Here is a 71,009-nt window from a genome sequence, read left to right as displayed (position 1 = left end):
ATTCCCCGAAAGATGGAAAAGACAGAAACTGGTGTTGTTGCAGAAGGTCGGGAAGTCGCCGGGCGACCCATCGGCGCATAGACCAATCTGCCTTATAGACACGACGGGCAAGTTGCTAAAGAGGATCATCCTCAACAGGCTGAGGGTACGTACTCAGAGGGTACGAATGGCCTGTCTAATAACCAGTTCGGTTTTCGCAAGGGTAAGTCCACGTTGGACGCTATTAACTCGGTGGTAAAGACCGCCGAGATTGCGATCCAACAGAAAAGGCGAGGTATTCGATACTGTGCGTTAGTGACACTTGATGTGAAGAACGCATTCAACAGCGCAAGCTGGGATGCCATCGCGCTCTCGTTACACCGGCTTAGCCTGCCGGTGAGCCTGTACCGGATTTTGGAAAGCTATTTCCAGAACCGTGTACTATTATACGAGACCGATGCCGGTCAGAGAAGCGTACCTATTACCGCAGGAGTTCCGCAAGGTTCAATACTGGGCCCGGTACTATGGAACCTTATGTATGACGGGGTTCTGAAGCTAAAGTTCCCTCCTGGTGTTAAGATCATCAGTTTCACAGATGACGTAACCTTGGAGTTCTACGGGGAGTAAATTTCCGAGGTAGGACTGACCGCCGCACACGCGGCGTGGGTGAAGTCGCGATCACATCAAAGCGGAGTTTGAAGCTCCTCGGGGTCGTAATAGACGACAAGCTGACCTTCGCCAGCCATGTCGACTACGCGTGCAAGTGGGCTTCGACGGCTGTTGCGGCATTATCGAGGATGATGTCCAACAGTTCCAAGGTGTGTGCCAGTAGACGTAGGCTACTGGCAGGCGTTGCCGTGTCTATTCATAGGTACGGCGGCCCGGCGGCAAGAGCTCTGGGGGTAACCAGTTACCTGCGGAACCTGGAGAGCACGTACCGCTTAATGTGTCTCAGAGTGATATCTTCGTACCTCACGATATCACACGATGCAGCTTGCGTGATTACGAGCATGATGCCAGTCGGGCTGGTCATCCGGGAAGACGAGGAGTGTTTCGAGCTACGTGGCACCAGAGGAGCCCGCGAACGCATCAGGGTGACTTCGGTTGCCAGATGGTAGTGCGAGTGGGATAACTCTTCTAAAGGTAGGTGGACCCACCGGCTGATACCTAACATATTGAGCTGGGGAAGTTCACTTCTGTCTGACACAATTCCTGTCAGGCCATGGCTGCTTCCGGCAGTACCTCCACAGGTTTGGGCACTCGGAGAGCCCCGTTTGCCCTGACTGCCCAGATTTTGACGAAACTGCAGAGCACATACTGTTCGTATGTCCTCGTTTCGACGTCGAAAGAAGAGCAATGCTAGACGTTTGCGGTCGGGACACAACCCCGGATAATCTTATCCAGAGGATGTGCCAAGCGGTGGAGAAGTGGAACGCACTTTCGACTGCAACCACTCAGATTGCCTGCAGCTTGCAGAGAATCTGGCGCGCCGAGTAGCAGTCGACATGCATGACTAACTTGTGATTGGTTAGTTAGAGCGAAAACAGGCTGAGCGCGGGGAAGTGAATGAGAGGTTTGCACATGTCGAGGTAAGAGTGTCGCAGCGGGTGGCAACCGCAGTCGCCACCACGAGGCATGGCAGAAGAGTGACCGCATAGGTGTTGGTATGGACTGCATATGCCGAGGTAGGAGGGTCGTAGCGTAGAACTGTTGGTACCTATCGCTATCGACACCTCGAGGCATGGCAGAGATGAGTAGAGTGAGCATCCAAGTCAGACTCGCGTGGTATATTAAGGGCGAGCACCCAAGTCAGACTCGCATGGCATGTCAGAAGTGAGAACCTAAGTAAGTCCCACATGGTTTTTTTTTTCTTCCTAAACAATGTAGGGGGAATCTGCTCAACAGACATCCTGGGTTGACCAGGAAGTGCGGGATTAGGGATCACCGAGGGAGGCAGGACTACATTCCCGACCCGCTAAACCGTTTCCATTGCCAGGGCAGCAGGGACTTTGTCCAAGGGCTTGACGACCCCTCCCCATGGCCACTGCGAGTTAGACCGGGACCATCGTCCCTAACCCCTAATCCCAAGGCGTCAAGCGACCCGTGCCGAGGGGATGCATGGCCAGGGGGTGAAATAATAAGCTAGGCCTTTAACGGAGCCTGTGGGGTACCTGGGCACCCTCCACAGTAATTGTCCCTTACCGCGTTATGCTGGGCTCTGGCGTGGTGGACCTCTTTTCCCGAGCAACTCGTGGGACCAAAATGGAAAACCAAGTCAATTCTTCAATTAGTGGTAGTAGTAGTGGCAAGCGACAACCCCTTCGCAAGAGGTGGGTTGTTCAGGTCTCTCCGCCTAGGAGGCCAGAGGCAATAGTCGGCAGCTCAGTGCGCAGCGCCAGCGTGGGTCACTCAACCTTCCTCTCGGCTATAAAAACGCCGGAAGGGGTTATTGACGGCCCATGGCTTGTGAAGGCGATGAACCGCAAACGCGATGGGCTTTCGGCCTTCGAGGTGGCGACGGAACAGCTGGACGCCATCATCGACTTTGCGTCATCGAAGCATAATATCAGCAAGGACCTCAAGAGGAGCTTGCAGAAACTTCGAAAGTCGATGCTGGACGCCAAGCTGGAGAGGGCGGTCAGGACGGCCAAGTGTAAACCCGTGAAATCGGTGGAGTCGAGGTCTACCCAGACTGAGGCCCAAGGATTCGCGGACTCAGGCAAGGTCGAGTCGACCGAAGGCGTGCCAGCTAAGACGGTGGTGCCAAAGTCTACCCAGACTGAGGCTCAAGTATTTGCAGGTACGTCAGGGGTGACTTCTTCAACGGAGCAGACACAAAACAGGGAGACAGTCTCCAGGGGATGAGCTCCCTGGGGCCGCTCCAAAACGCGGAGGTTACTACCCCGAACACGGGTAGTGGGGCTGGAAGCTGAACCCCGGTCAGGTACCTCCAAAACCGGGGAGGAAGGACCTGGAAAGGTCCGTCCACTCAAACAAGACGGTGGTAAGGGGTTACGGCAGGCTGAAAGTTCTCAGCCGCACCAGACCAGGGAAATAGAGGGAATGACGCCTCCTGGACCCTGGTCAAGAACAAGAGGAAACCGAAGACGTCAAGGGCCGAAAAGAAGGCCCAGGCGAATGAGGGTAGCAAGAAGTCTAGGGTAGGCGCCAATTGCTCCAGGGCGATGCCCTAGTCATCACGGCGGACGAGGCTAAGTACTCGGATGTTTTGAAGGCGATGAGGAGTGACGTCAAGCTCGGTGAACTCGGCGCCGACGTACGTCGAATAAGACGTACCCGGATGGGCAGATGATACTCGAGCTGAAGCGGGGCGTCTCGCAGAAGGGCGCCGCCTACAAGAAGTTGGCGGAGGAGGTCCTAGGCGAGACGGTCAAGGTGAGGCACTCACGACGGAGGTGAATCTAAGGGTTAAAGACCTGGACGAGATCACTGAAGTCGAAGAGCTCGTCACGGCACTGCGGCGACAGTGTGAAGTGGAGACGCCCACCGCAGCCGCCGTTCGGCTACGGAAAGGTCCGGCAGGGACGCAGGTAGCATTGGTTCGGCTATCTGCAGCGGACGCCTCAAAGGTAGTCAAGTTAGGGAGCGTCAAGGTGGGATGGTCGGTATGCCCTGTGCGCATATACGAGCAACCCGAAGTTTGCTTCAAGTGCCTGGAACCGGGGCACAAGCAATGGGACTGCAAAGGCCCTGACAGAAGCAATCTCTGCCGACGCTGCGGATTGGAGGGACATAAGGCACAATGCTGCACGAACCCTCCCAATTGTTTGATTTGTTCCAGCAAAGCTGTGAACAGCAAGCATCCCATGGGGGGCTCGATGTGCCCGGCGTTTAAGCGTGCTGCAAAATCAAAGTGCAGGTAAAGCAGCTGGCTTGCACGGCTGTGAGTGTTTGGTGCGCGCAGGTTTAGAGGAAACGGCGGAACACGTGTTGTTCGTGTGCTCACGTTTTCGCGCCACATGTGGTCTGGACACTACCCCAGTTCGGAGGATGTGTAAAGACGAAGTTGGCTGGAACGCCGTTTTATCGGCTATCGCCCAAATCGTCTCGGAGCTACACAGAAGGTGGCGCGTGGACTCAAGGATGGCTAGTTCAGGCGCAAATAAGAGGTGGTCAAGGGATCGGAGTCGGCTTCATGGGTCATACCGGTGGTCATGCTCTGTGGTCGAACTCGATCCTTTTATCGAACAAGTGGCCGCGCGAAGAACAACATGGTATCGTCGCTTTCGCGGCGTCGGTCAACCAGGCGGGTTCAGAGCCCGAGGACGGAAAGGGTCCTCGTCAAGGCTGGGGCAAGCGTAGGCACCGCGTCGGCAAGTCCCTCTGTGTGCTGGCGAATAGGCCCTATCGCAGAAAAGGTCAATTTGGGGTGCACGCGGCATCATCATTCTTGATACCAGTCGTGCAGAGGGAAGCAGGCGCGAAGTCGACCCTGCCCACCTTCCGAGGACATAGGGCGTGGTAAAGCCACCTGGAAAGCCGGCAATGCGCTGGCACGATACCATGGTGTTCTTCTAAAAAAGCGAGTCACGATGTTCGATGCTGCAAGGACACGCAGCTAACCTCGAGGGTGCGTCATGCACTGGCCCCTTTGAAGCATTACTTTCTGGTTGTACCGAAGGGACTATGGGCAGCGGCAATGGAAACGGTTTAGCTGGTCAGGGATGCAGCCCTGCCTCCCTCATTGGAGGTGGCCCTAACCCAGCACTTCCTGGTCAACCCAGGATGTCTGTTGAGCAGATTCCCCTCCATTGCTTAGGAAGAAAAAAAAAAAATAACCATTTCCATTGCCTTATTATAGGTCCCAAGTACAACCAAAGTAATGCTTGAAAGGGAGGCTACCTAACGCACCCTCGAGGTTAACGCATGTCGCACAAGCACCGAGTATCATGTCGCTGTTTTAGAAAAACACCATGGTATCGTGCCAACGCGTTGCAGGCTTTCAGGTGGCTACCACCTATGTTCCTCGGCAACGGTGGGAAGGTCGACTTCAGCCACCTCTGTCAGAGCTAATGTTTGTCTGACACCTGAAAAGTTTGCCGCGTGCTGGCGGCAGAACTTTTGCATCGATGGGGTATTGGGCCCGCTCAGCCAACGAAGACTTGTTCAGACACGTAATGAGCAGCTTAATGGTCACTTCCTGGAAGTGATTCGCCGTGGCGCAGAATCACCAGGCACAAGCCTCCAATTGCAGCGCAGCACCGAGGATGGCACCTTCGCCTGGTGTATGGTCCACTGTGAGGTTGCAGGACAACAGCTTCATCACCGCAAACTAAATTGTCGGTCAGGTGGTAAAGGTTTGACATGTGCTGAACCACAGCTCATGGGTTAACATATGGCGTTCAGCCTCGGCCACATCTCCTGAATTGACTGGAGATCCTTCCTCGGCTGGGCAGACAGGTGGCACCAGCTGAGGTAGCTGGCGCCTCCTGCAAATGACCCCAGCAACCCTGAGTATGTGAGAGGTCAGGTGGATGCCGGCTAAAGCACCGCTCCAGCTTTGTCTCAACACAATCCTTACTAGTGATTCATTGACTACGAAAAAGCTTTCGACCGTCTCAATCACGAGAAATATGTGGGGCGCCCTGAGACGCAAGGGGAATCCTGAGAAAATCATCGGCCTCATCGAAGCACAGTACGAGGCCTTTTCGTGTAGAGTGCTGCACTATGGGGTCCTGTCCGACCCTATCCGGGTCGTAGCTGGTGTGAGGCAAGGACGTATTCTATCACCGTTACTGTTCCTCATCGTAATCGACGAGATTCTGGTAGATGCGATTGATCGTGAACCAAACCGCGAGCTGTTATGGATTTCACTAGTCCATGGGGCACCTAAACGACTTCGAATTGGCTGATGACGTTGCACTCCTCGCTCCACGGTGCTCTGATATGCAGAGTAAGCTCAACGACCTTGCCGAGCGCTCCTCTTCGACAGGTTTAGTCATCAACGTCAACAAAACCAAATCGTTGGATGTAAACACGGTGACTCCTTCCAGTTTCACAGTAGCCGGGCAACCAGTGGAGAATGTTGAAAGCTTCCAATATCTTGGTATCCAAATGGCGTCGGACGGCGGTACCAAGATCGACATAAGCGCACGGATCAAGAAAGCAAGGGCTGCGGAGAGGTGGAGAACACTCAACGGCTGCAGGTGTTCATTAACAGATGCCTGCGGTATATAATTCGGGCCTGGTGGCCTCACAACTGGATCTCAAACAACGAGCTCCATCGTCGTTGTCAGCAGAGGCCGATAGCAACAGAAATTCGGGATCGGAAGTGGGGCTGGGTCGGCCACACTCTAGGTAGGGGCGGATACGAAATCTGTAAACAAGCATTAGACTGGAACCCAGCGAGGCAGCAGAGGCAGACCCAGAGGCTCATGGTGCACGACGGCTTACGTATGGCCTCCAAACTCGAAACGGCTTGCTTCGGGATTCTTATTTCAAAAACGGCGGGGTTCTGAAGATTTATAAAATAGAATTCAGGTTTCGCCATAAAGGGGGTCACTTTTGATTATCTGAAGCCCACAACACCTTATCTACTTCCACTGTCCACTTTTACCTCCACTTGCTTGCTAGCTCGGGATTATAAACTTTCTCGATCGAATACTTTTTCTTTAGTGGAGAAATTTGAACAGGGAGATGTTTATATAATGTGTTGGGGTTCATGACCTCGTCACTCGGTCAGTGACCTTCCATGTAACCCAATGGCCACATTACGCCACCCCTTCATGGCCGTCCAAGGGGCTTTTTCTTGGTCCTCTAGTGGTGGGACACAGAACTTCAGTGGTGGATGGCTGCATAGGGTGGTGGTGGAAAAAGCTACACTGAGACACGAGTATTACCTGCATTTACAACATTGATTCCACGAAATACACTACACTAAACACGGATTTCTCGGTAACACTCTCGACATAACATAACCAATACTTACACCTTCCCGGGATTCTACAATGGTGGGATTCGTTGAATTTAACGACTTAATTCGAACACGAAAATCATCAGCGCTAAAGCTTTGACGTCTTCAGAAGAAGATCTATTTTTGGTGTAAGTTGCCCTTTTGTGACAAAATTTGTAATATATCGAGCTAGGAGATCGTAGCGAACTGGACTAGTGAAATCCATAACTGGCGCCTTATGAATCTTCGACTGATTATTCCACCAACAGTGCTGCTTATACGCAGCTACCTTTCCGAGTATTCAAGCGTCGATGGGCTTGTGGTCTACATACTGGCCTCCCGATCCCGACGTCCATGGTTCGAGCCTAGTCTGCCGCACTTTACTTTTTTTAAATGAAAATCATCATTCATAAGCCAATATATTTTATAGTTCACAGAACTATAAGATTTTTGCAATTTCAAAGTGAGGAGTTTCAACGAAACCCAGCTTTGGGCATTGAAAATCGGTCCAGTAGTTCTAAAGTTACGATTTTTTTTTAAATCTCAAAAATATTGATTCTTTCGACCAGGGTTGGTAATTTCTTACACTTTGTCTTAAAATGTGTAGAGTTTTTACCAGTAAAGAGAAGTGTATTGATTTACACTAGAGAGCGTTTACACGGGAAAAGCCGAGGGCATTTCGTTTTGGATACCGGGAGGCTTGTCCTTGAATAAATACTTTCGTATCAAATTTTTAACAAAAAGAAACAACCAACGTACACCTGTTCTCGACTACTCCTCCGAGTAAACCAACTTTGCTTGCTACCTGAGACATTCGACCACCCTATATCGAAATTGGTCACCATAACATCGAAATCGAAATAATTTCGAAAAATAACGATTATACCAAATACAAGCATACCTCGATAGTGTGTATCCTCGATAGAACGTACCCAAACAAACATTTTTTTGTTGGATTTTCTGCACGATTTTAGTTAAAATTTAAAAATGTGTTAATTATGGCACATGCGTTGGATCCTTCATACGCTTCGTAATAGTTTTACATCTGATTAAACCCTTTTGGGACGGATAAGCAAAAATGTTTATCAGGATGTCGGCTTTACCGGGGTGGTTTGGCTATACACTGAAGACCCAGATATCCGAAACCTTGAAATGATTTCGCTGCTGAGAGCATGCAGATGAATCTGAAACGTTTGGATCTTATACCATAATTGATTGATAATTCTAAACACTCAATCAAGTTAAGTTGAGGAAAACGAGATGTTCAAGGTTATCCAAAACGTTCTCGAGTTCAGCCCAAGTTATTTACCAGACCAGAACTCCCAAGGCATTTGCTATGTTCTCATCGTCGGCATATACCCAATCCGGTCCAATAGGCACATGCGCATCATGTAATTGTAATTTTCTTGAATACGAGATGTTCAAGGTACTCCGAAACGTCCTCGAATTCAGTTCAAAGTATTTACCAGATCCATCATAACTTATGCAATATCCTAATCGTCAACATGTACCCAATCCAGTTCAAGCAGCACTTGATCCTGATTTCCATTAGCATAGAATGTCCAAGGTTAAGATCAAGATATCTACCAGATGCACAATAACTAAGGAGATGTTTGTGCCGGGAAATGTCCATTCGGATGTGACTGCGGACTTCTTTTTGTTGGGATATAGAATCACTACGTTCACGGACTTGGATTATTATGTACTTAAACCAGGACTTCCAGGGTATTTTATTTTAGCGAACCATAAAGGCCTGCAATGGCTTGTACAAGTGATGATTAAGGTCTCAAGGGAACTGGGATATCATATCTAACATCATTAATAAGTCGGATCGTTGGATAGGTCAAATGAACCGAGCTCCAGGACGTTTTGAAGAACCAAAAAGGGTCTGTAATACAGCCGACCCTCGAACTGTAATACATTCGATATCGAGATGTTCCTTGGAAATTGTTCGAAAGGACTACCAGACTAACCGAGATAATTTTGTAGTATGGCATCATTTGTTTCCACGAGTGGGTATCGAGTCTTAGAACATCGATTCATGGAGGGTCCAAAGTAGCTTGTAAAAGAAATAAGTGAAATCCTATCGACTTCCCCTTCCCGGGATTCCCAGAATCCCCTTCCTTAGATTCGCAGAATCCCCTTCCGGGATTTGCAGAATCCCCTTCCCGGGATTCACAGAATCCTTTTTCCGAGAATCAAAGAATCCCCTTCCCGGGATTCGCAGAATCTATTTCTAGGGACTCACAGCATCCTTGAATTCGAAGTATCTCCTTCCCAGGATTCGAAGAATCCCCTTCCCAGGATTAGATGAAATCCTTTCTGAGGATTAGAATCCCCTTCCCGAGATTCCCCTTCCAGGGATTCGAAGAATGCCCTTCAAAGGATTCTAAGAATCCCCTTCTTCTTCTTTTCTTCTGCTTCATTGGCATTACATCCCCACCCTGGGACAGAGCCACCTCACAGCTTAGTGTTCATTAAGCACTTCCACAGTTATTAACTGCGTGGTTTCTAAGCCAAGTTACCATTTTTGCATTCGTATATCATGAGGCTAACACGATGATACTTTTATGCCCAGGGAAGTCGAGACAATTTCCAATCCGAAATTTGCCTAGACCGGCACCGGGAATCGAACCCAACCACCCTCAGGATGGTCTTGCTTTGTAGCCGCGCGTCTTACCGCACGGCTAAGGAGGGCCCCTAGAATCCCCTTCAAAGGATCTAAAGAATCCCCCTCAATTGATTCGAAGAATCCCCTTTCCAGGATTTGAAGAATCCCCTTCCTGGGATTTGCAGAATACCTTTCCCAGAATTCGCAGAAACCCCTTCCCACGATTCGCTGAATCCCCTTCCCGGGATTCGCAGAATCCCCTTTCCAGGACTCGCAGAATCCCCTTTTCGGGACTCGCAGAGTTTCCTTCCCAGGATTCGCAGAATCTCCTTCCCGGGAATAGAAGAATGCCCTTAAAAAGATTTGAAGAATCCCCTTCAAAGGATCCAAAAAATCCTCATGAAAAAATTCCCCTTTCCGGGACTCGCAGAGTCCTTTTCCCAGGATTCGCAGAGTCCCCTTCCCGGGATTTGCAGAATCCCCTTCCTGGAATTCGCAGAATCATATTCTCGGGATTCACATTTTCCTTTTCCCGAGCTGCGTAGAATCCTCTTCCCGGAATTCGCAGGATCTCCTCGCCGGGACTCACTGAATCCCCTTTCCGGGACTCTCAGAGTTCTCTTCACGGTATTTGCAGAATCCTCTCCCCGGGACTCGCAGTTTCTCATTCCCGGGATTCGCAGAATCCCTTCATCGGGATTTGCAGAGTCCCCTTCCTGGGATTCGCAGAATTCCCTTCCTGGGATCCGCAGAATCCCCTTCCCGGGCTCGAGATTTGCAGAATCCCCTCCTCGAGAGTAGCAAAGTCCCCTTCCCGGAATTCACAAATTTCCCATCCCGGGATTCGCAAAATCCCCTTCCCGGGATTCGCAGAATCCCCTTTCCAGGACTCGCAGAATCCCCTTCCCGGGATTGGAAGAATGTCCTTCGAAGGATTTGAAGAATCCCCTTCCAAGGATCCGAAGAATCCGCTTAAAAAAATCAAAGAATCCCCTCCACGCTATTCGCAGAATCCCCTTTCCAGGACTCGCAGAGTCCCCTTCCCAGGATTCGCAGAATCTCCTTCTCGGAATTCGCAGAATCTCCTTCCCGGGATTCGCATAATCCTCTTCCCGGTCTTCGCAGAATCCCCTTCCTGGGTTTGCAGAATCCCCTTCCTGAGATTCGCAGAATCTTTTCCTCAGGATTCACAGAATCCCCTCCTCGGGATTCGCAGGATCCCCTCATAAAGATTCGCACCAGGTTTCGCAAAATCCCCTAATCGGGATTCGCAGAGTCCCTTTCTTGGGATTCACAGATTCTACTTCTAGGGATTCACACATCCTATTCCTGGGATTCATAAAATCCCTTTTCCTTTCCCGAAGAATCCGCTTCCCAGGATTTGAAGAATCACCTTCCCAGGATTCGAAGAATCCCTTTCCCAGGATTCAAACAAATCCCTTCCCAGGATTTGAAAAATTCAATTTCCTGAATACGAAGAATCCCTTTCTCGGAATGCCTTTCAAAGGATCCGAAGAATCCACTTCAAAATATTGGAAGAATCAGCTTCGCAAGATTTAAAGAATCCCCATCCCGGTATTCGCAAAATCACCTTTCCGAGATTTGCTGAAAACCCTTCCAGGACTCGCAGAATGGCCTTTCCGGGACTCGCAGAATCCCCTTCCCGGAACTGGAAGAATGTCCTTCGAAAGATTTGAAGAATCCCCTTCCAAGGATCCGAAGAATCCGCTTAAAAAAATCAAAGAATTCCCTCCACGCTATTCGCAGAATCCCCTTTCCAGGGCTCGCAGAGTCTCTTTCCCAGGATTCACAGAACCTCCTTCCCGGGATTCGCAGAATCCCCTTGCTGGAATTCACAGAATCCCCTTCCTGGGATTCCAGAATCCTCTCCACGGGATTCGCAGGATCCCCTCATCAGGATGCGCAGAATCCCATCACTAGGTTTCGTAAAATCACTTTCTCGGGATTCGCAGAATCTACTTCTAGGGATTCACATCATCCCCTTCCTGGGATTCATAAAATCCCTTTTCCTTTCCCGAAGAATCCCCTTCCAGGATTTGAAGAATCCCGTTCCCAGGATTCGAGGAATCCCGTTCCCAGGACTCGCAGAATCCCCTTTCCGGGACTCCCCAGCAAACACAAGATCGTATATCAAAGCGAATAAGTGTACAAAGTGGAGGCATTATACGTACACTTTGCATGCAGTCAAATGGAGGCATGCGCCTATATCGCCTCCACCTTGTATACTTATTTGCTATCATATGCGACTTTGTGTTGGCTGGGTCGCAGAATCCCCTTCCCGGGATTGGAAGACTGTCCTTCGAAGGATTTGAAGAATCCCATTCCAAGGATCCTTAGAAAAAATCAAAGAATCCCCTCCACGCTATTCGCAGAATCCCCTTCCCAGGACTCGCAGAGTCCCCTTCCCAGGATTCGCAGAACCTCCTTCCCGGGATTCGCAAAATCTACTTCCTGGGATTCGCAGAACCCCTGTTCGGACGGTCGGATTTTAAACGAAACCGTTTTTGGGAATCAACCTTAAAAAGGATGATCAAACTGTGGAAGTTTAATTTGATTTAAATTTACAGGATTCACAAATTTGAGCGTTTTTTGTATAATTTCTACTCACAATTTTAGTTTGTTTTTGCTCCTTTGACTTCCGTCTCAATCGTCCTTTTTGACCTTTTCTATTAATTAATATAACTCTTCATTTCTATTCTCTTGTCTATTTTTAGCGTGTTTCGTATTTTACCTGTCTGTCCTACTCGTTTATATGTCGTTCGTCTAATTGTCGTCTTACTCTTCCGTGGGCTGTCCGCAATAGTTCGAGCACCACTGTATTGTCGTCCGTCAGCTGTTTATAATGTTAAAATTTCACTATGTGTTTATTCGCATTTCGACCTACTTACAGTGTGCGTTATTGTGATCTGCTGACCAAACTCCACCTAATTCACCTCAGCCACTAATACTTTATACAAATTATATCTCCAACTCTACCCTCCACTTTACTTATTTATTTATTTATTTATTCATCACCGTCTTCGACACTACATCGTACAGACTGTACTTATCTCCTAATATAACCTATCTTATAACTAAAAAAATCCGTTCATCAGACTTTTAAAAACATGTTTGGAGATATTAAAATCGTAAACATCTGAAGCAGAGTTAAATGAGCGAATGCAGGAGTCTAGCGGATTGTTATAACCATAATGCGTACGGTGATACGGAACGGCCAGTAAGTTAGAGTTCCGGAATCGTCTGGGGGGAACGTAAAACGGTATCTGCCCAAGGATCTCAGAACAGTCGATGATGCCTTCGATGACGTCGAAGATAAATAAGCATTGCATTTTTATTCGTCTGGTAGATAGTGGTTCTAAGCCGATATCAATTGGCACCTTTCAGAATACGCAGGAAGATTGTTTCGATCATTCCAGGGTAACAGCCGCAGTGCAAATCTAACAAACTTTTTCTGGACGCGTTCGATGGAAAGTATGTGTGAGACATGGTACGGAGTCCAAACTGGAGCAGCATACTCTAGAACGCTACGTACCAATGTGCAATAAAGCGATTTCAATGCGTATATGTCAGGGAATTCGGAGGCGTGACGGCAAATGAACCCTAAGGTTGACAGAGCTCTGGCAGTCGTTATCCCTACATGCTCCTTGAATTGAAGTTTACTGTCGATGATGACTCCAAGATCGCAGATGGAAGTAACTCGTTGCAATATTTCCGTTTCTAAAATGTATTGGTGGTGTACTGGGTTCTTGGAACGAGTGAACGATATGACTTTGCACTTATTGTTGTTCACGCGCATGCCATTATCGCTGCACCAGATCATCATGTTGTTGATATCTTCCTGCAGGGCGGTGCAGTCATCAGGGAATTCTACGACGCGAAAAAACTTCAAATCATCGGCGAATGAGAGCTTAGAAGAGGACAGCATAACGCAGTGGACCAATTACACTGCCTTGGGGTACTCCGGATGTAATACAGAATGAGTTGGAACTTGCTGAGTTGACTAGTACATACGAGGAACGATCAGAAAGATACGAGGAAATCCATTCCGTAATCCAGCTCGGGAAGCCTATGTGCTTTAGTTTTTCGATTACTAGGGTGTGAGGTACGGTATCGAATGCTTTCGCGAAGTCAACGTATACCGAATCGATTTCTCGGGTACTTATTCAAAAGGACGTATGTGATTTTGTAAACAAAGATTCAAACGTCGATTTGTCCGATCTGAGAGCCCTCCCACGCAAACCATCACCATAGACAGATAGGGGGAGGCTTCGGCTACCAGTTGGTGGTGTTGGTTTGCGTGGGAGTGCCATCAGATTGGACAAATCGACGTTTGATTCTTTGTTTACAAAATCACATACGTCCTTTTGAATAAGTACCCGAGATTTGCTTTCTCTTTTCTATTTCTCTTGAAAGCGTGGACACGTAGCACATTAGGTTAGTTGTGGTCGAGCGCTGTCTCATGAATCCGTGTTGATTGCTCGAGATAATTGGTGCGGCAATGGTATAAATGATGTTGTGCATCAGCTTCTCGAATACTTTGCTTAAGCAGCATAGTATGGAAATACCCCGATAGTTCGCCACATTTCTGATGTTGCCCGATTTATGAATCGGAATGATGTAAGCTGTTTTCCAAAGTGCTGGGAATGTCTTTTCATGTAGCGAACGGTTGAATAAAACCGTGATCGGAGTGGCTAATTCAATGGAGCACTTTTTCAGGAACAGAGGAGGAAATCCGTCCGTACCTGACCCTTTCTTAGAGTCAAGCTGTTCAATGGCTATTAACACTTCATCTACAGAGAACTGTTTGACGGGAAGGTTAATGATGTGCGAGGTAATATGGGCGAAGCAATCTTGACGAAGAACTGGAGAAACCTTGCTGAATACACTCTCGAAAAACAAAGAGAAGAGGTTGGCAGCTTCATCATTTGAACAAGCTTGCATATTGTTGTAGCTGACATTACTAGGAATTCTGGCTGATGATTTCCATTCCTTTACAAAATCCCAGAAACGTGATGGATTCTGTTTTACAGAAGTCTCAACCACGGATATATAGTTTTCATAGGTGGATTGCAAAGCAAACTTGTAAGTTTCTTCCACCTCGCGAAGAACATGCCGAGCATCCTCGGACTTCGTGACAAAAAATCGCTGTCTTGCTTTTCTGAGTGTGTTACGGAGATTACGGAGCTCAGAGGCCCACCAAGGTTTGTTGGATGCAGAGTTAAACGATCGTCTTCTTCGAGGCACCAAGCCATTGCAAACCAAATTAAGCTTGTTGTAGAAGGCGGAAAGCGCCTCGTCGATAGTGCCAAACCGCAATAGAACATCCCAATCTGTTTCAGCGAAAGCGGCTTTCAAGAGGATGTAATCGCACGATATAAAATCATAGGCGAAGTGATCGATGCCGTTTTCAGGTGATATTAGGTCACTATCATCAATTAGTAATCCGATTGGAGGATGATGACTGTCCACGGGTAGCATCGGCGTTACGGACTCGAATGTGTCCATTAGCTCAGGCAGACTGACGAAAACAAGATCGAGGAGTTTTCCAGTTTTCAATCCACTTTACTCAATTTCGGCCATATGTTTATATTTTCCCTTACCTCTTAATCGTATATGTTTCCTCCTCGCTTTTCAATTTCAATTTCAATTTCAATTTCCCCGGCCCGTAACTCTGCCCCGGAGACCACTTCCGGCTCAGGGTTACCTCCCTCAACTTCTGGACACACATCCGATTGGAATTTTGTTTTCCGTCCGTCGATACTTCCGGGTTTCTCCACTTCCGTTTCTCCACACCATAAATTGTCCAACAAATTCTCGAGCGCACGGCAATCGGTTCATTCGATTTACCTACACGAGACTCTAATGGTGCAAACAAATGGAGGTTATCCAATCCAAGTAGAATAGTTAGCAATCCCTCCGGACACTCTTCAATCGGCACGTCCGCAAGATGTGTGTAGCGTTCCATCAATTCTCGATAACGTACATTTTGATTGGGTAGCTGTAGTTCAGACACTGTACGAGCATTGGTCAAAGAGAATTTCCTGTCGGAGCCTTTTGCGGACAGCTGTACGGTTTTTGATTCGCTTTCGAAGCGGTTTATATTTCCTGTCCACGTTACCATGAGCGGTTCAGGAGTACCATGTGCCTTCAGTCGTTTGCCCACTACATCGTCCACTAGCGTTGCCGATGATCCTTCATCCAGAAATGCGACGGTATCGAACTTACGCTTCCCTACATACAGCAGCTTCCTTAACTTTCTGCAGCTGTACCGCCGCTTCCACTCGATGCAGAAGAGTATGGTAGTATCCTCGGCATCCAGTTACCATACACCGAGCAGTCGAAAAGCAGTGATTGTCACCATGGTTTGTTATACAGACCTCACAATTTTTTTGCCTCCTGATTTCCCTAAGCCTACACACAATGTTCATTGCCTTAAATTCTATACAACTCCTGATCAAATGATCCGTCCTTCCGCAGATCCAACAATTCCGGTCAAATGACTCATTGCTGGAATCTTCGCTTTGTTCCTCTTCATTCTCATGCACTCTTGCCGACGATTTTCTTTCCCCAATCGCACTCGATCGCTCACGGATAGTAATTTGAACTCTGTGACATCGGACACGTCCGAAACGATTTCAGCTGCAAAGTCCGTGAACATCCTAAGTGGACTGTTCACTTTTCCTCGTTTGAACCGGACCCAGTCCATTTTGTAGCTCGGTGGCAACTTGTAAACCAACTCCTGCACCAGCATCGGACTGTTGGGGTGGTCTCTGAGCTGTGCAGCTTCAAGATGGTCGCACAATTGCTTCATCGTGATACCAAAATTGATAAAGGTCTCCAATCGATCACTTCTCGGTGCAGGGGCACTTCTGACTTTGGTCAGAAGCGTCTTCAGCAACTTCTCCGGCCTCCCGAATAGATTTCGAAGGTCGTTTATCACATCTGGTACCGAGTTTGGCAAAACGAGCCGACTCCTGACTGCTTCGAGTGCATCACCCTGCAGACAGTCTTGCAGCCGCTTTAAATTTTCCAGGTTCGAAAACCCACATGCCGCTGTCGTGTGCTCGAAACTACTGATGAACAACGGCCAAACTTCTGGTTCTCCACGAAATTTCGGAAGATGCTGAGACACCGCTTTGAGAGCGGCTAGCTGCCGTTTCGAGATACGATCGATTTCACGTCCCGGCCCGTCAGGGCTTCGGCTGCTCCGCACACTACTATGCCGGCTGTAGCTGCTCTCCACCTGGTCATCCGACTCTTCGGTGGTTTCGCTTTCTTCGTACGATTCGCCTCTACTGTTAGCGAGTATCGGCACTCTCTTCGTAGACTTAGGCTTGACATTAACTTTGCGGATACCTGCTCCCATGCCTGGCGGGTCTGTTCCTTTCGGATACGCTCCCCGAAAGTCTGTGGTCGACAGCTGCTCGATCGTCTTCTTGGTGTGGACGTCCACCCACTTCTCCTCTTTCCGCTTAGGCTGTTCTTCTTTCGTCCCACCAACAGCACCGCCTTGGTCCTTCAAAGCGTTAACCCTCTTGACACTGCTGTCGAATTGCTGCCGGATCGCATCCCGCTTCTCCGAAAATCCCTTTTCCGCAGCCAGTTGAGCGTCCAACATTTCCTGCTCTTGCTGTAACTGCTGCTCTTGTATCTCGCGTTGCACCTGTAGCTCCAGCTCACGCATTTCCCGTTCTTGCCTCAGCTCTTCTTCCTTCCACGCTTTCTGCCTAGCGAGTAGCTTCTTACGCGCCTCCATCCGCTTTGCAAAGGCCTTTTCCTTGGCGAGTTGTTCCTCTTCCAACTGCTTCTCAATCCGATCTGCATCGGAACCAACTCCCTGCTCGGATCCATCGCTTTTTTGGCCGACCTTCTTATCACCTCGTGTCTTGCTCCTCGTGTCCGGAACCTTCAACTGCTAAGCACCAGCGGAAACACACACTAGACAGCGCCAATCTGCTTTCACAACTTCCTGGTCTACGCCAGCACAGGAGAAATGAGCCCACCGCCTACATTTCCCACATTGAACCCAATCCACATCCTCCGACATTGAGCAGAACAAACATTGCTCATTTTTCGAAGGAGAGGAAGCCATTCCGAAGTAATCTGATATAAAATTTATGATTTTGTTCGGACGGTCGGATTTAAAACGAAACCGTTTTTGGGAATCAACCTTTAAAAGGATGATCAAACTGTGGAAGTTTAATTTGATTGAAATTTACAAGATTCACAAATTTGAGCGTTTTTTGTATAATTTCTATTTGTTTTTGCTTCTTTGACTTCCGTCTCAATCGTCCTTTATGTTCTTTTCTATTAATTAATATAACTCTTTATTTCTATTCTCTTGTCCATTTTTAGCGTGTTTCGTATTTTACCTGTCCTACTCGTTTATATGTCGTTCGTCTAATTGTCGCCTTACTCTTCTGTGGGCTGTCCGCAATAGTTCGAGCACCACTGTATTGTCGTCCGTCAGCTGTTTATAATGTTAAAATTTCACTATGTGTTTATTCGCTTTTCGACCTACTTACAGTGTGCGTTATTACGATCTGCTGACCAAACTCCACCTAATTCACCTCAGCCACTAATACTTTATTCAAATTATATCTCCAACTCTACCCTCACAATAAATTTCTACGATTTGCTATCAATCCACTTTACTCAATTTCGGCCATTTGTTTTTATTTTCCCTTACCTCTTCATCATATATGTTTCCTCCTCGCTTTTCAATTTCTTTTTTCAATCACTCACTCTCACCATCATATCAGCTAATTTACCTAATCGGCCAAATGTTGTAACGCGGCTGCGTCTGGGCAGGGTTGCCAAAACAATCCCCTTCCTGGAATTCGCAGAATCCCCTTCCTGGAATTCGCAGAATCCCCTTCCTGGGATTCGCAGAATCCCCTTCTCGGAATCCAGATTCACACATCCTCTTTCTGGGATTCATAAAATCTCTTTTCCTTTCCAGAAGAGTTCTCTTCCCAGGATTTGAAGAATCCCATTCCCAAGATTCAAGGAACCCCGTTCCCATGATTAGAAGAATCAACTTCCCAGGACTCGAAGAAATCTCTTCCCAGAATTCGAATAATTCCATTTCCTGAATACGAAGAAGGGCCCTCCTTAGTCGTGCGGTAAAACGCGTGGCTACAAAGCAAGACCATGCTGAGGGTGGCTGGGTTTGATTCCTGGTGCCGGTCTAGGCAATTTTCGGATTGGAAATTGTCTCGACTTCCCTGGGCATAAAAGTATCATCGTGTTAGCCTCATGATATACGAATGCAAAAATGGTAACCTGGCTTAGAAACCCCGCAGTTAATAACTGTGGAAGTGCTTAATGAACACTAAGCTGCGAGGCGGCTCTGTCCCAGTGTGGGGATATAATGCCAACAAGAAGAAGAAGAAAAATACAAAGAATCCCTTCCTCGGAATGCCTTTCAAAGGATCCGAAGAATCCACTTCAAAAGATTGGAAGAATCAGCTTCGCGGGATTTAAAGAGTCCCCATCCCGGTATTCGCAAAATCTCCTTTCCGGGATTTGCAGAATACCCTTCCTGGGATTCAAAGAATCCTCTTCAAAGATTCGAAGAATCCCTTACAAAGGAACCGGTGAATCCCTTAAAAAAGGAACCGAAGAATCCCCTTCAAAAAATTCGAAAAATCTTTTTTTTCTTTCCGGGATTTGCAGAGCTTCCTTACCAGGATTTGCAGAATCTCCTTCCCGGGATTCGAAAGATACCCTTTCAGGGATTCGAAAAATTCCTTTCCCGGGGTTCAAAGAATTTTCTTCTCGAAAAATCCCCTTCACGGGATTCGCAAAATCTACTTCTAGTGATTCACAGTATCTTCTTCCTGGGATTCGTAGATCCCCTTCCCAGGATTCGAAGAATCCCCTTCCAAGGATTCCTTTCCCTGGGTTCGCAGAATCCACTTCTTGGGGTTCACAGAATCCTCTTTCCGGGATTCGCAGAACCCCCTTCTCGGGATTCGAAGAATGTCCTTTAAGGAATTCGAAGAATGCCCTTCAAAAGATTTGAATAATCTTCTTCAAAAGATTCAAAGAATCGTCTTCGCGGGATTTGAAGAATCCCCTTCTCAGAATTTGAAGAATCCCTCCCCGGGATTCGCAGAATATTCTTCTCAGGATTCACAGAATTAATCGTTATTCACAAAGTTCTTGTCTCGGGGGTCACAGATTTATGTTCACGGGAGTCACAGAAACCTTTTCACGGGATTTTTAAAATCCCCTAATGGGGATCGGCAGAACTACCTTAACAAAAGTCGCAGAATCCCTTCGCGAAATTCACAGAATCCTATTCGCCGTATTTATAAAATGCCTTATGCAGGGTTCGAAGAATGCCTTCTTGTGATTGTTTTTTTTAATTCGAAATCTTGAGCAACTAAAAAGCAATGCTAGAAATGTTCAACTTGTCCAAAATCCCCCAAAATGAACTCCATTGATATTATGTTGCAAAATCATGAACCTTTAGATGTCGCAAACCAGCGTTTATCATTGCCCGGAATATCCGGAACCAAGTGACCAGTTCAAAATACATATTATCCCATTTCCAGAAAGTAGAGATTTGAGCGATTGATTTGAAGGGTCAATTGTCACAATCGGTTGAGAAGTATTTAAATAATTTATATCAGAACCTTGTGGGCCCTCCTTAGCCGTGTGGTAAGACCCGCGGCTACAAAGCAAGACCATGCTGAGGATGGCTGGGTTCGTTTCCCGGTTCCGGTCTAGGCAATTTTCGGATTGAAAATTGTCTCGACTTCCCTGGGCAAGTATCATCGTGCTAGCCTCATGATATACGAATGCAAAAATGGTAACCTGGCTTAGAAACCTCGCGGTTAATAACTGTGGAAGTGTTTAATGAACACTAATCTGCGAGGCGGCTCGGTCCAAGTGTGGGGATGTAATGTCAAGAAGAAGAAGAAGAAGATATCAGAAGCTGTTCCAATTAATAATAATTCATATGAATAGAATATCATTTTTCCAAATTCCTACGAAGGAATAATCCACTGTATTGTGAAGAAAAAATGATTTATAAGAGTTGTCTGGACGTAGAATGCTTTGTAAGAATGACTGGTCAATGACAGTCATATTTCCAAAAAGCTTACACCAAACATTGCACACAATTAGTATCCCTCTTTATCCCAATACCCGACAAACATCTGCGAGAAAACCAGTCCGATTAACATACACTCTCCTTCGTGGAATGCACAACACACGTCTGGAAAGCATGTAGCCGGCGTTTGTTCAGTTCCGGCTCGATTCCCCGCCAGTTGTGAGCGGAACACACATACTATGAGCCAGACTAAACGACTCTCACTCGTTTCACCTCCTGTCCTGGGTATAGAGCCTCGTCGTCAGTACCGGACCGAGTGATAATGGCGGGTAATAATGATGACGACCATCACGACTGCGATAGCGGAAGAACGTAAACGCAGAAGGAGCCAAATCGAACGAGTCATGGGCGGACACCCATGGCCCAGCATCCGCACATAGCGACGACGACGTGTCGTCTGGCGGGGCGTTAGTCGGTTGGATCTAGGAGTAATGGGCTGTGAAATGTGCCATTACTGGTTCCCGCACACAGTCAGTAGTTGATCGGGCTTAGAGGTGCGTGTGCGTATGTGTGCCTGTACCGGGCGGATGACAAAGCGTTGCTTGTCTTTTCATATGGACTTTTATCTGATGCGGCGTCACGCAAGTAGACGTAAACGTCTTCATATCCCTGGCTGAGCTACATGTCTGTTACTATTTATGACAAATGGGAACAATTCAATCACTAAGAGCAGGAGTGATGCATGTCAAAAATATGTTATTTTTCGATCCATTGTGAAATTAGTTCTGTAATATGGTTTCCCGGTAAGACTAAAGTTGGTTATTTTTGTAGAAAGAAATTTTCACACCCGCTAATTGTCAAAGCCGCACTTATATACCGCACAGGTCACTTCGGCCTTAGTCTAAATAAATAAATAATATAATTGTCAAAGCGGGAATTATGTTTTTCTAGTTCTGGCCTTTCTATAGTTCTAATCCTTTGAGCATTGATAAAAGAAACGACTTTGGTATCAACAATCTAATATCGACGCACTTTCAACTACGGACTTTAATCAAATTGTACAAAAAAAATTCGTGTACAAATTGATGATTATTATACATTACTGCTCTCGTTGTAATGTGAGGCTTTAATCTCATCACATCTTCAGTCTATATTAGCTGACGATGCACAAACGGAAATGTATTGTTGAAGAGATATCCTTTGAATTTATTGAATTGTTATGCGATTGTGTGATGATGAGATGAAGGAATGGGAGAGAACACATATTAGCCAACCAAGTGTACCCAATCCAAGTAATTAATTGTAAATTCAAATTCAAAACTAATTTATGTACAATGAGAGACAAACAGAGTCAACACTCAAGACTTTCACTAGAACTAACATAGCTTAGTAAGATGCTTGCAATGGACAATGGCTTATATTTCTGTACGTCCTTCGAAGGCACACTCAAATAACAAATGAGTTGAATGGAAATTTTACACTTACACTGTCCATTCGTCTGTGAGTAGAATCTTGGCGCCAGACGACTAATGGCAAACATTAATTTCCCCATTCGCATGCGAATGCTGTTCTTGGCATCAGAACAGATAGCAACATCTGGTGTAATTTAGATTCCTCATTTTCATTTAAATTGCACCTAAAGCTGATAGGACGAATACTCATTCAAATTAGAAGCTACTTATCTGACCAAGTGGATACAAGCCATACAAATAACGAATGCGCTTCCGAAATTTTATTCACACAGTAAGTCTAGCATAAAGCTTGTCAAAATTATTTCCCTTTGGGACGATTCAAATATGACGTCCACTACTTTTTGAGATTTCTATACCCCCGTCCCCCGTCTGTCACGATTTTTTGTATACCTAGTACATGCACTGTCACAAAATCCTAGAAGACATTCTTCGGAATCCCTGACGGGGATTCTTCGGAATCCCTGACGGGGATTCTTCGGAATCCCTGACGGGGATTCTTCGGAATCCCTGACGGGGATTCTTCGGAATCCCTGACGGGGATTCTTCGGAATCCCTGACGGGGATTCTTCGGAATCCCTGACGGGGATTCTTCGGAATTCCTGGAGGAACTTCCAGAGGAACTTCCGAAGGAACTTCCGGAGGAATTCCCGGAGGAACTTCCGGAGGAATTCCCGGAGGAACTTCCGGAGGAATTCCCGGAGGAACTTCCGGAGGAATTCCCGGAGGAACTTCCGGAGGAATTCCCGGAGGAACTTCCGGAGGAATTTCCGGAGGAACTTCCGGAGGAATTCGGAGGAACTTCGGAGGAATTCCCGGAGGAAGTTCGGAGGAATTCGGAGGAAGTTCGGAGGAATTGGAGGAAGTTCCGGAGGAATTCCGGAGGAAGTTCGGAGGAATTCCAGAGGAAGTTCCGGAGGAATTCCCGGAGAAACTTCCGGAGGAATTCCCGGAGGAACTTCCGAAGGAATTCACGGAGGAACTTCGGAGGAATTCGGAGGAACTTCCGGAGGAATTCCCGGAGGAACTTTCGGAGGAATTCCCGGAGGAACTTTCGGAGGAATTCCCGGAGGAACTTCCGGAGGAATTCCTGGAGGAACTTCCGGAGGAATTCCCGGAGGAACTTCCGGAGGAATTCCCGGAGGAACTTCCGGAGGAATTCCCGGAGGAACTTCCGGAGGAATTCCCGGAGGAACTTCCGGAAGAATTCTCGGAGGAACTTCCGGAGGAATTCCCGGAGGAACTTCCGGAGGAATTCCCGGAGGAATTCCCGGAGGAACTTCCGGAGGAATTCCCGGAGGAACTTCCGGAGGAACTTCCGGAGGAATTCCCGGAGGAACTTCTTGAGGAATTCCCGGAGGAACTTCTTGAGGAATTCCCGGAGGAACTTCCGGAGGAATTCCCGGGCGAGCGTTCCCTGGCGGGTATTCTTCGGAATCCCTAGCGGGGATCCCTGGCGAGGATCTCTGTCGGGGATCCCTGCCTGGCGATCCCTGGCGGGGATCCTACGGAATCCCTGGCGGGGATTCTTTGACGGGGATTTTTCGGAACCCCTGACGAAAATTTTCCGGAGGAACTTCCGAAGGAATTCCTGGAGGTACATCCGAAGGAATTCCTGGAGGAACTTCCGAAGGAATTCCTTGAGGGACTTCCGATGGAATTCCTGGAGGTACATCCAAAGGAATTCCTGGAGGAACTTCCGAAGGAATTCCTGGAGGAACTTCTTAAGTAATTCGTGGAGGAACTTCCGAAGAATTTCCAGGAGGAACTCCGAATTCCTGGAGGAACTGCTGGAGGAACTTCCGAAGGAATTTGTGGAGTAACATCCCTAGGAACTGCTTGAGGAATTTCCTAAGAAACTCCCGGAGAAACTTTTGGAGGAATTCCTGGAGGAACTTATTTTATTTATCTTCTTCGTTTTATCTATCTTATTTGTCCTATTTGTCTTATTTGTCTTCAGTTCAATCAAAGGTAATTACCTATTTCCGGGGATTAAACCACCCGACTTGGACGTTAATTTACAATGTTATGAAAACTCATATGTGAATATGTACGTTATGTGGAAGATATTGATTTGGAAAATGTATTGGAGGTAACCACTTTCCCTTCGATGGGACTCGAACCCATACCCTACAGTACTGTTATTTGTCTTGTTTACTGCATGAGTGATAAATTTCATCCCCATTGTTGCCAATTGCTTTTGTTCTCCGTTTACGGCAACTTCTAAAGCAATTATAAACTGCATAATGATGAAATAATTTTGGCGACAAGGGGTGCGATAGACAAGGGGTGCGTTATTTGCCTAAATTACACTAATTTTACAATTTTAGTAAATATGAACTACATTTTTCAAAATTTTGAGCTTGAGCTTGAGCTTGATTGACTGTTCGTAGTTGCTACTCCATTATGACTAGATCAGCTGTTCTTGCACAGGGAACCAACAGATGTTTGCTTGGGACTAGCACACATCTTCAATGTACAAGTACTGGTGATCTCATTTGTTAGGTCATACTGGCGCCTGCCACGTCAAAATGCAAGTCAATGTAGGGAAGGGGGAGGAAATGATGATGCAATCACTCGCCCACTGCAAGCCGAATATACCTCTGCACTTGCCACGAGTTCATGCGGAATTTGTTGGAATTTCTGGGTTAGGTTGGAGAGGCAGAGGTCCGTCTTGGTTAACGAGCTGCCAATGTGATAGATAGGAGAAGGTAACTATGTGAGGTAACTGATGGAATTTCTAATTGGATGTAGGAAACGAGCTCTATAGTTCATTTACAATTCTAGCAGATTACTGTTAGAATACTCAAGTTGAAGGTATAGGAATAGTAATGGAAACGGTATGGAAGTCCATTTCCAGTTCTAGCGATTGCTAGAACATGAGAAATAAAGAGAAAGATACAAAGTAGGAGAATGGAACGGACCTGGGATTGATCCCACGACCTCCTGCGTATGAGGCAGAAGCAGTAGCCATATGACTACCAAGCCCGCTACATTTTTCAAAATTTTATTTTTAAACTCAGATATCAAAATGATATCATGGGATAATTTCTAGCACATTATTTCGAAATGTTATGTTGCATATTGAATTATACGTTTAAGCACCCCTCGGAATGCCTCTTCAATACATTGCTTGCCTTTTGTGACACCGCGGCGCTACTGCGTTGTCTCTTCAAATCAGTCAGAGTGGGTTATATTGGTAATAGAGTATATTTGCTGACAGCGTCATCCTGGCGGGCAGAATTGGGAAATTTTCTCTCTCAGAGAGTGCTACCACGTGCTTTTTTAACGGAAAACCTCTCCCTCAGACCTTAAGGAATTTCCCAGAGTTTCTTCCTAGAACTTTGAAAGGAAAGTTCTTAAGAATCCCTGGCGGGGATTCTTCAGAATCTCTGATGGAAATTCTTCGAAATCCCTGACGACGGTTCTTCGAAATCCCTTCCAGAGATTAATCGGAATTCTTAGGAATCCCTTCTGGGGATTCTTCGAAACACTTGCCAGGGATTCTGCAGACTCCCTCCCGGTGAATCTCTGCCAAAGATTCTTCCAAAACCCCTCCTGGAGATTCTTCGGAATGTCTGCAGGCGATTCTTCGGAATTCTTTGGCGTCGCAGCCAAGCAGGAAACCCTTTCCTGGGATTCTTGTTAAAAGAGACGAATTTTGAACTGCACGTAATGTTTCGACTTTATTTCCAAATAATAATTTTTTGGCATTTCTCCAAAAATTAAATGTAACGAACATACATCGGCCTTCAAATTTATTTCATATTAAGATTTCACTATTCGTTGAGTCTTTATACCCAACCATACGTAGGCATCGGACGCATTCTGCTCCAGCAGCAAACTTCCCACCTCTTTCATTACTCTCTCATGGTACGAATTGACCAGCTCCACCTCGTGGTCACTCATCAACGACAGATCCATGAGGTTGGTCGCCAGTGGAGCCACCGTCACCGAATATAGAGTCAACGCCCCTCGTCCTGCGAAGTCATGCGACACGTTAGCCTTCACCACCTGGACAATATCCTCCAACCGTATTCCGAAATCATTCGCCTCATAGTACCCCGGTTCGTTTGAGACGAACATATTCACCTGAAGTCCCTGGTTATCCGCCGCCGACGTGGTGTACACTATGTACGGCGGATATTCATGAACTCCCAGGAACGAGCCGATGCCGTGCCCGGTTCCATGGCTGTAGTCAAGGCCAGCGTCCCACAACGGTCGACGAGCCATGGCATCGAGGAATGCCCCCGATGTCAACGGGGGGAAGACCGCCGAACCGAGACTCAGAAAACCTTGCAGGACGCGAGTGTAGGCCTCCTTCTGGAAGGCCGTTGGTTCACCCATGTGAACCGAGCGAGTGATGTCGGTCGTACCGTCATAGTACTGACCACCAGAATCAATTAGGTAGATGCTGTCCCGTGTGATCAATTTGTCGGTTTCTTCGGTGGGAGTGTAGTGCACGATAGCTCCATTGGAACCAAAGGAACTGATTGAGGTGAAGCTCAAGTCGACAAAGTGCTCCTGCATACTACGGAATTCACGCAGCTTAGCTGCTCCCGACATTTCAGTGATGTTCCCGGAATCGACGTTCTCTTCAAGCCAGTGCAGATATCGAACTACAGCCGTTCCATCACGTAGATGTGCCTCCCGCATACCAACCGCTTCGACGTCGTTCTTCACGGCCTTCATCTTAGCCACGAGGCTGTAAACCTGTATTCTTTGGTCCGCGGGGATCTGAGACAGGATCGCCTGACTGCATGAGGTGGCAATGATCAGCTTTCCGCCGTCCGCTGCCTGAGTCTGAATGCCGCTCAGAATGGCATCGTAATCCCGAACCGTTACGGAGATCCCTTCCTCTTGGAAGTGTTCCTGGATGGTCTCGTTTATACGATCCTGGTTGGTGAATAGGACGATCTCGCTTTGAGTCACGATTAGGTACGCAAAGAATACCGGAGTGTAAAGGATGTCCGTTCCTCGAAGATTGAGAAGCCCTGTGAGATAATAGAAGAATATTTTAATAATTTTAATAATAACTCAATTGAAACTGAAAACTTACACGCAACCTCGTCCAAACCATTGACCACGATGGCAGCTGCTGAATTAGTGTTCAAGAGTCTACGAAGCTCGGTTATTTTCACGGAAGCTCGCTTTCCTACCATGGAAGAGGTGTTGCTTCAGTACAAATAATGATATTAAGTCTAAAAAATTACCAGAGAACTTAATGTCCAACCGAATTAGATCTTCATTGGTCTGCGTTGGTTGATTGTTCCAAACAATATCTACCAGATTGCGCTCCAGTGTCACCAATCGCTGACCTCCGGCGAGTAAAGCCGCTCCCATTCGCTCGAACTCGCTGCTGGTGATGAGGAAAGGATCCGTACCAACCTGAGCACCCGATGGAAGATTGGCCAGCAGCCACTGGTCACGCGTTAGCACACCATAAAGGCCCTCTTTCATCAGGGTCCAATACGCGGGGTCCAGCTGGTTTTCGGCTTGCAGATGATATCGCGCGTCTGTCCAGAGTAGTGCTTTGTCTAAGGTTATGATGGCTGTTCCGGCGGAGCCGGTAAAGTTGGTCACATAGTGGAAGCGCTGGTCGTGCAGAGAGATGTACTCGCTCTGAGAAATGAAAAAGAAAGGAAAGTTTTGGAGGGGCTTCCCAATTTCAAATAAGAGTATAATACGTTATGGGCGTCGACGGAAGGAATAATATACCCCGCCACGTTATAGGTCTGCATGTGGCTACGAATTTCCGTGAGAATTTCTTCCATGCTTTTTGGGGTATCGTCGTACATAGATTCATCATCATTGTTAAGAGCTCTGTAAATAAAAGGAAAGGTGATTGACATAAATCAGTACATTGGATGAAAATTCATAAGCATTAAGCTTAAGCTTACGTATCTATAAACATAAAAATGAATTTCTGTAAGTCTGAACCTTATAGACTCGGAAACTACTGACCTGATCGGGGTGAAAATTTGTATGCAGAGGTTTTTGGGGACGGGGAAGGTTCTTAAGATGGTTCGAGAACCCTCCCTCTTTTGGAAAGGGGGGCTCCCATACAAATGAGATACTAATTTCTTCATAACTCGAGAATTGATCAAACAAATGGAACCAAATCTCCTTAGCCGTGCGGTAAGACGCACAGCTACAAAGCAAGACCATGCTGAGGGTGGCTGGGTTCGATTCCCGAAGCCGGTCTAGGCAATTTTCGGATTGGAAATTGTCTCGACTTCCCTGGGCATAAAAGTATCATCGTGTTAGCCTCATGATATACGAATGCAAAAATGGTAGCTTGGCTTAGAAACCTCGCAGTTAATAACTGTGGAAGTGCTTAATGAACACTAAGCTGCGAGGCCGCTCTGTCCCAGTGTGGGGATGTAATGCCAATAAGAAGAAGAAAAAGAACCAAATCTGGCACGTGAAAGCTTTGGAAGGAATGATATGTTTCTGTGACTGTTCGAAACCTCTCCCCCTTCTGGAAAGGGGTGCTCACATACAAATGAAACAGAAATTTCGACATAACTCGAGAACTAATCAGAGAATAAATCAATTTTAGGGGAAACGAAGTTCGTCGGGCTTCTAGTGTGTAAAAAATTTGCCCTGGAAAAAACAACTGTCAACAATTTTTAAATCATCTTTTCCGTGAACTTCAGAATGACTTTCATTCTTCACTATTTGTGTCATATACACGCCATTTTTCACCAGCCGACCAAATACCACTTAATAAAAAAAAAAACATGCTGCTCAGCTGACCACAAAGTGTTCTTCAAAACAATAGAAACATCATGGCAACTACAATGAACGGAAATGATACTATTTGTACAACTTATTCGTCAGGCAGAAGCCATAACAAAATAAGAGATAAAAGAACAGGCCGAAGCAATTTTAATTTCCTCAGTGCTTCTCAGCGCTATTTGTACTTAGGGGCCGTACACATATTACGTAAGCCCTTATGGGGGGGGGTCCGCCATTATCCTACGCACTATATAAATAAAAAATCATTTGTATGAAAAAAATCTTACAAGGGGGGAGGGGGGATGGAAAAACTAAGAAAAAATGCTTACGTAATATGTGTACGATCCCTTACTAATGACATTACGATCTTTCCTTGGACCCGTACCTTCGTTTTACTTTGGACCCGTTTGCTAAAGTAAACACAAATAGTTCTGACAAGCGGTGATAATTCTGCAAGGACACCGTTTTATTTATTTATTGCCAGACTAAGGCCGGAGTGGCCTGTGTAATACATAAAAGTCTTCTCCATTCAGCTCGGTCCATGGCTGCACTTCGCCAACCACGCAGTCTGCGGAGGGTCCGCAAATCGTCCTCCACCTGATCAATCCACCAGGCCGCTGTGCACTTTGTCTTCTTGTGCCCGTCGGATCGTTGTCGAGAACCATTTTCACCGGATCACTGTTCGACATTCTGGCTACGTCCCCAGCCCACCGCAGTCTTCCGATTTTCGCGGTGTGAACGATGGATGGTTCTCTCAACAGCTTATGCAACTCGTGATTCATTCGCCTCCTTCACGTACCGTCCGTCATCTGCACTCCACCTAAGATGGTACGCAGCACTTTCCTTTCGAAATTCCCAGTGCACATTGGTCCTCCACGAGTATCGTCCAGATCTCGTGTCCGTAAAGAACTACCGGTCTAATAAGCGTTTGGACATAGTCAGTTTGGTACGGCAGCGAACTCTATTCGATCGAAGCGTTTTGCGGAGTCCAAAGTACGTACGATTTCCTGCCATGATGCATCTCCGAATTTCTCTGCTGGTCTCATTATCGGCGGTCATCAGTGAGCCCCAAATACACGAATTCTTCAACCACCTCGATTTCATCACCACCAATACAAACTCGTGGTGGGTCGCTCACATTGTCTTCTCTTGAACCTCTTCCTATCATGTACTTCGTCTTCGACGTGTTGATGACTAGTCCGATCCGCTTAGCTTCCCTCAGTCTGATGTAGGCTTCCTCCATCCTCTCAAAGTTACGTGCCATAATATCTATGTCGTCGGCGAAGCCAAATAGATGGACGGACTTATTGAAAATTGTACCACTCGTGTTAATCCCTGCTCTTAGTATTACCCCTTCCAAAGCGATGTTGAATAGCAGACACGAAAGACCATCACCCGAGTCATCGTCGCTTTGATCTACCGTGTCAGTTTTTCCGGAAATCCGTGTTCGTCCATTAGCTGCCATAGCTGGTCCCGATCGATTGTATCATATGCGGCTTTGAAGTCGATGAATAGATGATGTGTGTGCAGTGTGCACGTTGTATTCGTTGCCGATTGTATGAAGTCGTATTATCTTCTACGTCGTTCGTAATGGTTGTTTTTAGGCGGCTTATTGGACCTGCGCAAACCTCCTGTCTCGTCGGAGGGCCGTCGTGTCAGGGCTGTTGAGCGTTCCACTTAACACTTGGGCTTGGGCTTGTGCGCTTTGAGCGGCTCACGGTCGCTTTGGCGGAGCTGCTTGCGTATACATGCAGCTTTTTATAGAAATTTAACAGGGCCCACTGTCAAACCCCACCACATCCTAGGCAGGCACCACAACTCGCAAATGGCCTGGGGAGGGATCGTCAAGCCCTTGGACATAGTTCCTGCTTCCGAGCCTCTTGAAAGGAGGCTTCCGAGCCTCTTGAAAGGAGGCTTCCTAGCCTCTTGAAAGGAGGCTTCCGAGCCTCTTGAAAGGAGGCTTCCGAGCCTCTTGAAAGGAGGCTTCCGAGCCTCTTGAAAGGGAGGCTTCCAGGCCTCTTGAAAGGAGGCTTGAGCCTCTTGAAGGAGGCTTGAGCCTCTTGAAAGGAGGCTTCCAGGCCTCTTGAAAGGAGGCTTTGAGCCTCTTGAAGGAGGCTTCCAGGCCTCTTGAAAGGAGGCTTCTGAGCCTCTTGAAAGGAGGCTTGAGGCCTCTTGAAAGGAGGCTTCTGAGGCCTCTTGAAAGGGAGGCTTCTGAGCCTCTTGAAAGGAGGCTTTGAGGCCTCTTGAAAGGAGGCTCTGAGCCTCTTGAAAGGAGGCTTCTGAGCCTCTTGAAAGGAGGCTGAGCCTGAGGCCTCTTGAAAGGAGGCCTGAGCCTCTTGAAAGGAGGCTCTGAGCCTCTTGAAAGGAGGCTTCTGAGCCTCTTGAAGGAGGCTCTGAGCCTCTTGAAAGGAGGCTTCTGGAGCCTCTTGAAAGGAGGCTTCCGAGCCTCTTGAAAGGAGGCTTCCAGGCCTCTTGAAAGGAGGCCTGAGCCTCTTGAAAGGAGGCTTCCAGGCCTCTTGAAAGGAGGCTTCCTGAGCCTCTTGAAAGGAGGCTTCCAGGCCTCTTGAAAGGAGGCTTGAGCCTCTTGAAAGGAGGCCTGAGGCCTCTTGAAAGGAGGCTTCTGAGCCTCTTGAAGGAGGAGGCTTCCGAGCCTCTTGAAAGGAGGCTCTGAGCCTCTTGAAGGAGGCCTGAGCCTCTTGAAAGGAGGCTTCCAGCCTCTTGAAAGGAGGCTTTCCTGAGCCTCTTGAAAGGAGGCTTCCAGGCCTCTTGAAAGGAGGCTTCTGAGCCTCTTGAAAGGAGGCCTGAGGCCTCTTGAAAGGAGGCTCTGAGCCTCTTGAAAGGAGGCTTCTGAGCCTCTTGAAAGGAGGCCTGAGCCTCTTGAAAGGAGGCTTCCGGAGCCTCTTGAAAGGAGGCTGGGCCTCTTGAAAGGAGGCCTGAGCCTCTTGGAAAGGAGGCTTCTGGAGCCTCTTGAAAGGAGGCTGAGGCCTCTTGAAAGGAGGCTTCTGAGCCTCTTGAAAGGAGGCTTCCAGGCCTCTTGAAAGGAGGCTGGAGGCCTCTTGAAAGGAGGCCTGAGCCTCTTGAAAGGAGGCTCTGGAGCCTCTTGAAAGGAGGCCCTGAGCCTCTTGAAAGGAGGCCTGAGCCTCTTGAAGGAGGCTTCCGAGGCCTCTTGAAAGGAGGCTTGAGGCCTCTTGAAGGAGGCTTCTGAGCCTCTTGAAAGGAGGCCTGAGCCTCTTGAAAGGAGGCTTGAGCCTCTTGAAAGGAGGCTTCTGAGCCTCTTGAAGGAGGCTTCTGGAGCCTCTTGAAAGGGAGGCTTCTGAGCCTCTTGAAAGGAGGCTGCGAGGCCTCTTGAAGGAGGCTTCTGAGCCTCTTGAAAGGAGGCTTCGGAGCCTCTTGAAAGGAGGCTTCTGAGCCTCTTGAAAGGAGGCTTGAGCCTCTGAAAGGAGGCTTCTGAGCCTCTTGAAAGGAGGCTTCTGGGCCTCTTGAAAGGAGGCTTGAGCCTCTTGAAAGGAGGCTTGAGGCCTCTTGAAAGGAGGCTTCCAGGCCTCTTGAAAGGAGGCTTGGAGGCCTCTTGAAAGGAGGCCTGAGCCTCTTGAAGGAGGCCTGAGCCTCTTGAAAGGAGGCTTCTGGGCCTCTTGAAAGGAGGCCTGAGCCTCTTGAAAGGAGGCTTCTGAGGCCTCTTGAAAGGAGGCTTCTGAGCCTCTTGAAAGGAGGCCTGAGGCCTCTTGAAGGAGGCCTGAGCCTCTTGAAAGGAGGCTTCCAGGCCTCTTGAAAGGAGGCCTGAGCCTCTTGAAAGGAGGCTTCCTGAGCCTCTTGAAAGGAGGCTTCCGAGCCTCTTGAAAGGAGGCTTCCTGAGCCTCTTGAAAGGAGGCTTCCAGGCCTCTTGAAAGGAGGCTCTGAGCCTCTTGAAGGAGGCTTGAGCTCTTGAAAGGAGGCTTCTGAGCCTCTTGAAGGAGGCTTCCGGAGCCTCTTGAAAGGAGGCTTGAGCCTCTTGAAAGGAGGCTCTGAGCCTCTTGAAAGGAGGCTTCAGGCCTCTTGAAGGAGGCTCTGAGCCTCTTGAAAGGAGGCTTCTGAGCCTCTTGAAAGGAGGCCTGAGCCTCTTGAAAGGAGGCTTCCTGAGCCTCTTGAAAGGAGGCTCTGAGCCTCTTGAAAGGAGGCTTCTGAGGCCTCTTGAAAGGAGGCTGAGCCTCTTGAAAGGAGGCTTCCTGAGCCTCTTGAAGGAGGCTGTGAGCCTCTTGGAAAGGGAGGCCTGGAGCCTCTTGAAAGGAGGCTTCTGAGGCCTCTTGAAAGGAGGCCTGAGCCTCTTGAAAGGAGGCCTGAGCCTCTTGAAAGGAGGCTTCCTGAGCCTCTTGAAAGGGAGGCTTCCTGAGGCCTCTTGAAAGGAGGCTTCTGGAGCCTCTTGAAGGAGGCTTCAGGCCTCTTGAAAGGAGGCTTCCGGGCCTCTTGAAAGGAGGCTGAGCCTCTTGAAAGGGAGGCTCTGAGCCTCTTGAAAGGAGGCTGAGCCTCTTGAAGGAGGCTTCTGAGCCTCTTGAAAGGAGGCTTCCGGAGCCTCTTGAAAGGAGGCTTCCTGAGCCTCTTGAAAGGGAGGCTTCCAGGCCTCTTGAAAGGAGGCTTGAGGCCTCTTGAAAGGGAGGCTGAGAGCTCTCTTGAAAGGAGGCTTCTGAGCCTCTTGAAAGGAGGCTTCTGAGGCCTCTTGAAAGGAGGCTTCTGAGCCTCTTGAAAGGAGGCTTCTGAGCCTCTTGAAGGAGGCTTCTGGAGCCTCTTGAAGGAGGCTTCCGAGGCCTCTTGAAAGGAGGCTTGAGCCTCTTGAAAGGGAGGCTTTGAGCCTCTTGAAAGGGAGGCTCTGAGCCTCTTGAAAGGAGGCTTCCAGGCCTCTTGAAAGGAGGCTTCTGAGCCTCTTGAAAGGAGGCCTTCCTGAGCCTCTTGAAAGGAGGCTTCCAGGCCTCTTGAAAGGAGGCCTGAGCCTCTTGAAAGGAGGCTTCTGAGCCTCTTGAAAGGAGGCTTTGAGCCTCTTGAAAGGAGGCTTCTGAGCCTCTTGAAAGGAGGCTCTGAGCCTCTTGAAAGGAGGCTTCTGAGCCTCTTGAAAGGAGGCTTGAGGCCTCTTGAAAGGAGGCTTGAGCCTCTTGAAAGGAGGCTTCTGAGGCCTCTTGAAAGGAGGCTGAGGCCTCTTGAAAGGAGGCTTCTGAGCCTCTTGAAAGGAGGCCTGAGCGGGCCTCTTGAAAGGAGGCCTGAGGCCTCTTGAAAGGAGGCCTGAGCCTCTTGAAAGGAGGCTTCCAGGCCTCTTGAAGGAGGCTTCTGAGGCCTCTTGAAAGGAGGCTCTGAGCCTCTTGAAAGGAGGCCTGAGCCTCTTGAAAGGGAGGCCTGAGGCCTCTTGAAAGGAGGCTTCTGAGCCTCTTTGAGGAGGCTTCCTGAGCCTCTTGAAAGGAGGCCTGAGCCTCTTGAAAGGAGGCTTCTGAGGCCTCTTGAAAGGAGGCTTCCTGAGCCTCTTGAAAGGAGGCTTCCGGGCCTCTTGAAAGGAGGCTGAGCCTCTTGAAAGGAGGCTTCCTGAGCCTCTTGAAAGGAGGCTCTGAGCCTCTTGAAAGGAGGCCTGAGCCTCTTGAAAGGAGGCTTCTGAGCCTCTTGAAAGGAGGCTGGAGCCTCTTGAAAGGAGGCCTTGAGCCTCTTGAAAGGAGGCTTCTGAGCCTCTTGAAAGGAGGCTTCCTGAGCCTCTTGAAAGGAGGCTGGAGCCTCTTGAAGGAGGCTTCTGAGCCTCTTGAAAGGAGGCTTCCTGAGCCTCTTGAAAGGAGGCTTGGAGCCTCTTGAAAGGAGGCTTCTGAGCCTCTTGAAGGAGGCCTGAGCCTCTTGAAAGGAGGCCTGAGCCTCTTGAAAGGAGGCTTCTGAGCCTCTTGAAAGGAGGCTTCTGAGGCCTCTTGAAAGGAGGCCTGAGCCTCTTGAAAGGAGGCGCTGAGCCTCTTGAAAGGAGGCTTCCTGAGGCCTCTTGAAAGGAGGCCTGAGCCTCTTGAAAGGAGGCCTGAGCCTCTTGAAAGGAGGCTTCTGAGCCTCTTGAAAGGAGGCTTGAGGCCTCTTGAAAGGAGGCTTGAGCCTCTTGAAAGGAGGCTTCCGAGCCTCTTGAAAGGAGGCTTCTGAGCCTCTTGAAAGGAGGCTTCTGAGCCTCTTGAAAGGAGGGCTGGAGGCCTCTTGAAAGGAGGCTTCTGAGCCTCTTGAAAGGAGGCTCTGAGCCTCTTGAAAGGAGGCTTCTGAGGCCTCTTGAAAGGAGGCTTCTGAGGCCTCTTGAAAGGAGGCTTCTGAGCCTCTTGAAAGGAGGCTTGAGCCTCTTGAAAGGAGGCTTGAGGCCTCTTGAAAGGAGGCTTCTGAGCCTCTTGAAAGGAGGCCTGAGCCTCTTGAAAGGAGGCTTCTGAGCCTCTTGAAAGGAGGCTCTGAGCCTCTTGAAAGGAGGCTTCCTGAGCCTCTTGAAAGGAGGCTTGCTGAGCCTCTTGAAAGGAGGCTTCTGAGCTCTTGAAAGGAGGCTCTGAGCCTCTTGAAAGGAGGCTTCTGAGCCTCTTGAAAGGAGGCTTATGAGCCTCTTGAAAGGAGGCTTCCTGAGCCTCTTGAAAGGAGGCTTGAGCCTCTTGAAAGGAGGCTTGCAGGCCTCTTGAAAGGAGGCTTCTGAGCCTCTTGAAAGGAGGCTTCTGAGCCTCTTGAAGGAGGCCTGAGCCTCTTGAAAGGAGGCTTGAGCCTCTTGAAAGGAGGCTCTGAGCCTCTTGAAGGAGGCTTCCTGAGCTCTCTTGAAAGGAGGCTCTGAGCCTCTTGAAAGGAGGCTTCCTGAGCCTCTTGAAAGGAGGCTTCTGAGGCCCTCTTGAAAGGAGGCTTCCTGAGCCTCTTGAAAGGGAGGCCTGAGCCTCTTGAAAGGAGGCTCTGAGCCTCTTGAAAGGAGGCTTCCTGAGCCTCTTGAAAGGAGGCTCTGAGGCCTCTTGAAAGGAGGCTTCCTGAGCCTCTTGAAAGGAGGCCTGAGCCTCTTGAAAGGAGGCTTCTGAGCCTCTTGAAAGGAGGCCTGAGCCTCTTGAAAGGAGGCCTGAGTCTCTTGAAAGGAGGCGCTGAGCCTCTTGAAAGGAGGCTCTGAGCCTCTTGAAAGGAGGCTTCTGAGCCTCTTGAAAGGAGGCTTCCTGAGCCTCTTGAAAGGAGGCTCTGAGCCTCTTGAAAGGAGGCCTGAGCCTCTTGAAAGGAGGCTTCTGAGCCTCTTGAAAGGAGGCTTCCGAGCCTCTTGAAAGGAGGCCTGAGACTCTTGAAAGGAGGCTTCCAAGACTCTTGAAAGGAGGCTCTGGAGCCTCTTGAAAGGAGGCTTCCATGTCTCTTGAAAGGAGGCTTCCAAGTCTGTCTCTTGAAAGGAGGCCTGAGCCTCTTGAAAGGAGGCCTGAGCCTCTTTAAGGAGGCTTCTGAGCCTCTTGAAAGGAGGCTCTGAGCTCTTGAAAGGAGGCCACTGAGCCTCTTGAAAGGAGGCCTGAGCCTCTTGAAAGGAGGCTCTGAGCCTCTTGAAAGGAGGCTTCCGGAGCCTCTTGAAAGGAGGCCTGAGCCTCTTGAAAGGAGGCCTGAGCCTCTTGAAAGGAGGCTCTGAGCTCTTGAAAGGAGGCTCTGAGCCTCTTGAAAGGAGGCTTCTGAGCCTCTTGAAAGGAGGCTTCTGAGGCCTCTTGAAAGGAGGCTTCTGAGCCTCTTGAAAGGAGGCTCTGAGCCTCTTGAAAGGAGGAGGCTTCTGAGCCTCTTGAAAGGAGGCTTCAGAGCTCTTGAAAGGAGGCTTCAGAGCCTCTTGAAAGGAGGCTTCAGAGCCTCTTGAAAGGAGGCTTCAGAGCCTCTTGAAAGGAGGCCTGAGCCTCTTGAAAGGAGGCCTGAGCTCTTGAAAGGAGGCTCTGAGGCCTCTTGAAAGGAGGCTTCTGAGCCTCTTGAAAGGAGGCTTCCTGAGCCTCTTGAAAGGAGGCCTGAGCCTCTTGAAAGGAGGCTCTGAGCCTCTTGAAAGGAGGCTTCCGAACCTCTTGAAGGAGGAGGCCTCTTGAGGCCTCTTGAAAGGAGGCCTGAGCCTCTTGAAAGGAGGCTTCTGAGCCTCTTGAAAGGAGGCTTCTGAGCCTCTTGAAAGGAGGCCTGAGCCTCTTGAAAGGAGGCTTCCTGAGCCTCTTGAAAGGAGGCTTCCTGAGCCCTCTTGAAAGGGAGGCTTCCTGAGCCTCTTGAAAGGAGGCCTGAGCCTCTTGAAAGGAGGCCTGAGACTCTTGAAAGGAGGCTTCCAAGACTCTTGAAAGGGAGGCTCTGAGCCTCTTGAAAGGAGGCTTCCATGTCTCTTGAAAGGAGGCTTCCAAGTCTCTTGAAAGGAGGCTTGAGCCTCTTGAAAGGAGGCTTCTGAGCCTCTTTAAAGGAGGCTCTGAGCCTCTTGGAAAGGAGGCTTCTGAGCCTCTTGAAAGGAGGCCTGAGCCTCTTGAAAGGAGGCTTCTGAGCCTCTTGAAAGGAGGCTTCTGAGCCTCTTGAAAGGAGGCTTCTGAGCCTCTTGAAAGGAGGCTTGAGCTCTTGAAAGGAGGCTTCCGAGCCTCTTGAAAGGAGGCTTCCGAGCCTCTTGAAAGGAGGCTTCCGAGCCTCTTGAAAGGAGGCTTCCGAGCCTCTTGAAAGGAGGCTTCCGAGCCTCTTGAAAGGAGGCTTCAGAGCCTCTTGAAAGGAGGCTTCAGAGCCTCTCGAAAGGAGGCTTCAGAGCCTCTTGAAAGGAGGCTTCAGAGCCTCTTGAAAGGAGGCTTCAGAGCCTCTTGAAAGGAGGCTTCTGAGCCTCTTGAAAGGAGGCTTCTGAGCCTCTTGAAAGGAGGCTTCTGAGCCTCTTGAAAGGAGGCTTCTGAGCCTCTTGAAAGGAGGCTTCTGAGCCTCTTGAAAGGAGGCTTCTGAGCCTCTTGAAAGGAGGCTTCTGAACCTCTTGAAAGGAGGCTTCTGAGCCTCTTGAAAGGAGGCTTCTGAGCCTCTTGAAAGGAGGCTTCTGAGCCTCTTGAAAGGAGGCTTCTGAGCCTCTTGAAGGAGGCTTCTGAGCCTCTTGAAAGGAGGCTTCTGAGCCTCTTGAAAGGAGGCTTCCGAGTCTCTTGAAAGGAGGCTTCCGAGCCTCTTGAAAGGAGGCTTCCGAGCCTCTTGAAAGGAGGCTTCCGAGCCTCTTGAAAGGAGGCTTCCGAGCCTCTTGAAAGGAGGCTTCCGAGCCTCTTGAAAGGAGACTCTTGCAAGAAGGCTTCTGCGAAGTATAAAAGGAGGCTATCAATCCTTTTTCAATAAAGCTACTGACTTTTTCGAAGAAAAAAAAGCTATGCCTCTCAAATGATGGCTTCAGAACCTTAAGACTCTAGATAGATCATTCATAACTTTGTGTCGATCGAGCAGAAGATTTTTAAAATTTGTTCGTTCGACGTTTTATCCTGTTGAGCTTATGTCCCGCAGCCTTTCATACACTGTGCTGGTTGTGAAGAGCATGATTCAATTGGCTTTAAGGGCGAACTTTTTGGAATCTCGCGTTTTCAAAGGCATCACTTTTTTTTAATAAAGCAACGAGCAGCTGTCATCTTTTTATTCCACGCTTGCTGCAATCCAGCAAAGCTAAAATATAAAGACGGCAGTTATTTGTAGCTTCTGTGTTCCGATTGGTACCTCTGAAAATGCGAGGTGAAAATTATTTGGGTTCTGGACAGTTGCACCTTAATTTTGTAATAATTGGGTAAGTATGGCCTGAGCTATGCTGAGACTTCCTGAACCAATGGCCTCAGGGTCGGCACGCTCACCTCAAGCTACTCGCGGGCAGGGAACTCTCGCAATCAAAATGTAGGGAAAACCACAGAGCTTCACAATGCGACACTTTATTTCCTCCACTCTTTCACTTTCTTAAGTCTAGCTAACCTGTCTTCCTCGGGGCCCCTCTTCCTGGCAGCACTCCACCACTTCACTTCTTCCTTCTTCAACTCCTGTCCTTCCTCGTCCTCTGCCTAGCTCTCCTTCCGTCCTTCCTTGTCTAATGTCTTCAATCTTCGATGCAAGGGCATTCACGCCGGCGGCTTTCTTCCTCTTCGGTACTTCCTTCGCCCTTCAACGGCCTACGTAGCGTCGGTGGCTGACACCTTCCTCCTTCTGTTGCCGACGACTCGGCTCGCTGCGGCTTACCGGTGGTAACGCCGGGGTGACTTGGGGATCTCCCTCGCTTCTTGCCGCGGTCCAAAACGACCAATAAGATGGCCGAACGGCTATCGGCGGAACAATGCCGAATCAGGCCGACAATGGAACCTGGGTACGATGGCGGTTCTCGATGGGGTTTAACCAAGGTTTAACCATAAAACGGCGGGGTTCTGGGAAGGAGAAAATGCTGGGATCAGCTTCTGTCTCCGGAAGCAGCCACTTTAAGTTACCTGCCGTCCTCTACGCCTATCTTCTTCCACAAACTCTCTCACTTCTTCTAATTTGGTGCTTTCGTTAGCTTTAAAACTTTATTCCGTTCACTTCGAATTGCGTTGGATAAGTGACGGTTTCAGGCTTGTTTCCTGCATTCTAGGGTTATGACCTCCTTTTTCAGGTCAGTCACCTCGCATCATTCCATCAACCCAATGACGCCACCCTTTCATGGCTGCTCGACGATGGTGCTTCTGGCCCTCTGGTTGGGTTGGAGTACTATGGTGAGTGGTTAGCTGCGGTCTTCTAGGGTGGTGGAGGCTAATCACGCCCTGCTCTACTGCAGTCGCTACTGTACATGGAAAACCTACACATAAAGACGAGTTTTACCTGCCATTCAAAAACAATTCACGCATAACACTAAAATTCCACGAATTTCTCGGCAACACTCATCACATAACATAACCAACACTTACAATTTGCTGATCGCCATACATATTTATGTACAAAACAAAGTTTTGAAATAAAAAAAACGATTGTCAAAATTTTATCAATAGGATTGAATAATAATTGTAATACATTCGCCATTACGCATTTTTGTCCGAAGTACCCCCCTGGGGCCAGCGAAGGTTCCCCCATGGGTACATGTACCCCAGGTTGAGAATCGCTGTTATAAGCTGTTATAACAAAAAACGTAACGGTAGTAGCAGATTGTATTGAAATATTAATTAAAGATACTGAATAACTTATTTTGATTTAACTTATTTTGAGCTGCTAATCAAAGCAATCGATTTTCACATAGTAAGCGCCCAGTAGTGTCACAAAAATAAGAGCTCGATTGATAGGACGAAACGATGAAAAAGAGACGATACTAATCCGAACGTTTGGCATTGTATCACTAGACCTACTTGCTCTGTCGGGACATACTTGTGAGTGCCCAGCCCATGACAACTCAGATATTGATTTCACAGGTTTTGGAATCAGGTAAAGTAGAAGTTAGGAGTAGACACAAAATCTATATCTCGCTTAACTTTTGAAAAGGTCCTAAGTAACATTTTTTTCATGAATTAATTTGAATAGCGCAATCAACAGAATAACATGAAAGCTTTTGATTGCAGTACTCAAATTAATTCATGAAAAATGTTACTTAGGTCCTTTTGAAAAGCTAAACGAGATATCCACTTACTTTGTCTTAAGAACATTTTTTTATTTACAAACATATGTTTAGACCAGCCATGTGGTATGCTGTGCCAATATGGACTAGTTGCTGCAATACCAGAAAGAAGGCACCTCAGAGATAAAATTTCCAATATTGAGACATTTCAACAAATGTCCAATCAAATAATTTCCTATTTTAAGCAAAAATCGTTGCAATCTTCCTTTGCAACGATTAGCTTCTTGTACCTTTAGTATAAATTATGTTTAGTTTAGTTTAGGTTTAAAACATTGTAATTCCTACATGGTTCAATTCAACCAGAGAAAAAAAGGTAAATTCCGGAGGCAATTGAAATGTTTTATTAATAACTAAAAATATATCACAGCAAATAAGGATGACAGTGTTTAGAAAACACGGAACACCTAGTCTAAGAGCTGAACGCATGTATTAGATAATTAGCAAAGAAAATCAGACACAAAAAAATGATTGAGAAGTGAGACTGAGAAGTGACGTCAAATGGTCTATTTGGCCGTATAATTCCCATACAAAATTGTGATCCAAACGAGCAGGAGACCTATCAAATGCGGCACATGTCGTCACTCTTACGTATATATGACTCTGCGTTTTAATAACTGATTAGAAAGTCAAGTGTCTGGGAAATTATGTCTCTCCTTGACGCTTTTTTTGCATCGTGCGATATGTTATCGCTGCCAGTAGTCAATTTTCCCCATCACTCCAGTAATCTGTCTTAAGTCGTTCCAATCTAATCGTAGTCATTTTCGTCACTCAATCAGGGTAAATCCTCTTCTATAGATAGGCACTTAAATTCTCTCGAACAATGCCTTTTAAATTTATTGCTTTGATATAATGGACCTTATCGCGACATCGCTGCACAAGCCAATGAAAGCCAATATCGATACCATCGAAAGGTCCCCCACGTATTTTCGAATATCATCATTTCACCATCACACGGTTCGCGATATAAAGAAAATTTCATTATCAACGATCTAGACGAGCGAAAAATATTTCGCATTATTACCGTGCCTCCGGTTTAACCCTATTATTGTTGCTGTCGTTATCGTTGTTACCTGATTCTGACATGATAATCTGCCTATACGAGAAGCTCCATCCACCCACCACCGAGACACAACGGAAAAACCCGATTAATGACCCACCTACCAGTGCCATCCGTGCCACCGAACCACCGACGATCCAAGGCAGAGTGCCAATCCTGGATCCATGAAAAAGTTCCCAAAAACATCCCGACAGTGAGTAAGTGGGTGACATTCCCGACTGCCAATATCGGAATGCCTTATCCGATGAATAAACAAAATGGTACAATGACCTTTCAGTAGAGTTTACTTCTATAAAAAAGACAAATACGAAAACGATAATAATTGGAATCGAATCTCCGGACAGTTGAACTGGGCATCGTTGGCTCGGGGACGCCGTATTATCACCATTCTGAAATCGGTCATTATTGGACAACAATGCGTACGGTTCAGCAGGCGAGGGTTGTAATTGATGTCCATATGACCGTCGTCGGAGACTGATAAGAGCAAAATGAATGGCCTTTTAATTGGTTATTTGGATTTCGATTATCGATTTTTCATGAACACTGAGGAGAATACATTAGGAACTGTATTTTTAGGTGTGTTCCACCGTCGATTTTTTTTTTCATCGAGCCCCCGCTGTTCAAAATCTGTCGAGCCAATGAACACTAATTTCTCAAAACAGCTCAATTGAATCAATTAAATTTTCAGAGGCAATTTAGAAGAAAAAATCAACGCATTTCAGACATCAAATGGTGGTCAATTAATATTAACTGCATTCAGTTGTATCGCATAATGCAATTGTTAGCGAACTTAATGCATGCTGTGATAAGTGATGCGACATTACATGGGGTATAGACCTGTGCGCCGCCGCGCCGCGCCGCCGCCGCCGGTGGTTTTACTCACGCCGCCGCCGCCGGCGATTTTGGGTCGGCGCGCCGCCGATCATAATTTTGCCACGCCGATGACTAATCGCAATAAAAAAATCAATTAACTTGAGTCGAGTCGAGTAAAATAAGAGGCACTGAAGATGGCCTTACAGAGACGAAATACGTATTTGTAAGACAATACAACGTGGTGGAATTGATTGGAATAGTACTAAACTCGTGTTATGATTGTTGTTGTTAGTTAGTTGTTAGAATGTTGTTGAGGTGGAACTCGTCAGAATTCAATTTTATATCTACCTCAAGTGATGGTGCCTCTAAGACAGTGTGGTGACAAACATTGGTTATGGTTATGGTTAATGAATTGGTTGGTTGATTAGTTTGTGAATTTGAATTAGGCTGTATCTAGTAGATTTAATCTATTAAGTAGAATAATACAAAAATGTTGAAATGGTCTTTGGAATTCGTCCAAGCCAAAACCTCATTCAGTCGGGTACCTAAATCTGTAGGCAGTGTTGTACTACACTCTGTGCAAAAAAATCTGCTCTATGAGTTTACTCCATCCAAACGATTTTACAATCTTAACTAAGTAAGTGCAACTAATAGAAGGCTATTTGAATTTTCTAAATGTCCATCGTTTAGATGTAGTAAAATCAAAGAGCAGAATTTCTTGCACAGAGTGTAAGACAACACTGCCTTTAGGTGACTCGCAAATTATGTTTGCTGTGGGACATAAGCTTTTGTGAAGGTTTGAATACATCCCCAAAGCGCCAAACCACTTGGTATATTTCCTAGTAAATTCCTCCAGATATTCCTCCGAAAAGTTTCAATAAAAAACCTTGGAAAATTACTGCATGTATTCTTCCGGAAATGTCTTACAAAATTTCTCCGAAATTTCTTTCAGAAATTCCATTACGGATTTCTTCAAAAAATCCTTCAAGAATTTCTTCAGGAAATTCCTTACGGAATTCATACAAAAAAACTGTTTCAGTAATTTCTACGAAAATGCTGTTAAGAATTCCTTAGGAGAATCGTTGAGGAATTCCTTCGGAAGTTTCTTTAGCGATTCCTCCGGATATTTCTTAATAAATTTCTCAAGAAATTCCATTTGAAGTTTCTTCAAAAACAGTTTAGCAACTCTTCAATTTTTTTAAGGAATACCTCCCCATGAATTTCTTCCGCAATTATTCTACGAATTCTTCAAATAAATTCTTACAGAGATTGCATAAGGGATTACTTCCAAATTTTCCTAATGAATTCCTTCAGAGCTTCTTCCAGCAATTCCTTTAAAACATTCTTCGAGAATTCTTCCAGAACTTCCTGCAGGATTTCCATCGAAAATGCCTTCATGGGTTCTTTACGAAATTCTTTCAGTAATACCGTCGGATGTTTTCAGTGTTAGTTGTTTAATTTATCTGTTTTATTTTTTCAAAAATTCAATTAGCAACTCCACCGAAAACTATTTCATTATCTATTTAATTTTCAATGGATTTCCTGGAAGAAATCTAAGAAGGAATCCGGGAGGCTTTTCGAAGAAATTTTCAAAGAAACCCCTGGTGAAATATCCAAAAGAATTCTTGGTGGAGTTTTTTTAGATTATTCAAGGAATTTTTTGAGGAGCTCTTAAATGAATTTTTGGAGCACCTTTTGAAGAAATTTCTGGAGAGTTTTGTGCAGGAATTTCTAAATATATTTGAAGGCATTGTGCGCCACCGCCACCAGCACTTGCATAGGCACTGCTTTAAATCTGTCACGCATCTGAATTATAATTCTTCATGCCGGTTCAAATTTGTAGAAAGCATAGCATAGCATATGTGATTGTACAAATCGTGGGTGGCTATACAATGCTCAATTGAGCAATCTACTGTATATTGTCGCAAATTGGTACTTGGGATTAGTACCTTTTCCTATACAGTAGCAGTTGTATACCTGGCCACGTCCTTACAATCACGGAAGGAAGGGAAGGAATGTTAGTTCAACATCTACTAGTGAAGATGCAGGGAACCCATACTACTTTCATAGATGTCTCGGGAAGGAAAATTTGTGTTAGTGGGAAAGGTGAATAATAGGGAGCTCTATTCGACAATATAGAGCGTTTGTCAATAACAGTATATGCTGTAAAAATAATAAAATATATCCATCAATTAACTTACGAACCGTCCTAAGGAGAAACAAAACAGAACACAAAATTTCGGCAAATCGCGCGATCGTTCTACCGTCCGAAACAAGAGCCAACTCGCACTGAACTCTTCATGCCGGTTCTAATTTGTAGAAAACCCAAGAATTTTCAGGATTTTGAGTTGAAATTCCGAGAACGTCAAGTCTACATTCCAAAAAGTTTGTCGTAGAAATTCCGTAGAATTTCCCGATTGATAACCTTCAAAGTTTCCAGGTAATACTCCAAAGAACTCTTCGTGAAATTCTCGGGCGTTGAAATCTCAAGATATTTTCGAAATTCCAAAAGTTTTCCTGTCAAAAATTTTGAAAAGTAGAAGCGATTTCCTGAAGAAATTTAATAAAAATCCTATGGACATTCCAAAGACTTTTCCAGATAATTTTCGGTGAAAATTATGGAGGATTTCAGTTGAATTTGTGGTGAATTTATCGTAAAAAAATAGAATAAATTTTCATGAAAATTACTAATGCTTTCTTACAAAAATTGCAATATTTTTTTTTGTGAAAACTCAAAGAGTTTTTGTGGGAAATTAAATAATTTCTCGTGAAAGTTTCCAAAAATTTATTTTTCCATCGATAATTCCAAAGAATTTTCATTAGAACTGCCGAAGAAATTTCCGTTAAATTTCGAAGAATTTCGCTTATATGTATGTCCAAACAATTCCTAGCGCTAATTCCAAGAATTTCAGAAATTAATAAAAATTTACCGGGGACTTCCCAGAAAATCTTCAGTGGAAATTCTGGAGAATTCCCCTTAAAATGTCCAAAGAATGTCTTTTGGAAATTCCAAAGACTTCTTCTTGGATATTCCAAGATGCTTCCTTTGTAAATTCAAAATAATTTTTCGTCGAAGTACGATATAATTCCCCGTGGAAATTCTAAAGAATCACTTGTAGTTTCTAAAGAAGTTCCTGCCGAAAATCAAAAGATATTTTAGTAGAATCTACAATGTAATCAATGTAGGTATTCCAAGTGGAAATTTTGATTTTTTTTCGAAATTTTTTATAGAATACTTTGGAGAATTTGCTGTTAAAATCATGATATTTTTAAGCCGTAGTTCAGACTATTACTTCAGTGAAATCCATAAGAGATTCGAGAGATTATTTCGGTAAAGTCTTGCAAAAACTTTTTTTTCAAAGTAACTCCTGGAGAAACTTCTGACAGTCTCAGTCAGATATCTCCGAAAATTCCTTTGGACATTCTGTCAAGACGATTAGAAATTCGGATATACCTTCTGAAAATCCTTCTTTTTGAAATATCTACAGAGAATGCTTTAGGAGTTCCTCAGAAAATTGTTTCAAAATTCCAAATCTCTCAAAACTCCTTCAGAAATTTATTAACGGATTACTTCGGAAATTTATTGTCAGCTTCGGAATTTTGCTTTGGAATTTGTTTGAAAATCAATTTGATATTCCTTCGGATTTTTTTTTTTGTAATTCCTCTAGGAGTTCCTTAGCAAGTTCCTTGACAATAATTGTTCCTGAAATTCCCATAGGAATTCTTCAAACTCTTCTTAAAGCAATTTAATATAGAATTTCTCAGGGTAATCCTTTGAAAATTCCTCCAGAAAATTCTTTTGTAGCTTCATGACGCTACTTACAGACACTGACAAAACTAGCTCTGTACACATCGTTGATTCGTCCAGTCGACCTGTACGGCCATGAATCATGGATGTTAAAAGATGCAGATTATCAAATTCTCAAAGTGTTTGAGTTGAAAATACTGTGCTCAATACTTGGCAGCGTGGTGGAAAATGGTAAATGGAGCAGACGAATGAATGAACCACGAGTTAAACCAAGTATACAAAAATGCAGACATAGGCAGGTTCATAAAATAAGGCAGACAGTGGGGACATGTAGTGCGCATGCAAGAACAAAGACCAGCAAAAAAACTTGCAGAGAACCTGGAACACGACGTTGGCTCTGGGGTGTGCAATCGAGGAAGATGCGGAAGCAGCCGCTGATGCATTTTGGAAATACTGTTAGGAATTCCTTCGAAATGTCTGTGGGGATTTGCTCAAAATTTTCTTAAAAGGTTCTCGAAAAGTCCTTTAGAAAATTCTCTTGAGAATTCCATCAGAAAATAGTTCATTCTTTAATAAATTTCCGAATGAATTCCTGCAGGAATATTTTATGTTTTACTAAAGGAATTTCCCAAAAAGAACCTGAATGGATTATTCTTTCTGAAATAGAAAAATCTGCAGACATTATCATAGGATTTTACGAAGGAATTCCCAATGAAATTTACTGAGAAATGCCTGTAGGAATTAAAAAAATCATAGGTTCCTCCAGAAATTCTTTCAGAAACTTCACCAAGAGGTTGGCATATTTAGGTAAATTTCAGGAAAATTTTAGATTTTTTCTGAAACTTAGTTATTTTGAGATCAAAGCAACTGAAATGTATCTAAATCCTAAATTGGAAATAACTTTTGAAAAAAGTTATTACCAATTTGTTCTATGACACCGATATCTAAATCTTAACACTTTGGGGCACGAAAAAATGAAGCAGGATTTATTGTTAAAATTTGATTAATCAAAATCAAAGAGTAACAAAATAGGGGTAATTCAAATACCATTTTGAAATCAGGTATTGATTAGTATCGCCGACTATTTTGAATGTGCTGTTTGATGATCGGCAAAAGCAGAATATTGCAATTTTAATCCACTGAAGTCGGTTTTTATACGGGCGATTCCTACCGTGTGAATCAAACTGCGTTAATCCAAAAATCCACGGTAAAATTGATTTTTTCAGCCATTGATTTTTTCATCCACGCCGGTTCACGCCGCCGCCGCCGCCGCCGATAAAAGTCAACGGCGCGCCGCCGTGACGCCGCCGCCGCCGGGGCAAAAGTGACCACCACGCCGCCGCCGCCGATGATATGACCGGCGCACAGGTCTAATGGGGTATCGTTACGAAACATATCTCCTCTTCAGGTCTCTTGATGGCTATACAATACATGTTTGACAAATCTTATTGGGAGTTGCGAACAAAATTGAATGACTTATGAATATTGATCAGAATCTGCGACGCATATCTATTTGACTTTTCGCCATCCGACGATCAATACAAGCTTCTAAACAACCCCAGAGACTGGACCTAATTGGTCAGAAGACAAGAGCGTCGGCACTACGAGTAAAACAAAACTCTTGGATCTCATAAGTAGTCAAAGCAGCAGTCCATCAAATTATGGAAATGTAATTTATTCATAGTGGTCATGTTCGTCCTAGCTAAATCCTCTAACATAAAAGAGAATGGTAAAAGCAGCAAGAAAATCGATGTTCCATTTGAACGTGCAGAAAGCTTCAAATGTCGCATTATTTTCGGAAGCAAACCGTCACCTTCATTTAGGCGAGGAAATAAGGCGTCAGTTGACGAACGCTTCTCGTCGAACTAATCTTCTCAATATCAAGTAAGTATCATAAGTAATAACAGGTCCAACTTTAAAAGGAAGATGAAGACCGGTCAAATTCCATTCGTGCACGTAACACCATTTCGGAAGCAGAAACAAACTTGACCCAGTCCCAGGTTTTGCCTCCCCGTACTCGAAAGATCGCTTTTCCTGGTGGAGTGTGTGGTCTACTAATTGTATAATGACCTCACCGCACCAGACCACAGCCGTGCAGTCCTACCGCACGGATCCTGCCATCCATCATTTACCGTTTCCCACAATGCCTTATGATTGAGCATAATTTGCATATGAATCGCGCCGGAGAGCTCTCAGCCGGAGCTCGAGTGTGCCTTCCGCTTTGCTACATAAAATTGCATTCTCGTCACGTTACAGCCGTCTCTGCGTTCATGAGCGCGCGCATAATGGGAATATTTTGCGGCAAAGTTGAGTCACGAAATAATGGTTTTAGCCCGTTTCAACCTTCTGGGACTTCCTGGGACTCTGTGTTTTTAATGTGATAAACTTATTAATATAATAATAAAAAAATCACAGAAATAAAGATAAAAAAAACCGCATAGTTCTGGAACACTCACGCAGTCCCGCCTGTCTTGTGAACGACAAGCGTGCTTTTTTCGAAGGTTTTGTTGCCACACATCATCTATTCATCGACTTCAACGCGGCATATGATACAATCGATCGAAACCAGCTATGGCAGCTAATGCACGAACACGGATTTCCGGATAAACTTATACGCTTGATCAAGGCGACGATGGAGCGGGTGACGTGCGTAGTTCGATTTTCAGATGCTTTCCCGAGTCCCCTAGAAACGCGCAGAGGGTTACGGCGAGGTGAAGGTCTTTCGTGCCTACTATTCAACATCGCTTCGGACTGCACAGTGCACAGCCTCATGTGCCAACACCTGCCTGAATAATATCTCAAAATGTTGATGGTACTAAAAAAATTGCAAAGGCAGGTGTGAATAACTTGTTGATCGTTATAATAATTCACATTTTTCAACCTAATGAAATATCGCATACCCGCACACTAGGGAATGTAAAACCACAACATTACCAATGACAACAACATTGTCCTGTCCTGTAAATGTTGGGACAAACTCAATTCGCAACAAGTGTTTTCCCAAACTGCAACAGAATAGGAAAATGATTGCCTGCCGCGAATTTAGAGAAGTAGGGGAGATGCGGTCAATATGCGCCCCCTAAGCTAATCACTTAATTTAATGGTGATTTCCTCCAAAAAACATGTATTTTCGAAGTGTTTATCAATAATCCAACATATCAGTTATTATATGGTCCAAAAATTTCCATGTAAAGCCAGCAGAATTGCACCAAAAATATTTTATTCCAAAATTGAGAATTTCAATCCAAAATGAACGACGCTGGTCAATATGTGCCACCCAAAAATGGTAATCAAAATATTCCAATATTTTTCACCAAAATTTTCAAACTCTTTCGCACAAGAATTGAGCTAACTCTATCGTTTAAGTTAGTTAAGGGCACTCATCACGGATCCAAATTTTGAAGTACTCGCGTTTTCAAGGGCACACCACTCGATACGGAAGCAACGCACAACTTTCATTTTAATAATTTAGCGCATGCTGCGACGCAACAAAGCTAAAATTATAAAAATGACAGTTGTGCGTTGCTGCCGTATCGAGTGGTGTGCCCTTGAAAACCCGAGTATTTCCAAATTTGGATTTCGTGAGGAGTGTCCTTAATGTGTCAGACTGATGGTAATAAGAAGAAAATATTTGTTGTGTCTACAGAAGAAGCTTGAGGAAGCAAATTACGTTGAAATGAGTCAAAATAGTATTTTATTTTTTTAATTTTTAGTACAGAGTTTTTGACTGAGTTTTTTTACGTTTAACGGAATACAAATGTTTTTTTGCCTCAGCTGCTTACGATGTTGAGACAAACTTTGGGGTATAAACCAAGAAAAGGTTGTGGCGCATTTTACCCAACCGGCGCATTTTATACATTTCTCCCCTAGTCGGTTTTCGATGAAGTTTTGGGTTATTAAATATCAGTTATCAATGTTTAGACATAAGCAGAACCATCTGTTGAAATGATTTTTGTTTTACCTTTAAAATATACAGGTTATAGCATTTTAAAAATTTATATACAAATATTAAAATATTATCTCTCCATATTTGTTGCAGATAAAATGGAACGCAACATTGTCTTTATCCTCTTCATATGAAAACAAACTACATTCCTTGATTCTATCAGAAATTTATCGGAGGGACTTCATCTAGAATTTCGTTCTAGAATTTTCGAACGCATTCCTAAAGGACTTCCAGGCATTCCTTTAATTTTTCTATAGGTCCCTTAGGAATCTTTTTAAAAAGGAATCTTTTTTTCCTCAGATTTTTTTTTAAAGAAGTTCCTACAGAAATTATTTCAGGAAACCCTTCGGAAGTTCTTTTAGGAGAATTCTTTCACAAATTTCTTTATAGAATCCAATAGAAATAACTGTAGGAGTTCCTGTGAAAATTTGCTTAGGAATTCATTCAAACTTTTTCTTAGGAAATTGCTTCTAGAATTATTTAAGGAGTTTCTTTAAGAAATTCTTCCAGTAATTCCTTGAGAAATCCCATCGGAAACTCAAGGAAGAAATTCTTGGAATTCCTTCAATTTTTTTTTTCAAAACTTCATCCAGAAATCCATTCGAATTTTTTTTTTAATTCCTCCGGACAAATTTAATTAGAAATTCTTCAAGACCTTCGGATATTCCTTTAATTTTTTTTTGAGGATCACTTCAGAGTAGGCTTCCAAGCCTCTTGAAAGACTTATACCGAGCCCTTTGAAAGCTTCCGAGCCTCTTGAAAGGAGTTTCTGAATCTCTTGAAAGTAGGCTTCCGTGGCTTCTGAGCCTCTTGTAGAGATGGTTTGGAGCCACTTAAAATGAGGCTTTTTTTGCATCTTGAAATGAGGCTCTTCACAGCCTTTTGAAAGTATGCTTCCAAGCTTCGTAAAAGAAGATTTCCGAGCTTCTTGAAGGGAGGCTTTCGAGCCTCTTGAAAGGAGCCTAAGCTTTTTGAAAAACGACATCTGATCCTCTTAAAAAGAGGCTTCCGGGTCTCTTTGAAGAAGCTTAAGAATCTCTTGAGCCCCTTGTAGAGAGGATTTCGAGGGTATTGAATAGTGGCTGCTGAGAAACATAAGAAAAGGCTTTCTTTGCATCTTCATCCAATGAAGGAGGCTTCCGAGCCTCTTGTAAGGAGGCTCCCGAGCCTCTTGTAAGGAGGCTCCCGAGCCTCTTGTAAGGATGCTTCCGAGCCTCTTGTAAGGAGGCTTCCGAGCCTCTTGTAAGGAGGCTTCCGAGCCTCTTGTAAGGAGGCTTCCGAGCCTCTTGTAAGGAGGCTTCCGAGCCTCTTGTAAGGAGGCCTGAGGCCTCTTGTAAGGAGGCTTCCAGGCCTCTTGTGGGAGGCTTCCTGAGCCTCTTGTAAGGAGGCTGGAGCCTCTTGTAAGGAGGCTTCCAGGCCTCTTGTAAGGAGGCTTCCGAGCCTCTTGTAAGGAGGCTTCCTGAGCCTCTTGTAAGGAGGCTGGGGCCTCTTGTAAGGAGGCTTCCAGGCCTCTTGTAAGGAGGCTTCCGAGCCTCTTGTAAGGGAGGCTTGAGGCCTCTTGTAAGGAGGCTTCCGAGGCCTCTTGTAAGGAGGCTTCCAGGCCTCTTGCAGGAGGCTTCCAGAGCCTCTTGTAAGGAGGCTTCCCGGGCCTCTTGTAAGGAGGCTTCCAGGCCTCTTGTGGGGAGGCCTGAGCCTCTTGTAAGGAGGCTTCCAGGCCTCTTAGGGAGGCCTGAGGCCTCTTGTAAGGAGGCTTCCTGAGCCTCTTGTAAGGAGGCTTCCAGGCCTCTTGTAAGGAGGCTTCTGAGCCTCTTGTGGGGGCTTCCGAGGCCTCTTGTAAGGAGGCTTCCGGGCCTCTTGTAAGGAGGCTTCCGGGCCTCTTGTGGGGAGGCTTCCTGAGCCTCTTGTAAGGAGGCTCTGAGCCTCTGTGTAAGGAGGCTCTGAGCCTCAAAGGAGGTTTGAGCCTGTAAGGAGGCTTCTGAGCCTGTAAGGAGGCTTCCTGAGCTCTTGTATGAGGCTTCTGAGCTCTTGTAAGGGAGGCTTCTGAGCCTCTTGTAAGGAGGCTCTGAGCCTCTTGCAAGGAGGCTTCCTGAGGCCTCTTGTGCAAGGAGGCTTCTGAGCCTCTTGTAGGAGGCCTGAGCCTCTTGAAAGGAGGCCAGGCCTCTTGAAGGAGGCTTCCGAGGCCTCTTGGAAAGGAGGCTTCTGAGGCCTCTTGAAAGGGAGGCTTCTGAGCCTCTTGAAAGGGAGGCTTCCAGGCCTCTTGAAAGGAGGCCTGAGCCTCTTGAAGAGGCTTCCAGGCCTCTTGAAGGAGGCTTCCAGGCCTCTTGAAGGAGGCTTCCAGGCCTCTTGAAGGAGGCTGGGGCCTCTTGAAGGAGGCTTCCAGGCCTCTTGAAAGGAGGCTTCCAGGCCTCTTGAAGGAGGCTTCAGGCCTCTTGAAGGAGGCTTGAGCCTCTTGAAAGGAGGCCTGAGCCTCTTGAAAGGAGGCTTCTGAGCCTCTTGAAAGGAGGCTTCTGAGCCTCTTGAAAGGAGGCTCTGAGCCTCTTGAAGGAGGCTTGAGGCCTCTTGAAAGGAGGCTTCCAGGCCTCTTGAAAGGAGGCTGAGGCCTCTTGAAAGGAGGCTTCTGAGGCCTCTTGAGAGGAGGCTTCAGAGCCTCTTGAAGGAGGCTTCCAGGCCTCTTGAAAGGAGGCTTCTGAGCCTCTTGAAGGAGGCTTCCAGGCCTCTTGAAGGAGGCTTCCAGGCCTCTTGAAAGGAGGCTTCCGGGCCTCTTGAAGGAGGCTTCCAGGCCTCTTGAAGGAGGCTTGAGGGCCTCTTGAAGGAGGCTTCCGGAGCCTCTTGAAGGGAGGCTGAGGCCTCTTGAAGGAGGCTGGAGCCTCTTGAAAGGAGGCTTCTGAGCCTCTTGAAAGGGAGGCCTGAGCCTCTTGAAGGGAGGCTTCCAGGCCTCTTGAAAGGAGGCTTGAGCCTCTTGAAGGAGGCCTGAGGCCTCTTGAAAGGGAGGCTGAGGCCTCTTGAAGGGAGGCTTCTGAGGGCCTCTTGAAAGGAGGCCTGAGCCTCTTGAAAGGGAGGCTTGAGCCTCTTGAAGGGAGGCTTCCAGGCCTCTTGAAGGAGGCTTCTGAGCCTCTTGAAAGGAGGCTTCCAGGCCTCTTGAAAGGGAGGCCGGGCCTCTTGAAGGAGGCTGAGCCTCTGAAGGGCTGGGCCTCTTGAAAGGAGGCTCTGAGCCTCTTGAAGGAGGCTCTGAGCCTCTTGAAAGGAGGCTTCCGAGCCTCTTGAAAGGAGGCTCTGAGCCTCTGAAAGGAGGCCCTGAAGGGCTCTCTTGAAAGGGAGGCTTGAGGCCTCTTGAAGAAAGGAGGCTTCTGAGGCCTCTTGAAGGAGGCTTCCAGGCCTCTTGAAAGGAGGCTGGGGCCTCTTGAAAGGAGGCTTCTGAGCCTCTTTGAAAGGAGGCTTCTGAGCCTCTTGAAAGGAGGCTTGAGCCTCTTGAAAGGAGGCTGAGCCTCTTGAAAGGAGGCTTGAGCCTCTTGAAGGAGGCTTCGAGGCCTCTTGAAAGGAGGCTTCCAGGCCTCTCTTGAAAGGAGGCTTCTGAGCCTCTTGAAAGGAGGCTTCTGAGCCCTCTTGAATTGGAGGCAGGCCTCTTGAAAGGAGGCTTGAGGCCTCTTGAAGGAGGCTTCCAGGCCTCTTGAAAGGAGGCTTCCTGAGCCTCTTGAAGGAGGCTTCTGGGCCTCTTGAAAGGAGGCTTGAGCCTCTTGAAAGGAGGCTTCTGGGCCTCTTGAAGGAGGCTTCCAGAGGCTGGGCCTCTTGAAGGAGGCTTCCAGGCCTCTTGAAGGAGGCTTCCGAGGCCTCCTCTTGAAGGAGGCTTCCAGGCCTCTTGAAGGAGGCTTCCGGGCCTCTTGTGGGTAGGCTGAGCCTCTTGTAGGAGGCTTCCAGGCCTCTTTAAGGAGGCTTGGGCCTCTTGAAGGAGGCTTCTGAGCCTCTTGAAAGGAGGCAGGGCTTCTGAGCCTCTTGAAAGGAGGCTTCCAGGCCTCTTGAAAGGAGGCTCTGAGGCCTCTTGAAGGAGGCTTCCGGGCCTCTTGAAGGAGGCCTGGAGCCTCTTGAAAGGAGGCTCTGAGGCCTCTTGAAAGGAGGCTTCCAGGCCTCTTGAAAGGAGGCTGGGGCCTCTTGAAGGAGGCCAGGCCTCTTGAAGGAGGGCTTCCAGGCCTCTTGAAAGGAGGCTGCGGGCCTCTTGAAGGGAGGCCTGGGCCTCTTGAAGGAGGCTTCCAGGCCTCTTGAAGGGGACTTCCAGGCCTCTTGAAAGGAGGCTGGAGCCTCTTGAAAGGAGGCTTCCAGGCCTCTTGAAAGGAGGCTGGGAGCCTCTTGAAAGGAGGCTTCCAGGCCTCTTGAAAGGAGGCCTCCTGAGCCTCTGTATGAAAGGAGGCTTCCTGAGCCTCTTGAAAGGAGGCTTCTGAGCCCTCTTGGAAAGGAGGCTTCTGAGCCTCTTGAAAGGAGGCTCTGAGCCTCTTGCAAGGAGGCTGGGCCTCTTATAAGAGGCTTCCAGGCCTCTTGTAAGGAGGCTTCAAGCCTCTTGTGGGAGGCTTCCAGGCCTCTTGTAAGGAGGCTCCTGAGCCTCTGTAAGGAGGCCCTGAGCCTCTTGTAAGGCTCCCAGGCCTCTTGTAAGGAGGCCCGGGCCTCTTGTGGAGGCTCCAGGCCTCTTGTGGGGAGGCTCCCAGGGCCTCTGTAAGGAGGCTCCCGGGCCTCTTGTGGGAGGCTCCCGGGCCTCTTGTAAGGAGGCTCCAGGCCTCTTGTGGGGCTCCCAGGCCTCTTGTAAGGGCTCCAGGGCCTCTTGTGGGAGGCTCCCGGGCCTCTGTAAGGAGGCTCCCAGGCCTCTTGTGGAGGCTCCCGGGCCTCTTGTGGGGCTCCCAGGAGGCCCTGAGCCTCTTGTAAGGAGGCTCCAGGGCCTCTGTGGAGGCTCTGGCCTCTTGTAAGGAGGCTCCCGGGCCTCTTGGGGAGGCTCCAGGCCTCTGTGGGGAGGCTCCCGGGCCTCTTGTGGGAGGCTCCCAGGCCTCTTGTGAGGCTCCCAGGCCTCTTGGGAGGCTCCCAGGCCTCTTGTGGGAGGCTCCCGGGCCTCTTGTAAGGAGGCTCCCGGGCCTCTTGTGGGAGGCTCCAGAGCCTCTGTAAGGAGGCTCCAGGCCTCTTGTAAGGAGGCTCCCGGGCCTCTTTTAAGGAGGCTCCCGAGCCCCTTGTAAGGAGGGTTCCGCGCCTCTTGAAAGGAGGCCCTGAGCCTTCTTGTAAGGAGGCTCCCAGGCCTCTTGTAAGGAGGCTCCCGGGCCTCTTGTAAGGAGGCTCCCAGGCCTCTTGTGGGGAGGCTCCAGGCCTCTTGTAAGGAGGCTTCCTGAGCCTCTTGTAAGGGAGGCTTCAGGCCTCTTGTAAGGAGGCTTCTGAGCCTCTTGCAAGGAGGCTTCTAAGCCTCTTGTAAGGCTTCCTAGCCTCTTGTAAGGAGGCTTCCAGCCTCTTGTAAGGGGCTTCCAGGCCTCTTGTAAGGAGGAGGCTTCAGGCCTCTTGAAGGAGGCTTCCAGGCCTCTTGAAAGGAGGCCTGGGCCTCTTGAAGGAGGCCTGAGCCTCTTGAAGGGAGGCTTCCAGGCCTCTTGAAGGAGGCTTCTGAGGCCTCTTGAAGGAGGCTTGGGCCTCTTGAAGGAGGCTTGAGCCTCTTGAAGGAGGCTTCCAGGCCTCTTGAAGGAGGCTGGGCCTCTTGAAAGGAGGCTTGAGCCTCTTGAAAGGAGGCTTCTGAGCTCTTGAAAGGAGGCTTCTGAGCTCTTGAAAGGAGGCTTCTGAGCCTCTTGAAAGGAGGCTTCCAGGCCTCTTGAAGGAGGCTTCCAGGCCTCTTGAAAGGAGGCTTCCAGAGCCTCTTGAAGGAGGCCTTGAGCCTCTTGAAGGAGGCTTCTGAGGCCTCTTGAAAGGGAGGCTGAGGCCTCTTGAAAGGAGGCTTGAGCCTCTTGAAGGAGGCTGGGGCCTCTTGAAGGAGGCTTCCAGGCCTCTTGAAAGGAGGCCTGAGCCCTCTTGAAGGAGGCTGGAGGCCTCTTGAGGCTGGGCCTCTTGAAAGGAGGCTGAGCCTCTTGAAAGGAGGCTTGAGCCTCTTGAAAGGAGGCTTCTGAGCCTCTTGAAAGGAGGCTTCTGAGCCTCTTGAAAGGAGGCTGAGGCCTCTTGAAAGGAGGCTCTGAGCCTCTTGAAGGGCTTCCGGGCCTCTTGAAAGGAGGCTTCCAGGCCTCTTGAAAGGAGGCTTCCAGGCCTCTTGAAAGGAGGCTTCCGAGCCTCTTGAAAGGAGGCTCTGAGCCTCTTGAAGGAGGCTTCGAGCCTCTTGAAAGGAGGCTTCTGAGGCCTCTTGGAAGAGGAGGCTTCGAGCCTCTTGAAAGGAGGCTTCCTGAGCCTCTTGAAAGGAGGCTTCCGAGCCTCTTGAAAGGAGGCTTCCGAGCCTCTTGAAAGGAGGCTTCCGAGCCTCTTGAAAGGAGGCTTCCGAGCCTCTTGAAAGGAGGCTTCCGATCCTCTTGAGAAAAGAATTCCGTGTTTTTAAAAAACAGGTTTCCGTCCTTCTTGAAATAATCCTTCCGAGCATTTTGAAAGAAGGCTTCCGACTCTCTTAGAACGAGGCTTCCGGGCCTCTTGAATGGTGACGTAGGCTCTTGAAAGGAGACTTTCGAACCTTTTGAAAGAAGGCTTCTGAACATCTTGAAATGAGGCATTCGAGCTGCTCTGAAGAAGGCTTTCTCTTAATAGGCTCTCGACTGTTTGAATTTTACTAATACATTTTTTTTGGCTTTCAGTTTTTTCTGGCTATTAAAACGACATATTTCTTCTACGCCCGACGTTTCAATGGTTTATTCCATCTGACAAAAAGCGATATTTTCTAACCCTTGAAAAAGATGGAATAAACCATTGAAACGTCGGGCGTAGAAGAAATATGTCGTTTTAATAGCCAGTAAAGACTGAAAGCCAAAAAAATGTATTAGAAAGCTTTCTCTTGCAACGAAGCAACCTAAATTTTCTGAAAAAAGCCTTCATGCCTCTCAAATGAAGGTTTCGAACCTATTGTTTCTAGATTTTAGTTCAAAAGCATGTTTCTATCATATTATTAAACATTTTGTTTAGATCAGGTAAATTGCATTGAAGATTTTTTTTTAATTTGCTTGGGGTAAAGGATGTATTGTGGACCACCCTTACGGGGGCTCTTATTTTGGACCACCAAGAATTTGGAATTTGCAGGAATTTGCACTCAGTGGTCCAAAATATGAGCCGTCGAACTGGTGGTCCAAAATACCTCCCTTACCCTACTAGACGTTTTGTTTGTTTGATCTTTTGTTCCGCAGCCCTTCATACGCTGTTCTTTTTGAGGAGGGCAGGATTCAATTGGCTTTGATTTACTGATCGTCATGTACCCCAAGTTGAGAACCGCTGTCTTAAGAAATTTCTGGATTTATCTCCGAAGTGTTTCCGGAGGATTTTCTGGGAAAATCTCTAGAGAAAATTCTGTAAGATTTTTTGGAGGAATGTCAAAAGAAATTCCAGGAGAAATTTGAGAATGTCGGAAATTCCTTCAGCAGTTCTTTTGAGAATTTCGTTTGGAGCTCGTTCGAAAATCCCTGAAGATATTCCTTAAATTTGGTCCTGGAACTGTGGGAAGAATTCTTGAAGTGAATTCCAGAGGAATTACTGGAGAAATTTCCGAGGGAATTGCATTTCCCATGATATCCGGAAAAAAATCTTAAATAACTTTCGCATGAATTCCTGTAGGAAGTTCTGGAATCATTCTTGAAATTTTGAGAGGTATTTCCTAAAGAATTATTTACGATATTTACGAAAAATCCGAAGAATTCTGGACAGTAGTAAAACTCGGTTTTAACTCTGGGATTGCTTGCTTGGAAAACCCCTAAATGGGTACTTCGCCAAAAATTCTAGTGCCTCATCATTTTCAGAACTCTGGCGCCGCCAGTGCTAGCTTAGCTGGTAAAGAATGTCCGACCGACTGGATGGAGCTAATGCTTATCGAATTGAACGGAAAACTCCATTCAGGACAATCGACCAACATCCACTGATACCGAGCGCAAATTTTCATTGTCAGCAAATATTTTCTGTAACAGTTGCTCAAGTCTAATTGTTGAAAGGCTTGAAGTTTTGTGTTGTTGAAGTAACTTGAAGGTTGGAGAGTTCATATTAAATGGCATACCAGGATACAGATTGGACACGAAGATATGGACCAGCCCCACATTGCGAAAGAACGGAGACGAAATCTGTAAGCGATGGTTTGATTGGAACCCGTAGGACATGACAACAGAGGCAGACCCAGAGACTCGTGGCGACGAATCCTGAATAAATCGAAAATGTTGTGTTTGGATATACAGGTGAGTAGGCATAAAAAGTAATATTTCTCCAGTCAACAATAATTGCTGGTTTGATCTTCAATATTTGCGCGCGTTCTGGTCATTGCATCCACCAGTTTAATCCCTAACTTGATGCAGTTGAGAAATATTCTCCATTTAGCTAAAGGTCAACACTAACAAGTATCGATTTTCATGTTTGTCCTTAATGGTACACATTCTTCTCACAGTGCAGCGCGCACATTATAATTTACTTACCTTCCAACTGCCACTCCGCACCCGACCAAAATAATGAGCAGTGCCGACGCTCCAATGATGTACTTCTTGGCATTCTTCATGTTTATATTTTATGGTCCCTGTTTTGTCACCCACAGCAAATCAGCACCGGGCACTAATTCGCAATCTCTTCGCACCGAGTAAATCACCTCTCGAGCAGCTTTGCCAACCGGCCCGTAACACAGATCCTAAATGACAACAAAACGGCTGTTTTGCCTCGAAGTTCGGGACCCGCAACGAAGACACGTGTCCCTCGTAAAGATTTTCGCCGCACGCTACCGCACACGTCCAGTCATAAATTTCACTTAACTCTCCTGTCGTGGCGTAACGGCGAGCCACTATCACCCACGATGGTCCAATTCACAAAACCGAATTACTCGAGCAGATCGGCGGCAGACCCCCGCCCAGAACAGCGATAACTCACAATAACGCGGGCAGGACTTGCCACTGGTATGTCACCGCACCGTACTGACCGATGTCCGAAAGCTCCGAACCGAAACTGACCGGGTTGGATGATAGCGTTCTGATTTTGCCACCCACTTTTCACGTGAAACGGACAACAAACACCACCTTACCAGTCCTAACCATTGACTACGTGGCGAGGGGACGGAAAGGCGCGCCCGAAAGTGAATAAATTCACACAACGGCACCGACATCAACGACAACGACAACGCTGCCAAGTAGCCTAGTTGTTCATTCGCGTTGTTGGTCAAGACGTTCGTGCTTTGCCGGGTGCTGCTGGGAGCTGTATTCCTTTCTGTCGCTTTGACCCACACCGCACGGTCGCGTAGAACGATGATGACGATGGGAGCCAGTCGTCGTAGGGGGGGTGGGTGTTGCGTGCTACTACAAAGTGCCATTTAGGTGTGTATCTGATCGTCTTCTCGGCACTATATGACTTGAGGTGTAGGAGCTTTTATGTGGGCGAGGAGGCATCGCCTCAACACCAAGCTGTGCGAAGACAAAGACAATCTTAGTGATATCTTGATAAATATTATCATTCCACCAGGATTACGGCGACTCAATAGAGCGTGCGGGCTATAGATGATACGACGTCAACTCATCATAAGTGCCATTGAATATGATTGTGTTATTGTGATACTCCCAATGGCATCCGATAACACTGTGTAACAAATTGAAAAAAAAAATCCAAAGAAGTTTAGGTCGAGATATGCCTGTCGATCGAGACGCAAATGGTTTTCCCCCTTCTCTCTACTGGCATTGCATCCAATAACAGTGACTTTCGAATTTAGTACATATTTGTTGAGCATTTCCACATTATTTTATTAGTTACTAGGTTGCAAGTCAATTTATTCATTTGTATGTGTGTATATCATGGTGCTAGAGAAATGTTGAGTATGGGGTATCATTGGTTCTTCGAGTAGGTTGTTACGTGTAGGAAAAACGTAGAACCATTACAAAATGGTCATTGCCAGTGGTGCCTGGAGTGGATAGGGCAAGCAAGACTTGTCCTACGCACAAATGATCCTTGATGGGACAGTCAAGGCATTTTTATACTACCAACGATTATGCTTAAAATATATCAACCATTAATTGCATATTATTCGGCTCGGCCGTACGGAAAACAATTTTGTTGTTAAATATCTTAGCTGCCTGTGTTTACTTAACCCGTTACAAATTGATACTAAGTTTGCGAAAAAGAAACCACGTGTCTTGGAGGAACTCGATCGCTCAACCTCCTAATCTCTAGATAGGCGTGATGACCCTGCATCAATACCTCTTAAAGGTCACGTTTGCGGAAATGCCATCAAAATCCGAGGAATTTCGCCGAACCCTGAGTATAGAATTGTTGTTTTGACCCACATACTGACCATTGTGTCCGTTGGTTAGTCCCCTGAAAGATGCAGAAAATCCTTAAAAATGGTCAATTCGTAAATTCCGTCTTAAAGATACTTGATTTTTTTAGAACCATTTTATCCGGAACCCTCAGTATGGAATTGATGTTTTGATCCATATGTTCGTATGGTCAGTAAGAAGGTTAAAGCTAGAGCTGTGCTCCGATTGATTTTTATCAACGGCGGCGTCATGCCGTTGATAATCGGTGCCGTGACACGGCGTGAATTAAATTCATGTAACATAAAATTTTCGGAATTTCTTCGATAGTTCCTCCACAAATTTTCCCACGAATTCTTAATGAGAAAGACAAAAAATAATTGACAAATATAAATAAATCATTATTAGCAATAAACAATTACAAAAATGTCCGCAAAATAAATATTGTGTGTGTGTTTGTTTTTTTCTTCTTCTTCCTAAGCAATGGAGGGGGAACCTGCTCAACAGACATCCTTGTTGGGTTGGACGTCCAGGAAGTGCGGGGTTAGGGCTAGGACCCGCAAAACCGTTTTCATTGCCGCCAAGCCCATCGTCCCTTCGGTACAACCAGAAAGTAATGCTTCTAAGGGGGGCCAGTGCACAATGCACCCTCGAGGTTTGCTGCGTGTCCTTGCAGCACCGAACATCGTGACTCACTTGTATAGAAGAACACCATGGTATCGTGCCAGCGCATTGCCGGCTTTCCAGGTGGCCTTACCACGCCCTATATCTACGAAAGGTGGGAAGGGTCGACTTCGCGCCTGCTTCCCTCTACAAGGCTGGTATCAAGAATGACTATGCCGCGTGCACTCCAAATTGACCTCTCTGCGAAAGGCCTATTCGCCAACACTCAGAGGGACTTGCCAACGCGGTGCTTACGCCCTTTCCGTCCTCGGGATCGGAACCCGCCCAATTGACCGATGCCGCGAAAGTGACGATACCATGTTGTTCTTCGCGCGGCCACTTGTTCGATAAAAGGATCGAGTTCGACCACAGGGCACCGTTATGACCCATGAAGCCGACTCCGAACCCTTTGACCACCTCTTATTTGCGCCTGACCTACACAGATAAAAATATGTTGTGATTTTAAATGTATTTTCATGCACATATTTGGAGCATGCAAATAAACGTAACATTCAATTGATCTTACCTTTCTTTCAAATCGAAATAAACTTAAACCATGCTTGCTTGTAAAATTCAATCAAATTTAATTGAACATCAAGTGTTTATTAGTTTGTTGGGACTAGCGGCAATTTTACACGTCGTTGAATTTTCAAAATTATTTGCTGTGTAGCCATTCCTCGAGTCCACGCGCCACCTTCTGTGCAGCTCCGGGACGATTTGGACTAAACCTCCATACACCGGACACTCGGGCGAGACCGAGTGTCCGAACCGGTGTAGATACTGTCTGAAGCAACCATGGCCTGTAAGGACCTGGGACAGATCGAAAGTGATTTCCCCATGGCGCCTCTTGACCCACGTACCTATCTCCGGTATCAACCTATGTGTCCATCTACCCTTAGTGGAACTGTCCCACACACGCTGCCATTTGATCATTGAGACCAACCAGACAGTCCTACGGATGCCTCTCGTGCTGCGCATTTCGAAGCACTCTATGTCTTCACCGATAACGATGTCAACAGGCATTATACCGGCGATGACGCAAAGTGCATCGTGCGACACGGTACGGTACGCGCTCGCAATTCTTAGGGACATGATCCTATACGTACTTTCTAACTTCGTTCTGTAGCAGTTAATACGCAGGACCATGCCCCAAGCTGGCCCCCCATCCCTCAGTATGGAAAGAGCGACACTAGCCAGAAGCTTGCGCTTGCTGGCATAAATTGCAGAGCTATTGGACATCATCCGGGACAATTCCACTATATCTATGGAGGCACGCTTGCAGACATAATTGACGTGGCTACCAAAGGTGAGCTTATCGTCGATCAAGAGTTTGATGGAGCGTTCAGAGTTGACCGGAGCGCAGCTGCAATAGCTGCCCAACTGGCACTATTGAATGCATTCCTCACGTCGAGAGTCACTACTGCACAATAGCAAACTCCCCTCCTCTTACGCTGGATTGCTATCTCCGCGGATTTGATAACCGACAAGATAGCGTCTACGGTCGGCTTACCCTTTCGGAAGCCTAACTGGTTACTCGATAGACCATCCCACCCTCCGTGCGTATCAACAACCTGTTGAGGATGATCTCCTCGAGCACCTTCCTCGCCGTATCAAGCAGGCATATTGGTCTATATGCCAACGGATCTCCCTGTAGTTTTCCCGCCTTTGACAATAGGATCAAGATCTGCCTTTTCCATGCTCGTCCAGGCATCTCTGCACGACAGATCTGAATATATTTTTTTTTTTTTTTTTTAATAAGGAGACTTTCAGCCCGAGGCTGGCTCGTCTCCGGCGATCTGAATATCTCGGGAGCCTCAGCAATGGTTGCTTTGATGGCCAGGTTCGGAATACCATCCGGTCCTCGGGCCTTACCTACACTAAGAGATTGAGCAATCCCCGCAACTTCCACCATGGGTACTCTTCCCTCGTCGGCCACCCTGGCCCCTGGTAGCTCCACAAAGTGAGGCCAGGGAATTGGGTCATGACGTCATGACCGCTCTGTGGGGGCCATCTCTACACGTGTCTTGGCCATTACGACCCTATAGGCTTTACCCCATGGGTTCGCGTTGGCACTTTGACACAGGCCCTCGAAGCAGGCTTTTTTGCTTGATCTAATCTCAGTCTTCAGAGCGGCTCTAGCAGCCACGAACGCCATTCGTCGTTCAACACTCTCTTCTGTACATGCTCGCTGCATCCGCCTCCGTGCCGGTAGACAGGCGCGGCGCAGGTTCGCAATTGCTTGAGTCCACTGTTTTTATCTTGGTACGAAATATGTCATTTATAGACCATATATTTGTCGTCAAGAGTATTTTAAATGAAAATAACAGCATATATATCTATCGGCATAAATATTCTATATCCTATCAGGTCACGCATATCAAGGGGACTTATGCTTACAGATTCCGTCTAAGCTTCTGTACAATATGTGGCCTACCCATTTCCACTAATGTTCTCGAACATCTAAATATTGTTATAGGTATTTGATAGCTTTTATGTTACTCGGCAAACACTATCCAGCTGAATGGTAATTGTAAATTGTAAATTTTAAACATCATCTGCGTTATCTTTGCCTGTATACTCAACACGTTTCAAGATCGAGTGGTACACTCAAACTTTGGTGCGTGGATCAATCCGGTTGGGTTTCCAAATATTTCGATAACTCGCAAAGTTATCCCCAGCTCGTGGCTCCATTCATTTCATTTCATTCATTTATTTAGTTTACGTCTAAACAGATCACACTGAATCAACAATTTGACGCCACAATACACGGTTCGAGGCCGCATCTCTCCATCCTCGGATACGCCCCACGCTCGCCAAGTCGTTCTGCACCTGGTCTGCCCATCTCGCTCGCTGCGCTCCACGCCGTCTCGTACCTGCCGGATCGGAAGCGAACACCATCTTTGCAGGGTTGCTGTCCGGCATTCTTGCAACATGTCCTGCCATCGTACCCTTCCGGCTTTAGCTACCTTCTGGATATTGGGTTCGCCGTAGAGCTGGGCGAGCTCATGGTTCATTCTTCGCCGCCACACACCGTCTTCTTGCACACCGCCAAAGATGGTCCTAAGCACCCGTCTCTCGAATACTCTGAGTGCTTGCAAGTCCTCCTCGAGCATTGTCCATGTTTCATGTCCGTAGAGGACAACCGGTCTTATTAACGTCTTGTACATGACACATTTGGTGCGGTGGCGAATCTTTTTCGACCGCAGTTTCTTCTGGAGCCCGTAGTAGGCCCGACTTCCACAGATGATGCGCCTTCGTATTTCGAGACTAACGTTGTTGTCAGCCGTTAGCAAGTATCCGAGGTAGACGAATTCCTCGACCTCCGCGAAGGTAGCCCCGTCTATCGTAACACTGCTTCCCAGGCGGGCCCTGTCGCGCTCGGTTCCGCCCACAAGCATGTACTTTGTCTTTGACGCATTCACCACCAGTCCAACTTTTGTTGCTTCACGTTTCAGGCGGGTGTAAAGTTCTGCCACCTTTCCAAATGTTCGGCCGACAATGTCCATGTCATCCGCGAAGCAAATAAATTGACTGGATCTGTTGAAAATCGTACCCCGGCTGTTACACCCGGCTCTCCGCATGACACCTTCTAGCACAATGTTGAACAACAGGCACGAAAGTCCATCACCTTGTCTTAGTCCCCGGCGCGATTCGAACGCACTGGAGTGTTCGCCCGAAATCTTCACACAGTTCATTTCTACTACATAAATTTAAGAAAAATGTGTATCTTAAGATAATATTTGAGTAGATTTAAAATTAAAAATTGTTGGTTTCAAACACCTACGATGCAAGATCTACTCATAATCTATGTACTGAGCTAACAACACCCAGGTCTACCAGGTCAACTACGCCTCGTATCAGACCAATGGCAACCCAGCGTGCCCATATAAGTCCTAAGAGCCCATGCAAATGCTTTATCATTTAAATAAGTACAACGCAGATGTTCTAAGTTCTCCAAATTGTCCGGGAGTTGACTTCAATTGGTCTATCGGTTCGCACGAGTTCTAAGGACTTGTATGGACTGGATTGCCGTTGGTCTGATACCAGCCGTAGCTGACCCGGTAAACCAATTGAACTCAACTCCCGAACAATTTGGAGAACCTAGAACATCTGCTTTGGACTCATTTGACTGTGTAACGGGTTACTGGGAGCTAGGATTCGAGAGGATATTACAACCTTCACTTATGCGCCAGACATGGTAATCTTGTCGTGAAGGCGCACGCTATATAGTTAAAGAATCTTCCCGTGCCCGGCCAGGAGATCTCAAGGCGAGTCTCGTCAGACAACTTCCAATAAACCGAAACTTTAACTGCATCCAACGGAAACTACTGACATTCAAATAAATTCTTATCACTCCTCAGGACGGGTGTAGGAACTCCTTAGGATCCTCCTATCCCCCTCCTATACTACTCGAACCGATCTTTAAGCTGACTGTGTGAATACCGTATCAATAACTAGGGACATGCCGCTATGACGAATTTAGTTCCACCCTACAATCATTGAGTCACTCGAATTCTTTAACTAAAAGTACTATCGTATTGCGGCTGATTTCTATTGCACTTAACATCTTCCCTTTCATAGGGGTTAGTATAATACAAGCTTTGAGCACTTACGTGCATATAATTTCTTCTTGTTCTGTTGCCTTTTTCCCTCGGTGTCCAACGGCGGTCGCGACAAGTTGTGATTTTAGCCGATGCGCACACCGGCGGTTACAGTGGAGCGAGTCTACACTGTGCGTGGTGAATAAGGCATTGGCTATTCTAGTCGTAAACAATGATGACATCATAATAGGGCATTGATGACATCCTATCGAAGGTTTTTCCCTTTTTTATCCTGTCGCTCGTCTGTCGTTTACAGGTTTTATGGTTCTTTGGATCATAAACGCTAGATTTGCTAAAATTTCATACTAATAGTTATTTAATTTCATCTGAGGGCCTTAAACTTCGTATCGTTACCCGGCAATCATATGGAGATATTTCCACCCATGGTATATTTTGACCTTAATCAATTGTAACGTTTTTTTAGCTTTTTATCCCAAGCTATTCACTTTTACTGTATAATTGGCCTTTTTTAACATGATCCATAATTTTGCTTTCGCGCGGACACTTCTGACTCTTGCAACGTCCCGATTTAAAGAGGTAGATCTCACAGCTTTATCATACAAAAGTCAGCGTAGCCCGATGTCTGTGTTTCTATTGTATTAGAATCTCCGATTTCGATTAATACCGAAAATCGCTGACTCAATCTCATATGGCATCTCTTGGCTAGAACATTCAGAGACTTGGAACATTTATTCGAGTTTAAGGTGAAGGTGCAATTTAAGTGGATGAATTAGGAATATATTTTTTTGTATTCCTGGTAAAAGATTTCTGTAACTCCGTTACAACTAGTGAAGCATTCGCTTGGACTCTATGGACTTATATGGACTTGTTGGATCACCATAGGTTCATGTTTCAGGCACACAAAGTTTTAATTTATTCAGAGCAACCTCGCCACAATCTGCCAGATATATCATACAAATGCATCATATTGAATAGCTTTGTTCATACGAGCTGTTAAACAGACTATTAAGGTCTGAGGGAAGGGTTTTCCGTTAAAAAAGCACGTGGTAGCACTCTCTGAGAGAGAAATTTGCCCAATTCAGCCCGGCAGAATGACGCTGTCAGTGTCGCCATTTCCTGCAGCAATTCTTTCGGAAGTTCCTCCAGGAATTCTTTCGAAAGTTCCTCCAGGAGTTCCTTCGGAAGCTAGCCCAGGAATTCCTTCGGAAGTTCGCCCAGGAATTCCTTCGGAAGTTCGTCCAGGAATTCCTTCGGAAGATCCTCCAGAAATTATTTCGGAAGATCCTCCAGGAATTCCTTCGGAAGATTCTCCAGGAATTCCTTCACAAGTTCTTCCAGGAATTTCTTCGGAAGTTTCTCCAGGAATTCCTTCGAAAGTTTCTTCAAGAATTCCTTCGGAAGTTTCTCCAAGAATTCCTTCGGAAGTTCCTCCAGGAATTCCTTCGAAAGTTCCTCCAGGAATTCCTTCGGAAGTTCCTCCAGCTTTTCTTTCGAAAATTCCTCCAGAAATTCCTTCGGAAGTTTCTCCAGCAATTCCTTCACAAGTTCTTCCAGGAATTACTTCGGAAGTTTCTCCAGGAATTTCTTCGGAAGTTTCTCCAAGAATTCCTTCGGAAGTTCGTTCAGGAATTCCTTCGGAAGTTCGTCCAGGAATTCCTTCGGAAGTTCGTCCAGGAATTCCTTCGGAAGTTCCTCCAGGAATTCCATCGGAAGTTCCTCCAGGAGTTCCTTCGGAAGTTCCTCCAGGAGTTCCTTCGGAAGTTCCTCCAGGAGTTCCTTCGGAAGTTCCTCCAGAAGTTCCTTCGGAAGTTCCTCCAGGAGTTCCTCCGGAAGTTCCTCCAGGAATTCCTTCGGAAGCTTCTCCAGGATCTCCTTCGGAAGTTCCTCCAGGAATTCCTTCGAAGGTTTCTCCAGGAATTCCTGCGGAAGTTCCTCCAGGAATTCCTTCTGAAGTTTCTCCAGGAATTCCTTCGGAAGTTCCTCCAGGATTTTCTTCGGAAGTTCCTCCAGAAGTTCTTCGGAAGTTCCTCCAGGAATTCCTTCGGAAGTTTCTCCAGAAATTCCGTCGGAAGTTCCTCCAGAAAATCCTTCGGAAGAGAATTCCAGAGGAATTCCCGGAGGAGCTTCCGGAGAAATTCCCGGAGGAACTTCCGGAGCAATTCCCTTAGGAACTTCCGGAAAAATTCCCGGAGGAACTTCCGGAGGAATTCCCGGAGGAACCTCCGGAGGAACCTCCGGAGGAATTCCTGGAGAAACTTCCGAAGGAATGCCTGGAGGAACATCCGAAGGAATTCCTGGAGAAACCTCCAAAGGAATTCCTGGAGAAACTTCCGAAGGAATTCCTGGAGAAACTTCCGAAGGAATTCATGGAGGAACCTCCGGAAGAATTCCTGGAGGAACTTTCGAAGGAATTCCTGGAGGAACTTCCGAAGGAATTACTGGAGGAACTTCCGAAGGAATTCCTGGAGGAACTTCCGAAGGAATTCATGGAGGAACTTCCGAAGGAATTCATGGAGGAACTTCCGCAGGAATTCCTGGAGAAACTTCCGGGAGAATTCCCGGAGGAATTCCCGGAGGAACTTCCGGAGGAATTCCCGGAGGAACTTCCGGAGGAATTCCCGGAGGAACTTCCGGAGGAACTTCCGGAGGAATTCCCGGAGGAACTTCCGGAGAAATTCCCGGAGGAACTTCCGGAGAAATTCCCGGAGGAACTTCCGGAGAAATTCCCGGAGGAACTTCCGGAGGAATTCCCGGAGGAACTTCCGGAGGAATTCCCGGAGGAACTTCCGGAGAAATTCCGGAGGAATTTCGGAGGAATTCGGAGGAATTCCCGGAGGAATTTCGAGGAAATTCCCGGAGGAACTTCGGAGGAATTTGGAGAAACTTCCGAAGGAATTCCCGGAGGAACTTCCGAAGGAATTCCGGAGGAACTTCGGAGGAATTCGGAGGAACTTCGGAGGAATTCGGAGGAACTTCGGAGGAATTCCGGAGGAACTTCGGAGGAATTCCGGAGGAACTTCCGGAGGAATTCGGGAGGAACTTCCGGAGGAATTCCCGGAGGAACTTCGGAGGAATTCCCGGAGGAACTTCCGGAGGAATTCCCGGAGGAACTTCGGAGGAATTCCCGGAGGAACTTCCGGAGGAATTCGGAGGAACTTCGGAGGAATTCGGAGGAACTTCCGGAGGAATTCCCGGAGGAACTTCGGAGGAATTCGGAGGAACTTCGGAGGAATTCCCGGAGGAACTTCGGAGGAATTCCCGGAGGAACTTCCGGAGGAATTCCCGGAGGAACTTCGGAGGAATTCGGAGAACTTCGGAGGAATTCGGAGGAACTTCCGGAGGAATTCCCGGAGGAACTTCGGAGGAATTCGGAGGAACTTCGGAGGAATTCCCGGAGGAACTTCCGGAGGAATTCGGAGGAACTTCGGAGGAATTCCGGAGGAACTTCGGAGGAATTCCCGGAACTTCCGGAGGAAATTCCCGGAGGAACTTCCGGAGGAACTTTCGGAGGAAATTCCGGAGGAACTTCCGGAGAAAATCCCGGAGGAATTCCCGGAGGAACTTCCCGGAGGAACTTTCGGAAGACCTTTCGGAGGAATTCCCGATGGAACTTCCGGAGGAATTCCCGATGGAACTTCCGGAGGAACTCGGAGGAACTTCGGAGGAATTCCCGGAGGAACTTCCGGAGGAATTCGGAGGAACTTCGGAGGAATTCCCGGAGGAACTTCCGGAGGAATTCGGAGGAACTTCCGGAGCAATTCCCGAAGGAAATCCCGGAGGAACTGCCGGAGGAACGTCCGGAGGAATTCGGAGGAACTTCCGAGGAATTCCGGAGGAACTTCGGAGGAATTCGGAGGAACTTCGGAGGAATTCCCGGAGGAACTTCCGGAGGAATTCGGAGGAACTTCCGGAGGAATTCCAGGAGGAACTTCGGAGGAATTCCCGGAGGAACTTCGGAGGAACTTCCGGAGGAACTTCCGGAGGAACTTCGGAGGAATTCCCGGAGGAACTTCCGGAGGAATTCCCGGAGGAACTTCGGAGGAATTCCCGGAGGAACTTCGGAGGAATTCGGAGGAACTTCGGAGGAATTCGGAGGAACTTCGGAGGAATTCCCGGAGGAACTTCCGGAGGAATTCCCGAGGAACTTCGGAGGAATTCGGAGGAACTTCGGAGGAATTCAGGAGGAACTTCCGGAGGAATTCGGAGGAACTTCGGAGGAATTCCCGGAGGAACTTCCGGAGGAAATTCCGGAGGAACTTCGGAGGAATTCCCGGAGGAACTTCGGAGGAATTCGGAGGAACTTCGGAGGAATTCCAGGAGGAACTTCCGAAGGAATTCCCGGAGGAACTTCGAAGGAATTCCCGGAGGAACTTCGGAGGAATTCCCGGAGGAACTTCGGAGGAATTTGGAGGAACTTCCGGAGGAATTCCCGGAGGAACTTCCGGAGGAATTCCCGGAGGAACTTCGGAGGAATTCGGAGGAACTTCCGGAGGAATTCGGAGGAACTTCCGGAGGAATTCGGAGGAACTTCGGAGGAATTCCTGGAGGAACTTCCGGAGGAATTCCTGGAGGAACTCCCGGAAGAATTCCTAGGGGGAACTCCCGGAAGAATTCCTGGAGTAACTCACGGAGAAATTCCGGAGGAACTTCGGAGGAATTCCGCAGGAACTTCCAGAGTAATTCCTGGAGGAACTTCGGAGGAATTCCTGAGGAACTTCCGAAGGAATTCCGGAGGAACTTCCGAAGGAATTCGGAGGAACTTCGGAGGAATTCCCGGAGGAACTTCGGAGGAATTCCCGGAGGAACTTCCGGAGGAATTCCCGGAGGAACTTCGGAGGAATTCCGGAGGAACTTCCGGAGGAATTCTGGAGGAACTTTCCGGAGGAATTCCCGGAGGAACTTCCGGAGGAATTTCGGAGGAACTTCGGAGGAATTCCCGGAGGAACTTCCGGAGGAATTCGGAGGAACTTCCGGAGGAATTCCCGGAGGAACTTCGGAGGAATTCGGAGGAACTTCCGGAGGAATTCGGAGGAATTCGGAGGAATTCCGGAGGAACTTCCGGAGGAATTCGGAGGAACTTCGGAGGAATTGGAGGAACTTCCGGAGGAATTCCCGGTGGAACTTCCGGAGGAATTCCCGAGGAACTTCCGGAGGAATTCCCGGAGGAACTTCCGGAGGAATTCCCGGAGGACTTCCGGAAGAATTCGGAGGAACTTCGGAGGAATTCTGGAGGAACTTCGGAGGAATTCCCGGAGGAACTTCGGAGGAATTCGGAGGAACTTCGGAGGAATTCCCGGAGGAACTTCCGGAGGAATTCCCGGAGGAACTTCCGGAGGAATTCCCGGAGGAACTTCCGGAGGAATTCCCGGAGGAACTTCCGGAGGAATTCCCGGAGGAACTTCCGGAGGAATTCCTGGAGGAACTTCCGGAGGAATTCCTGGAGGAACTCCCAGAAGAATTCCTGGAGGAACTCCCGGAAGAATTCCTGGAG

The 71,009-nt window shown here is 47.1% G+C and overlaps 1 protein-coding gene across 1 annotated transcript; it reads right to left on the bottom strand.

The window, feature by feature from the left end:
- Positions 1-25,800: 25,800 nt before the first annotated feature.
- LOC134212861 (xaa-Pro aminopeptidase ApepP-like) lies at positions 25,801-59,097 on the bottom strand. The gene is made up of 5 exons (XM_062691115.1): positions 58,482-59,097; positions 27,743-27,878; positions 27,269-27,677; positions 27,115-27,210; positions 25,801-27,049 (listed from the first exon to the last, which is right to left on the bottom strand). Exons 1-5 carry the CDS (start codon positions 58,559-58,561, stop codon positions 25,824-25,826), a joined length of 1,947 nt encoding a protein of 648 aa, XP_062547099.1. The 5' UTR covers positions 58,562-59,097; the 3' UTR covers positions 25,801-25,823.
- Positions 59,098-71,009: the final 11,912 nt, after the last annotated feature.

Source organism: Armigeres subalbatus, chromosome 1 (genome assembly GCF_024139115.2).
Source record: "Armigeres subalbatus isolate Guangzhou_Male chromosome 1, GZ_Asu_2, whole genome shotgun sequence".
NCBI classification, from domain to species: Eukaryota; Metazoa; Arthropoda; class Insecta; order Diptera; family Culicidae; genus Armigeres; species Armigeres subalbatus.
Note: the sequence above shows the minus strand (reverse complement) of the source record. Positions and strands in the feature narration are given on the sequence as shown.

Coding starts and splice junctions, on each gene's coding strand:
- LOC134212861 (XM_062691115.1), bottom strand. CDS start 58,561: ATGAAGAATGCCAAGAAGTACATCATTGGAGCGTCGGCACTGCTCATT. Junction 27,678..27,742: donor CTTCCGTCGACGCCCATAAC/GTATTATACTCT, acceptor TTCATTTCTCAG/AGCGAGTACATCTCTCTGCA. Junction 27,050..27,114: donor TGGTTTGGACGAGGTTGCGT/GTAAGTTTTCAG, acceptor ATTATCTCACAG/GGCTTCTCAATCTTCGAGGA.